Raw genomic sequence first — 72,089 nt, 5'->3', positions numbered from 1 at the left:
AATATTTTTGAAACACTAACCATTTTCTACATCTGCTATATTTTCCAGTCAAGCATTTATGCTATTGTTTGCCTGTCTTTTCTGGAAAGGCTGTGAAAACAAAAGGGATAAAAAAGACAATTTCTCACATTCAGAAGCGGGTGACCTTGAGGAGGATAACAATAAAACTCTAGCAGAAAAAAAAATATTTGGGGAATTTCACAAGTATAAGAGAAATCCTCTTCTCTTCTCCTTCAGGCTCCTAGGCAGGAAAATTACTTGCCCACAGTGGGGAGAAGAAGGAAATATGAGAAACCCTCAAATAGCCTGAGATAGTTCTGCTTCTTATAGAGATTGGGGACTCAAGGCAGATATTAACTTGAATTCTTTGGGAAAATAAAGATTTACTTGTACCTGAATTTGTAGCCTGCAATTTATTCATGTTACCCATGTAACAACAATACAAATCACACAAAAATTTCCACCAACCGTAACATAAGCTTAAGCATAAAATTGAGGGCTTAGTGAGATGCATTATTTTTATTTTTCTTGTATCTGGTTCAAAATGGAGAAATGTGTGCCCTGTATGGGCTTACTGAGCAACAGGATATCTAGGTACCTATAGAGGTATGTGCAGGAGGTATTACAGGGCAGGGAGAAGGGCACCCCAGAACCCGAAACCTGCCTGCTCTAAATAGTTTCTGCCATCTGCCACATCAAGGCAAAACATAAGACCTTTAGTGAAAAGGAACTTTAATACAATTAGTGAATACAGAAAAGACAAAGAATATAGTTTCTAAATCAAGTATCCAAGGTTACCCATCCCCTAGGAGTAAAAGTCCACCCAAACGGATTGGCCCAAAGCAAGGCCCTAAAGCCTGCACAAGCTGCCATTTTTAACCTACCCATGGGTCTCTCACCCACATCTGTTTCAACCAGTCCAGGACCAAGAAGCAAGTGCAGCTTCTTCACGTGTCTCTCTGCTTCACGTGCCTCCTCCAGGTCTCCTCCTGGCTCTCCATCCTGCTTCCTTCCTTTTCCAGTCTCCTATCCAGCTTCTTCTCTTCCCTGCTCAGCTCCACCCTCCTTTGGGTGGGGCAGGGAACCTGGAACCTCTGCTTTCCCTGGACACCACCCTGTTACAAAGGGAGCCAGCCCTGCAGGAACATCACAGGATCCTGGACATGAAATCATTCATGCGCTGGGATTAGGGGGGAAAACAACTCAGATGACATGCCAGGTAATCACTATAGTTTCACATCCATGCAATCTGGAAGGAAGCTTTGATGGAGACTCCAGAACAAAATCTGTAAATGTGTCCTGGGAGCCGGTCCTTCTCTGAGGAATAACCCCTCTGAGCCCTAAGTAAACGGGGTCCAAGAAGCTGCAAGCTTCCTCTCTGCAGTTGTGACTTTTATTTAGAGAAGGTTGTCACAGTAGTGCTATAACTCCAAAGGTAAAATCGTATGTATGTATTAATAGTAAAGACCGTTTTTATTTTTAAATCAAGAAAATGTTCTGAAACAAAAGCAAGATTAGTTCCTCTGGGCTGAGTCACACACTTTCTGGTACTAGGTGTGATATTGACTGTTCTCTTTCCCCTTTCACAGTCAAAGGCTCAAAGCTGTATCGTGTGCTTCCCTTTGCAATTTTTTGAAATCATGGATAATTTTTATTTTGTTTTTAAATTAACATCGGCAGGTGTTTACATGTCTATGTAACTTTAGGGGTGCATTTTTATTCCTTCATGGGCACATAAATTTCACTCACCCTCCAGCACACGTCCAGTGCCAGTGCTCTAGCCCCATCCTTCCCCTGTGGTCTCTTCCCTTCTCCCTGTGACCTTTGGTAACCAGTGCTTTTTCACTAAGTCTGAGATTTGTTTTGCTGTATTTTGCCAGTACATGTTTCTTTTTTTTTTTTATTCCCTAGATAGGTGAAACTTTCCAATAGCTCTCTTTCATTTCTTGACTTATTTCCCTGACCATAATCAGCTCAAGGTCCATCCATTTTGTCCTAAAAGGTACTATTTCACCTTTTTTAAAGAGCTGAGTGGTATTCAAGGGAGTATGCACTTTCTGATTTTTTATCCAGTCATCTGTTGATAGACAGGTGGGTTCCATGGCTTGACATTTGTGGACAGCACCGCTCTGAGCACAGGAGTGTGCACGTCTTTTTGTATTAGAGTTTTCATATTCTTTGGTAAATACCTAGCAGTGGCATTGCTGGATCATAAGGGATTTCCACTTTAATTTTGTTAAGAAATCTCCACACCATTTTCCATAGAGTATGTACCAATTTGCATTCCCACCAATAGTGGATTAGAGTTGAGTTCTTTTTTTCTCTAAGTCCTCGACAACCTTTGTTGTTTCTATTCTCTTTGATATGGGTCATTCTCTCAGGGGTGAGGTGATACATCATTGTGGCTTCAGTTTGCATTTCCATTATAATTTGTGATGTTGAATATGATCTCAAAGCAGAATAAGGACAGAACATAAAAAGAAAACTACAGATGATATCCCTTTGATTTTTTGAGCTAGTTGTCTCTTCCTCTCCTTCCTATCACTTTCCTCTCCCTACACATGCACACACACATACACAGACACACACACAAGAGCATGCATACACATACAACACATTTACTTGGTAATCTATAAAATGTGACATAGAAAGCTAAATATGATTTTGCATAAAATAAGCTGTGAGTGTTGGCTTTTGTGTCCTAACATGAGTTAGTCCCTAGAATTTAAGAGCACTGATTGATTACATTCAGAAAATGGAGCGGGTTATTCTTTCTTTTGTTGTTGTTTTTTAAGGATGGATGAATTTTATCCATCTTACATAGAAAATACTTCTTTGTTAGAAAAGGAATATTTCCTTTGGAGATAGAATGAGTTTATTAGATGCTGTTATGTAATGATGGTTAATTTTCTGAGGTTTGCACCATTATTATAGTTATATATCAGGATGTCCTGAGGCTGAAGTACTCATTAAGTTTCATGCTGTCAGAAAGTAATTTTTTAATGTTTCAACAAGGAAAAATGCATAGTAAGAGAGGATAAAACTTGGCTATGAGAATTCTTGACTATCATATGTGGACATTCATTTTAATATTCTTTCCTATTTGAAGTTGTGACTGTATTGAACACTTTTCAAGAGTATTTAATTGAAATAAGGGAAATTGTAGGATAATTCATGTAAATATCTTGGAATTCAGCATTTAACATTTTTGGAAATTTGTGGCTTTTTGTTTTTATTAGAAGACCCAGCTTCTCACCAGGGGACAGATCAGTAGTACTAACTACTGCATGCTGATGTCAGGTACTGTGCTAAGCACGTCTATAAATACGTCATTTAATTGTTCTCAGTACTCCATGGGTATCAGTCAAATTCCCTACCAACACTAAAAAGTAGGTGGTTCCAGACCCATTATAGTTATGACCATGAATTCAGTCCAGGCAGGGCAACTTGCCAGAGTCAGTAACCTAACCCAGTTTTGCCTGACTCAAAAGCCTCATTTTCAACAACCAGAAGAGGAATAGTGGCTATCACAAAATATGTTAAGTGAACTGGCATATTTCAGCCCATGTCTTTTTTAAAAAAAAATATTATTCATGCATAGAAGAACTAGGATGTAGGCCAGAGGTGTGGGGTGGTGAAAAGATACACCAGAGACAGAGTAGGGAGCAGAACAGGTGGATCTACTTAAATATACTGCTGAGGGGAGCAACTGGTGAGACAGGAGAGGTCTGCTGTGGCATGTGGGTTAGCTCCTTGGCTGGGGATCAAATTCAGGTGTAGTGATGACATTGTTGAGACTTAATCCCTATGCCACCAGGGAGGCCCCTATTTCAGTATATATCTTAAGACAGGGAAATCAGAAGACCAATATATCCATTTAGTGGAGGCAATGGGCGTCGTGGGCAGCTCTGCCAGCATCAGTGGAGGGATAATTAGAACAGGAAAGGTAGCAACAGAGTGGTGTGTGTACTTGTGTGCATGTTTGCATATGTGTCATGACAAAGATGTGTATAAGTATATATATGTGCCATCAGTTTTCTGTTTCTGTAGTGTGGACCTAGATTAGCTCAGACATGGTACTGGTTCTATCAATTCTGGAAAACATGTGGAAAAACTAGAGTAAATAGGTAGCAGTTCATTGGGTAACATCATTTCATTCAATGATATTTTATTATACTGTTGATAAGAAAAAGAAAATCCTGGTCAACTTGGAATTAAATGGCATTACTCAAGGACCTCATTGCGTTATACATTGTTTTACTTAAAGTCATGTGTCCCTGGAACTTACTGATGTCATTAAGTGAGAACTTACTGTAATAGATCCATAAGTGTGTTTCCAAGATGAATGTGTCTGTTTTCCATCATTGGGTTTGGTTGACCTTATATGATGCTTGCTTTGAAATGGAAGATTTGGAAAACCTTAGCTCAGAAACAATTTTTATGTCTTTGACTTTAGAAAATCAATAATGACTCTAATAGATTTAAATTATCTGGGTCCTTTTTGGTATTGAAGGAAAGAAATATTCTTCAGTGTTTCTAATAGAAAGTAACAAAGAGATTCAATAGTCAGCACAAATAGTGAAGATATTATTTCTTTTGTTATTTTAATTTAAATTACTTTAATTTAATTTTTTTGTCATTTTTAATACTTGAATTTTACTACTGTATTGAATTTTAATGTTTTTTGGATGTAATCCTAAAAGCTCAAATTTCCCAATCCACCATTGAGAAGTAATGAAAAGTGGGGCAATTTCTGCTTCTATCCCTTTGTTTCTGAACTCATCTTAGTTTTATCAAGTTTTTTGGTGGGCACCTATTGAAATAACTTATTTTTTAAAAAAGTAGTTATAAAGAACTTCAACAAGGGCCTCCCTGGTGGCACAGGGGTTAAAATATCAGCTCTATCAAGCTATCAGCAGCCACTGCAACATGAGTTTGATCCCCAGCCAAGCAGCTAACCCTCATGACACAGCAGACCTCTCCTGTCTCACCTGCTGCTCCCCTCAGCAGTGTATTTCAATAGATCTGCTCCCCACTCTGTCACTGGTGAATCATGGGTGTAATTCATCTGGCATGTAGTTATTTACTCTGTCTATGGTGAATGCTCTCACCCCCCACACATCTGGCCTACATCTCAGTTCTTGTATGCATAAATAAATAAATATTAAAAAAGAACTTCAACGATTTTAAAATTATTTACTTATAATCACGTATTTCCCAGATAATTCTTACTTGGTCATGAAGTGTTAACTATTTTATACCTTACTGGTTTTTTGGGGGGGTTGTGTGTGTTTGTTTTTCATTTTTATTTTGTTTTTGCATTTTTTTAAATTATATATATATATGTATATATTACATCATTCTTCCTTTTTGTACAATATATGTTTATACCTAATTGGTTTTGCTCTAACAATTTCTTCAGGGTTTTTGCATCAACATTCTTAGATGCTATGAGATTTTTGCCTCTTACTTCCAAAGGTTGTCCCTCTTCATTCTACTTTGTGATACTAGAGCTCAGACTCTGCAAACTACATATAAAATAATGGGCCCACTCTTATATTATGATATTAAACCTCTGATTGGATGTTAGGCTCTGTGGAATTCTACTCATTCTGTAAGTCTCCAACTTATAGAATGGCAATGGCTGAGGATCTGTAGGAAGGAGAGATGATCTCATACCCAATAGATGGTACTTATCAGTCAGGGTCTTTTGATAACTTATATGCATAACAGTGATGCTTGTTTGTCTCCAATATACACATCATTGCATTGTGGGGGCATTTTTCATGGCACTATAGAAAAGCAGTGAAAACTTGAAGGACTTTCAGTCCTCAAGAAAGGTGTTAGGAATTATCCTCTGTCTAGTTGTCATTTGTGTTTTTATCTTTGAAAAAATCATCAGATTATGAAAAGGAAACAATCAGGGTAAGTTCTAAACCTGACAACTGCAGTTGAAATACTGTGGGAAAGGAATGTTCCCTGAGAAGAAAACATTTCTGAAAGCCAAAAAAGGAAAACTTCTGCAAGGATGCAGAGTGGGTAGCATGGTTAAGGATGAAGGTCACGGACTGTTAAAAGAAAAAATGAGGTAAACTAGGTACAATCTAAAATGCAAGAAGAAAGTAAACTACAGGAGTTCAGTTTTGTAAATCTGAGGACCTGTGGAGTTTCACATACCTGTGGAACTTCTGATCAACAAAATAGTGTTGAATAGTTGGCTTGATCTAATTTTGGCCTAGAAATATATTTTTACTTTGGACTCATTTCTAACAGAGAAGAAAGAGGGCAAACACCACGCTTGTCTCTTTTATGTAGTCTTCTTAGCTTTCCCAAAGGCAGAGTTAGGGAGAATCTCCTCGAGGTATTTGTAAAGACAAATTCATCATATCATGTTGAAACGTTATATTTTCATATATGTGTCTCCCCCTGAACTTGAGATTTACTAAGCCAGTAAACCTAAAAGCACAGTGATTGTATCTTATTTATCTTGACATTTTCAGTATACAGCATATAGCGTACAACCCACAATAGTTTTTTAGGAAGCATTTTATTGAGAAAGAATGAATATAATGCAAGATGGGATGTTGACCAGTTAACCACCATTTTAAAGAGAGATTGAGTAGTGAAACCTATAGGCACAGACTAAAAAAAAAAAGAGTTATAAAATATTCTGAGTGAGGAGATATTACAAAGAAGTTAGTACTGAATAGTTTCACTCTGAACTTTTTTTTTTTGAGTTTCTTTTGTAGAAATTAAGGTTGAAACAAACCTAATTTGTTTCATAAAAATGTCCTGAACATTAGGCTGTGATTGCTATTGTGTCAGAATTCAAATTCTGTGTTCTGTGTTTATCAGGAAATTAGAAAATATCAGAAGGTTGGATGTCATTGCAGTGACTGCTCTTATGAGAAATCAACATTTGGAACACAGGATGATCCTGTCAGCAAGTTAAGTAGATTAAACAGCTCTTTGGAGAATAAAATGAATATAATCATTGAGTATAATTCATCTGTCATATAGTTATTTCCTCAAATATATTAAAACCAGGTCAGGATTACCTGATGAGACATTGAATAGTTTTGAATCAACAGTTTCCAAAACAGCAGTGGAGAAATTGTTTAAAGATAAAATTGCAGGGCCTACCCTGGTGGCGCAGCGGTTGAGCGCTGGGCTGCAAAGCTGCCCACAGCCTCTGCAGCGCTGGTTCGATCCCCGGCCACCGGTGAGGGTCCCACATGGCGCGCAGACCTCTCCTGCCGCCCACTGCTCCCCTCAGCAGTGTACTTCGGTCCTTCTGCCTGTTCTGCTCCCTGTTCTGGCTCTGGTGAATTCTCTCACCCTCGCACGCTTCTGACTGTAACCAGTGCTTGTATAAATAAATAAATAAATCCTTAAAAAAAAGAGATAAAATTGCAGAATCTCAGTGTACCCTTTGGGACTTGCCCACTAGTATTGTAGTGGAAAAATTTGTCAGAGAAAAGTAAAACTTCCCCTTGGGGCATTTTTTTTCATGGGATAAGGGAATTCTCCATCCTTTGACTGTCAGTACACAAGCAATGGATGCTGCCTGTCTCAGAAGGTTCCCTAAAGTGGCTAATGTGTCTGAGGCACAGACTGACAATGAGGAAGGCAACTCACAGAGTCAGAGTCTTTCCTCCTTTTTTTTACCAGAATAATGATCAGAGCTCCAACAGTGTTGCCAGCCCTGACTGCTGCTTCTTCAAGGAAATGAATCTGTTTAGTCAACTTGGTTATAACAGAAAGTTAGTTTACTGAATTGGTGGTAGAATTGATTGAGCAACTTAACTAGACACAGTTGGGTTGCTAAATAAATCATCATTCCTTTGTTTTAATTGTTTCACTTGCATAAACAGAGCCTTTATTTTATTGCAATGAGAGGAAAGGAAACATTTATTTTGGCCTTTTAAACATTTTAATTCCTGTATCTGAAATTGGACAGTTTTTTTTTTTTTTTTTTAAGATTTACTTATGCATATAAGAGCTGGGGTACAGGCCAGAGATGTGGGGGGGTGAGAGAATTCACCAGAGACAGAATGGGGAGCAGAATAGGCAGATTGACTGAAATATACTGTTGAAGGGAGCAGCGGGTGAGACAGGAGAGGGCTGCTGCACCATGTGGTTTCTCCCTGGCCGGCTGGGGATTGAACTCATGCTGCAGAGGCTGCGGATTGCTTCATAGCATGGTGCTTAACCCCTTGCACCACCAGGGAGGCCTGAAATTGGACAGTTTTTTGATATTATGCTCTGGTTCATCCTTTTCTATAGTCTACCAATTAGAACAGGGGTCTAAATAATTCTTGGTGCATTGGAAAGGGGTGAACAATCATTATCTTTTGGTCCTTGCCATGAATGCCTCTGGTTATCTTCCGAGGCTTCTTAAAAGTAGACTTCACAGTGTTTCCACTTCTGTGAAAGACCCTGGAAACCATACCCTGATGGGGGATCATTGGGAGGAGGGGTTAATCTTACTCTTTTTGACTATTGAATTTATAATAAAAATAAATAGGTGTACGTCAATTCAATTTGAATTAATTCTCTAAGAGGCTGCTTAAACCCTTATTGGTATCCAGAAGTTATTTGATTCAGAGAAAGATACATGAGGCAGTTGAAGGAATATCCTACTGAGAAGAATCTATCATCCCTTCACAGACTTAGACCCAACTGAAAGTTGGGTGAAAGAAATGTGAAATCGTTCCCTAAACTACACCCTTTCCTCAGAATTTCTAGAGAAATACACCATGGGTGAAAGCAAAAAAGAGCTCATTATATGGTTTGCATATCATCCTCAAAGAAGCAAATGCCATAACATGTTTGAACAAAAGCCAATGGAAAGCCAAGGGCTCATTTATATCTTTGAAAACAGACATCAATTTTTACTGGAAATTCTCACCCCCAAAGTGTTTCCTCCTCTCTAAAGTCTCATGGGACATTTTACATAGTATATATGTATATGGCTGTACTGGTAGATTTACTTATAATTTCCAATTCATTTATGTATTATCAGAACCTAGCTTGACATACAGTTTGCGCTCAATAGATATTTGTTGAAAAAATTATCTAAGTGAGAGTAATGAAGTTCTGAATGGGTAATGGAATAGAAATAATGTAAGAGAAATTAAACAGATGAATACAATTACAAAGTCCATCATTACAGGAAAGGAGAGAAAATGGCCCAGGAGAATCAGGTTGTAAACCAAGGTTTCAAAAACAGCTGATATGAAACACACAAAAGCACAAGTTTGGTGGGAAAGTGGTATTCCGACTTGGCTATGTTGAGTTTAGAGTATTTTTGGAATCTGCAGCTGGGGATGTTCCAGTTACATATGAGACTTGAGTTTTGCATACATTGTGGCAAGTGACAACCTTTTTTGGTAAACAACTGTTAGAATATTGTGTTTGAAGACATGAGAATATATGGATTTGCTGAAAATTAAAATTTGTGTCAAGAAGAAAACAGGATCAATGTTAGAATTTTTGTGTGATATTTGTATTTCAGAGGTTTGAGGAAGAAGTTCCAGAGAAAGAGTCAGAGGCCCAGGAAGAACTGGAGTTTATCTAGATCAAAGGTACAAACTGTCAGTTCCTCAAGCAGATAAGAAATGCCACAATAGCCACCAAATGGTCAGGATAAGGTTATATGTCAAAGAAATTCAGTCTTCTCTCTTGCATTAACTGGGAGAAATTTTTAACTCTTTAAACAAAGAAAGAAGACTGAAAGATCTAGGAGTAATAGGTGTGCTTTCTTCTAATGGTGATGGGAATTGATAGTTAATTGTTAATGAATTCATTAATTTTCATTACATTCCTAGTCTACAGCACAGACCTGATTACTGTTTCACAAAGAGGTTCCTGTGCTATTATTCAAACAGAATGCTGTACATTCATACCTAATGAGTCTGTCAATACAGCATCTTTAGTAAATCACATAAATAAAAGTCCTAAGTGATCTGACACTGTAGTCTAAGGAACTCAATAAATCAGTAGGTTAGATTACAGGACTCAATTTAAAAAAGTTGTTAATATTATCTTGGGCCTCCCTGGTAGCACAGGAGGTTGAGCGCAGTGCTGTGAAGCTGTCCGCACCACAGACTCTACAGTACCAGTTAGATCCCCGCCAGACTCGGAGCAACCCATACGGCGAGCAGACCTTTCCTGACTTGCCCACTGCTCCCCTCAGCAGTGTATTTCTTCAGTCTGCCTGTTCTGTTCCCCGCTTTGTCTCTGATGAATCCTCTCACCCTCCTGCGCATCTGGCTTGTACCCCAGTTCTTGTATAAATAAATCTTAAAAAAAATTATCTTAATCTATATGCCTCTATTGCTGCTGTGATACCTGTTCTAGCACTGTCAGGTAACAACCAATGGAGCCACCTCCAAGCTAGTAAAACCCATTAATTAATGACTTTCCAGGGGATTTTACAAAAATATATGTATACACACAAATGTATATGTATGCATACACACATATACATATACACACACACACACACAAATATATATAAATAAATAATTATCAGAGCAGTCAAAAGGTAGAGTGTTGAAGGAGCCTCAAGATGACCTTTCAGCTCCTTGACCCCAAAGCTAGGCCAGGGCAATCTAAGGTTCCATAGCCTATGCCCAACTGATCACCCTCCATCACCTACTATTCCCATACTAGCAGCCATAACCTGGAGAGAGAAATGTGTTGTTGAAACTACCTGGACTGTGTCCAGGACTGAACTCAGGTAAGACCTCCATATAAACCTTGAAGGTCTGGTAGGCATGTGGAGAATGAGAGGTCTTGCGGCCACCAAGACAAGATTCATTAGTAAATTTCATTGCTTAATTGAACCACCACCTATCAACTTGGAGTGTCCTGCCTTCTTATTTGTTTTCCTCTCTCCCTCTGTGTATGGATACCAGTATGTGAATGAGACATTTCTAGCAAGCTCTCTCTAAGTTGCATGGCAAGTCTGAAAGATTATTGGTTTTGAACCAGATTTGTCAGGGTTTGAGGTTTATCTCAATACTAATTAGTATATGACATTGGGAAATTTTTTTTTTTTTTTTCCAGTTTCCCATTTTTATTTTATTTATTTATTTATTTATTTATTTTTTTTAAAATAAATTTTATTGTTATATTCCCCATACAATTGCAGCCCCCCCATTCTGACCCCAATCCCTCCCCTCCCGCCCCCCTAAAAGTGTCTCTGGTTCATAGTTTTTTGTTGATTTTGATTTTCACTATCTTATAGTTATTCATTTTCCTGGTCCCTTATTTAAGTTTTCTAGATTCCTGCTATGAGTGAGACCATCCGGTATTTTTCTTTTTCTTTTTGGCTTATTTCGCTGAGCATGATCCCTTCCAGCGCCATCCATGTTGCTGCAAATTGCATGTGTTTATCTTTTTTGAATGCTGAGTAATATTCCATGGTATATATGTACCACATCTTCTTGATCCGACATTGGGAAATTTAATCTTTCTGAAGCTCAGTTTACTCGTGAGCAAAATGGAGTTAGCAGTTCTTGCAGAATTGCTGTGCAGCTTGAGAGAATGTAATATTGCTTAGCATTTCATTCATAATAATGAATAAAAGTTAATATGTATTCATTCAATATTATCATTAGTAATGACAATAAATATTAGTTGTCTGTTTGTTTGCTTCCTTTCATTTCAAAGTCATTGAATCTTCATGGAAAGTGTCCAGAAATATATTTGCATATTTTTGAGCTTATTTGGAAAACTACAAAGAGCACCAATCAGGACTTTCTGGGTATTAATGAAAAAATACTGGAGAACTTCACAAAACTGAAAGGTTGATCTAGGATTTGGGGAAAATCTGAGGAAAGTTGCTGAGACTGGGACTCATGCAATCGTTTGTGCCCTCTCCCCAGTGTCTAAGCATAAAGACTGATGGGGAAAGAAAGGAACAGTTTGTAGAATGTGAAGAATAAATAATTTCCTGTAACCACTTGAAGGCTAGCTCAGGACTAAAACCACAGAATGAGTATTTTAAGAACATTTCTTCTCTTGTTTTTTTATTTCTGCTCATCTGTTTTTGTCTTCATTCTCTTCTATCATAAATGGGGTTTTTTTCTACAGAGGATATGGTTGTTACCAGCCAAATTAATTATCTTCTAGCTCTGTGAGAAAAGTAGAGAGCTAGAATTAAAATAAATCCTGGTGAAGAGCTAGATTCATCTGGCTTCCTTCCTATGCCCTGCCTTGTAGTGCTGGCTGCCATTAAGTCTACAGGTTTCTCAGACTCTTCTTAACTTACGTTGTGAACCTGTTGTAGAGCAACCCTGATACAAAATGGGGTGCCTGACTGTGGGTCCTCACCCGCGCACTTAAAAGGACTTATCAATGCTCTACTGCAGGCACACGTGAAAGGTTAATAAAAGGTTTATTTACAAAGGGAAGAGGAAATGAAGAAATGTACAGCTCTGGGAGAAAAGTGGGAGACAAAGTTTTAAATGATTCCTACCCGATCCGCCGATTAGGAATCCCAAAATGGCGCTCTGAGAGCTGGCCGCCAGCCAGGAGCAGTGAAGCCAGGAGGCGAGCGATCGCGAGCCAGAGAGCCAGCCCAAGGCCCATGTGTTTGGTTTTTTATATCCAACCTGGCTGCCCAACTCCACCCTCAGGTCCCAGCCACCCTCCCTTGGTGGTGATGGGATTTGTCTTTCCCAGAGTCTTGATGGCTTTAGTCTGGAGTGGGGGTGGAGTCCACAAAGCCTGTATAGGATTAACTCAGGACATCACTTCCCCCTAACAAACCTAGTCCTGGGGATTCTGGGAGTGGGGTCTGTTACCACAAAGACAGAGGGGTATGGGTCCCCCCGCCAGTAGCATATGGGTTAAGTCTCAGTGCTGTCACCTCGACAAGGAGCTAGCCCAAATAGCACAGCAGACCTCTCCTGTCTCGCCCACTGCTCCCCTTAGTGTATTTCAGTAGATCCGCCTGTTCTGCTCCCCACTCTGTGTCTGGTGAAACCTCTCACTCCCTGCATCTCTGGCCTACACTCTCATTTCTACAAAATAAATAAATATTTTTTTAAAAGAGGGGTTTTGGACAGACAAAAATGTTCTTTATAATCTTCACACTTACTTTCCTTGTCTTAGCTTATTAAGTATTGGATTGTAGCTGTGATAATTGGGTGCCTTTGTTTTCTTCCCGACTGTAATGGGACTACTTCTAATATTTGCTATGAGATTTTTTTAAAGATTTATTTATGCATACAAGAACTAGGGTACAGGCCAGAGGTACTGGGCTGAGAAGATTCATCAGAGACAGAGTGAAGAACAAAACAAGGACACTGACTGAAATATACTGCTGAAGGGAGCAGCAGGCAAGACAGGAGAAGTCTGTGTGTAGCTTTGAAATCCTGTTGTAGAGGCTGCAGGCAGCTTCACAGTGCTGTGATTAACCTTGTGCCACCAGAGAGGCCCTTTGCTATAATATTTTTATAGATAACATTTTAAGGAAGTTCTCTCTGTGCTTCATATGCCATACATTTTATTTTTAAATTAAGAATTAATCAAAAATAATAGTTTTGGTCAGGGAAATATTTTTCCTAAATTTTAAAGATTATTGATATTTCTCATTTCATCTGTTATTATGATCAGTTAATTCAACTGATAGATTTTTGAAAAAATGTTGAATCAGATTGGATTGTAGGGATAGGTATTCTTTTTTTATAATGTGTTGTGATTTTGCTACCTGCTGAATTTCATTTATTAAAAATTCATAATTTTGGCTCTAGGTTTATAGTGAGATCCTTTTTGTGTATCTTTGTCTAGTTTTGGGATCAATACTTTTTAGCCTTATAAAATAAGTGGGGCAACTTTCTTCTTTGCAAAAAATATGGGTTGTTTGTTCCTTATATATTTGATAGTAATGACTAAAAGGGATGTGCTATGTATATTTTCCTTATGGAAAGGATCTCACTATACTTTTAAATGTTATTGGAATATTCAGCTTTTTAAGTTTTATAAACAGATTTTAATAGTCAATTTTTCCTAGAAACTAATCTACTGATAATTTTCATAATAATTAACATAAACTTATTTAAAACATTTTATAAGATTATGAAAGTTCTACTTTGTGTACTTATTTACTTATTTTTATTTTCCTGTTTTCAATATTGTTTTTGTCTTACCTTCCCCTGTCCCCAATACATCTTATCAGAGATTTATTTTACTTGACTTATTAAAGAATCAGGGATTTTTTTTTGAAAGTGCACCCCAGGCACCATTGTTGCAAGACAGGTAGCTGAGAGTCAGGGACCCCACAAAACCTCTGTGGAACTGAGAGAGGGAAAAACACTACATAACATATATCTCAGTAACATCTTTTTTTTTTTTAAGATTTATTTATTTATACAAGAACCGGGGTACAGGCCAGATGCACAGGAGGGTGAGAGGATTCACCAGAGACAGAGCGGAGAATAGAACAGGCAGACTGACGAAATACACTGCTGAGGGGAGCAGCAGGTGACACAGGAGAGGTCTGCCTGTCCATGTGGGACCCTTGCTGGCCGGGTAGAACAGGCGCTACAGAGGCTGCTGACAGCTTCACAGTGCTGCGCTCAATTGCCTGCACCACCAGGGAAGACCCTCAGTAATGTGTTTAAAGACACATCACCTAAAGTGAAGAAAGTGAAGGAAAAAATAAACAGCTAGTTTTTGTGATTAGTCCTTTATTGTTAGTGTTGTGTGCAAAAATTTTCTCCAAGTTGCTGGGGTTTCTCTTTGTTTTGGTTATTGTCTCTTTTGCTGTGCAGAAGCTCTTTAATTTGATGTAGTCCCAGCTGTTTATCTTTGCCTTCACTATCACTGTTTTGGGTGATGTGTCTGCAAAGATGTCTTTGAGGTGCATGTCATGTAGTGTTTCGCCTATATTTTCTTCTATATATTTTATGGTTTCAGGTCTTATGTCTAGTTCAAAGAGCTGATGAGACTCAACAAAAACAAAGAAAATAATCCAGTCAAAAAATGGGCAGAAGAGCTAAAAAGAAACTACTCTGAAGAAGAAATGCAAATGGCCAACAGGCATATGAAAAAATGTTCAACATCACTTGTAATCAGGGAAATGCAAATCAAAACTACAATGAGATACCATTTCACTCCAGTGAGAATGGCACATATTAAAAAAAATAGCAATAACAAATGTTGGTGAGGTTGTGGAGAAAAAGGAACTCTCCTGCACTGCTGGGGGGAGTGCAAACTGGTCCAACCACTATGGAGAACTGTGTGGAGATTTCTTGAACTACTAAAGATAGAGCTTCCATATGATCCAGCAATTCCACTCCTAGGTATTTACCCAAATGACACAGAAACAATAAGTCATGCAGTTGCTGCAGTTTGCAGCAACATGGATGGAGCTAGAAGGGATCATGCTCAGCGAAATAATTCAGAAAGAAAAAGAAAAATACAGGATGGTCTCACTCATAGCAGGAATTTAGAAAACCTAACTAAGAGACCAGGAAAAAGACTAATTAATACAAAGTAAAAATCATAATCAACAAACAACTATAAACCAGAGACACACTGAGGGGGGAGGGGAGGGGAAAGGAAGGACTAGAGTCAAAATAAGGGGGGGTGCAATTGTATGGGGAATATAACCAAAATGAAAATGCTTACATTGTGCAAAGATGAAAAAAGATGTAAGAATTATATAAAATAAAATATTTAAATAGAAAAAAAAAATAAACAGCTAGGATTACATCAAACTAAAAAGCTGCAGAACAACAAAAGAGACGTTAGCCAAAACAAAGAGACACCCCTACTGATTAGGAGAAAAATTTTGCACTTTGTGAAAGTGATAAGGGACTTATTACAAAGATTCTACAAAGAACTCACAGGACTCAACTCAAACAAAGTAAGCAATCCTGTAAAAAAAAATGGGCAGAAGAACTTAAAAGATGCTTCTCCAAAGAGGAAATGCAAATGGAAAACAATCATATGAAAGAATGTTCATCCTTCATAATTGAAGAAATGCAAATTAAAACCACAATTAGATACCACCTTACACCAATAAGAATGGCACATATTAAAAAAAACAGCATCAACAAATGTTGGTGAGTGTGTACAGAACAAGGAACTCTCCTATGTGCTGGTGGGAGTGCAAACTCGTTCAACCACTGTGGAAAGCTGTATGGAAGTTCCTTAGTCTACTAAAAATGGAACTACCATATTACCCAGCAATTCCACTCCTAGGGATCTACCTAAAGGACACGAAAACATTAATTCAAAAGAATACATGTACCCCTATATTTACTGCAACACTATTTATAATAGGTAAGACTTGGAATCAACTCAAATGCCCAAAAATAGATGACTGGATGAAGAAGATTTGGTATATATACACAATGGAATACTCTTCAGCAATCAAAAAAAGAAACTCATGTCCTTCCCAGCAACATGAATGGAGCGTGAAGGGATTATGCTCAGTGAAATAAATCAGAAAGAAAAAGAAAAATACCAGATGTTTTCACTTATAAAGAATATAGGAGATCAAGGAAAAAATAGCAACAACGAAACACAGCAAGCAAAAATAAACAGACAACTATAAATCAGAGACATTCTGCTTGAAGGGGAAGGAAAGGGACCAAAACAAGGGCGAGAAGAGCACAATGGTAACGGTGCACAGATGAATTGGAGGTGGAAACTCTATGGGGACTACATCTGAGAAAAGAAAGCAAACACTATAAGAAAAAAAAAAAAGAATATAAAAATAAAGAACCAGGTGTTTTTTTTTTTAAGATTTTATTTTTATTGATTGATTGATTGATTTATACATACATACATACATACAGTCAGAAGCGCAGGAGGGTGAGAGAATTCACCAGAGCCAGAGCGGGGAGCACAGCAGGCAGAAGGACCGAAGTACACTGCTGAGGGGAGCAGCGGGCGGCAGGAGAGGTCTGCGTGCCATGTGGGACCCTCCTCCGTGGCTGGGGAGCAGCCGGGGATGGAGCTGGCACAGCAGAGGCTGAGGACAGCTTTGCAACCCAGCACTCAACCGCTGCGCCACCGGGGAGGCCCATGTTTATTTGTTTTTAATTCTCTTTTTATATTTTGGATTTTATCCCTGTTATATTTTTCTGTTTCCTTTGATTCATGTTCATTGTATAACTCTATTTAATAGAAAACCTAACTGTTCATTTCCAATCCTTCTTGTTCTCTAGTAAATATCTTTAAGGCTGTAAGTACCACTTTAGCTCCATCCCACAGCATTTTATGTGTACTGATCTTGTTGCCATTCTGTTCTAAATCTCTTGTCATTTTGTGTGCTGATTTCCTTTATAAATCCATGAGTTAGAATTATATTTTCTGACTTAAATGTACATATGATTTGGAGAGTAGTTATCTTTTTGAGATTTATTTTTAATTTTATTTTACTGTATTTAGTAAATACCATTTGCGTAACACTAATTCTTTGAGATTTGTTGAGATATGTTTTGAAATTTAGTACATAGTGTTTACAAATGTTCTTTTCTTGCTCCATAGGGTGTATATACACTGTTGGAGGCAGAGTTTAATGTACTCAATTGTGCTTTCATATATATCTCAAACAAAATCAAATATATCAAATATATATCAAAAAATCAAACCAAACATTATATATATATAATGTTTTTCATTTTCTTTGTTTATTATTAGTTTAAGCATGAAATAAAGTTTGGAAATATATATGTTCTAAAAATATTTCCTACCAATGTCCAAAGAACAAAACAAAATCTTTGGAGCTTCCCTGTGGCACAGCAGTTGAGTGCTGGGTTGCGAAGCTGCTCACAGCCTCTGCAGCGCCAGGTCGATCCCCGGCTGCTCCCCAGCCACCGGCGAGGGTCCCACATGGCAGCAGACCTCTCCTGCTGCCCGCTGCTCCCCTCAGCAGTGTATTTCGTCGATCTGCCTTCTCTGGTCTGATTCTGGTGAATTCTCTCACCCTCCAGTGCTTCTGACTGTATCCAGTGCTTGTATAGATAAAGAAATAAATCTTTAAAAAAAAAAAAAAATCTTTGGTTTGCTTTTCCTTCCCTTGCGCTAGTTCTCCACAGTTCCCATGTTATTGAATTCTGAGAAATACATGCCAACTTGTGATTATAATTGTGACAGTTGGCATTATTTACAGTTAATTTATGTTTTGTTGTAATCAATTTTGTCATAGATTATGCTCTAATGGACTTTATTGCACACTGATTTTTGCATTTTAGTTCTTTCCACACTTGTTTATATATATATATATATATATCTTATTGAATATATCCTTTTGTAGTTCATTCACTGAGGTTTGTGGAAGGCAAGATTTTGAGTCTTTCAGATTCTTCAAATATCTTTATTTAGTCCTCATTTTAAAATGATCATTTAGATGTATAGAATTCAATAATTTGAGTTATTTTTCTCACCATTTTGAAGATGTATTTACTCACTATTTTGATATCTAATATTGCTGATAAAAAAGCTGATATTAACATAATTTATCTTTGTAGTTAACCTAGTTTTTACTCTTGTTGCTTTTAAGAGTCTCTTCTCTACTTTTATTTCAAAAAATTCACTGTAGTGGGCCTTTATGCAAGAATTGAAATATTATCCTTACAGGTAGTCTAAATTTTTTTCATTATTTAGAACTTATACTTCTTTAATAGTGGGAGTTCTGGGCCTTCCCTGGTGGCTCAGTGGTTGAGTGCTAGGCTGCGAAGCTGCCTGCAGCCTCTGCAGCGCCGGTTCAATCCCCGGCCACTGGGCGAGGGTCCCACATGGAGCGACAGACCTCTCCTGTCGCGCCCGCTGCTCCCCTCAGCAGTGTGTTTCATCATTCTGTCTGTTCTGTTCCCCGCTCTGGCTCTGGTGAATTCTCTCACCCTCCCACGCTTCTGATTGTACCCAGTGCTTGTATAAATAAATAAATAAATCTTAAAAAAATAAAATAAGCCTGCCCCTTTAAAAAAAATAGTGGGAATTCTTATTATTTTTCTTTAAATATTTCCTATGAACCACTATTCTCTCTATTCTGCCCTTCTGAAAATGATTATGTTTAGAATATTTGTTCCTATTCACTTGTGTTTATTTCTCCTCCCATCTCGGCCCATTAAAAACACTCTTTTGGGCCTCCCCGGTGGCGCAGCGGTTGAGCGCTGGGTTGCAAAGCTGCCCACAGACTGTGCAGCGCCTGTTCGATTCCCGGCTGCTCCCCGGCCACCGGAGGAGGGTCCCACAAGGCGCGCAGACCTCTCCTGCCGCCCGCTGCTCCCCTCAGCAGTGTACTTCGGTCCTTCTGCCTGCTCTGCTCCCCGCTCTGGCTCTGGTGAAGTCTCTCACCCTCCCGTGCTTCTGACTGTACCCAGTGCATGTATAAACAAAAACAAACAAATAAACAATAAATAAATAAATAAAACATGCCTCTATTAAAAAAAATTATATATAAAAAAACACTCTTTCTATTAGTTAGTGGAAAGTTACCTCAGTTTGACTCAACAATTCATAAATTTGCCACTAGCTTTTTAGGAATTAATAATTATCTTTTTATTGAAGCTCAAACTTCCATTTAAAAACTACGCATTTGTAAACTTTTTAAATGTTTCTTTAAAAATAATCAGCAAATCGGGCCTCCCCGGTGGCGCAACGGTTGAACGCTGGGTTGCAAAACTGCCCGCAGCCTCTGCCGCGCCGGTTCGATCCCCGGCTGCTCCCGCAGGAGGGTCCCACAAGGCGCGCAGACCTCTCCTGCCGCCCGCTGCTCCCCTCAGCAGTGTACTTCGGTCCTTCTGCCTGTTCTGCTCCCCGCTCTGGCTCTGGTGAATTCTCTCACCCTCCCGCGCTTCTGACTGTACCCAGTGCTTGTATAAATAAATAAATAAAAATAAATAAAAAAAAATAATCAGCAACTCATTTTTATTTCCGTACCACCTATTATTTTTTCTTTTACTTTTTTTTGTTCCCATTCAATACTATAATTGAGAGAATGTTAAAAATACTTATTTAAGTATTTAAGTGGATGTCTTCAGCATCCACTATTATGCTTATTTCCTTGAGTTTTAAGTTTTATGTTCTGAGTATATTATTTACTTTTTATGGTGTTTTCCTCATCTTCTTGTGATTCTTTTCAGTTTCTCTTCATTGAAGATAAATATATAAAGTTTTGGAATTAATTCAACTATGATATAATCTGGACTTGTATTTCTGGAATGGTCAGTCTTTGACAACTTCTTCAATTTTCTCTATTGCTATTGGCATTCTCTGTTTTCTCTGATAACTCATGTTTTTCTAGAATATAGTTTATACCACTCAAGCATCACAATTTTTAACTAAGAAAAATCACAACGTATTTCCTTTCAGTTACTTACTGTTTACCTATTTCTATTCACCTTTACTTCACCTTAATTTTATTAATTTGAACTCTTATATTTCTTGATTTTTCTAGATAGTATGTTTCCCCATTGGGAATTCACTTTTCAAATTCCACTATTTTTTTCTCTTACATTTTCTACTTTCCTGTTTGGTAATCCTTTCCATTTGTTATTTGATATTAATCTTATATGTCTAACTTCCTGATTAAAAAGTTAAATTTACTAGTTCAACTCTTCCTTTATTAAAGACCTAAGATATAAAAGCAAAGCCTTTTATGAAATTTTCTTCAAATTTAACCCATAGATATTGATAAGTTAAAATGGTATTGTCACTAATTTTGTGAAGAATGGGTAGTAGGTGTTCTTTTAATATTTGGTAAAAGTCACCAATGAAGACATCTGGTTCAGGATTTGCTTATTGAAAGGCTGTTCAGGTTTTCTGTTCCTTCCTGACTCAGACATTCGAAGATACAGAATTCAAGGCATTTTTCCTTTTTCTAAGTTTTTCCTATTTGTTAGCATATAGATGGGACTACTAGTTTCTTAATGATGCTTTCTATTTTTGTGGTAGTCATTATAGGGTAACCTCTTTCATTTCGGATTTCATTTATTTGATTTTTTCCCCTTTTCTCTTAATGAGTCTCATTAAACATTTGTCTATTTTGTTGATTTTTTTCCTAGCAAAATAGCTCTTCCTTTCCTTTATCTTTTGTGTTTTTAAAAAATTTTTGGTTAGTTCCACTCTGATTTTTGTTATTTCCTTCCTTCTGACATTGGGCTTTGTTTCTTCTATTTACAGTTCTTTTAGGTGTAAGGTTAGAATTTTTTTGAGATATTCCTTCCATTTTAGGACTTCTAATTGTGATTACAGTTGCAAAATCCCCTTTCTATGTAACATAATCTATTCAAAGTTTCCAGGTACTTGGACGTGAACATCTTTGTGAGATATTGCTGACCTGTCATACCTAATTAAAATATTTAATGGTTCTAACTATCCTTAACTGTACATTTCTTTTCTCTCTCTTTTTTAATGTTATATATTTTTTACATCATTCCTCATTTTTGTACAATGTATGCTTTCTCATCTCAGTTATATTCCCCATGAAATTTCCACCACCAGTTGACCCGTGTACCATCGCCATAGTCCCTTGTGCTCTTCCCACCCTTATTTTGATCCTACTCCCCTTTCCCCCCCACCCCCTGCAGAATGCCTCTGGTTTATAGTTGCCTGTTGATTTTGATTTTTACTTTATTATAATTACTTTTTTTCCCCTGATACCTTATTTGGATCCTCTATATTCCTCCTAAAAGTGAAAACATCTGGTATTTTTCTTTTTCTTTCTGGTTTATTTCACTGAGCATGATCCCTTCAAGCTTCATCCATGTTGCTGCGAATGGCATGATTTTATCCCTTTTGAATGCTGAATAATATTCCATGGTGTATATGTGTCACATCTTCTTGATCCAGTCATCTATTTTTGGGCATTTGTGTTGTTTCCATACCTTACCTATTGTAAATAGGTGTGAGTGTTCTTTTGAATCAATGCTTTTGTGTCCTTTGGGTAGATCTCTAGGAGTAGAATTGCTGGATCATATGGAAGGTCCATTTTTAGCAGTTTGAGGAAACTCCAAGCAGCTTTCCATAGTGGTTGGTTGGACCAGTTTGCACACCCATCAGCAGTGTAGCAGAGTTCCTTTTTCTCCTTATCCTCACCAACATTTGTTGTTGCTAGTTTTTTTAATATGTGCCATTCTCACTGGTATGAGATGGTATCTCATTGTGGTTTTGATTTGCATTTCTGAGATTACGAGTGATGTTGAACATTTTTTCATATGCCTATTGGCCATTTTCATTTCCTCTTTGGAGAAGTGTCTTTTTAGCTCTTCTGCTCATTTTTTGACTGGGCTGTTTACTTTGTTGAGTTTCATCAGCTTTTTGTAGATCTTTGTGATCAGTACCCTATCATTAGTATCGTGTGCAATTTTTTTCTCCTAATCAGTGGGGGTGTCTCTTTGTTTTGGTTAATGTCTCTTTTGCTGTACATAAGCTCTTTAATTTGATATAGTCCCAGCTATTTTTCCTTTCCTTCAGTATATTTGCTTTGGGTGATGTGTCTTTAAAGATATTACTGAGGTGAACTATATATCTTTTATTAATTTTACATATACATTTTTATAGGTTACTTTTTCTTCAATATATTCAAAATGTGCTTACAAAATTAAAGGGCACAAAACATATAATTGGTGATTATTAAAGTTGTAAATTGATAATATTTATATAGATATGAAAATTTTAATAACTATTCTGTTTATTCTCATTGCAGCAACATTGCATTATAACATTATATTTTTTTCAGGTGTGTTTCATTGTAATCCAATATGTGTATATACTACATGAAATTCACATTTCTTGCTGTTTCTCTTAACCATTCATTGGTCTTATACTTAGCTATACATGTTTCTTTTCTTTTCTTTTCTTCTCTTTTGTGTAGAAGAACTGGGGTATAGGCCAGAGGTGTAGGAGGTGAGAGGATCCATCAGAAATGGAGCAGGGAGCAGACAGGCAGATCTACTGAAATATACTTCTAAGAGAGCAGCAGGTGAAACAGGAGAGGTCTGCCGCACCATATGTGGGTTAGCTCCCTGGCTTGGGATGGAACTCAGGCTGGAGTGGGGATTGCACTGAGACTTAAGCCCTAGGCCACCAGAGAGGCCCTATACATATTTCTGTTTTTCATATTTGGGACTGGGTTTTTGACCCTAGATTTCCTTGGCCTCCTTATACTAAAAATACTTTAAGGACATTGACAAAAATTTTTGCTTTCTATTTTATTATGTTTTTTCCCTCTTTGTTCCAGTAGCCTCTTTTTGGTTTTTTGAGACTGAGAACCCAAAGAATATTACAAACACTCAACTCCCTCTCAAGGGGGTTTTAAGGAGTAATATTTCATAAAAATTCTGAATTAAAAATTTAATTAAAGCACATATGTGAATTAATGAGATTGGGGATCAGAGACCCAATTTAGCTAATCCACTAGATTTTCTTCAAGAGCAGAGGATTAGTCATTTTTTTCCTGAGAAATTCCCACAGCTTAAAATTTGATGAAGTCAAATTTTTTCCGTATATTGAGCTATTTGATGAAAATAATAGCTATTATTTTGAATTCTTGAATGAATCACTCTCTGAATATGTAAGATATAAGAATAAAGTAGGTACAATATTCACACTTGCCTTTGCTTTAGACTGGAGACCATTTATATGGGTTAATCAGATATGACCTGGTTCACCTGCAATTAATGAAATGCCACATCATACCACATCATATTTTTACTTCAGGTTTTATAATGTCCACTTCCAAAACTTATTTGAATCAAGTATGCACAATTAAACTTTTTTTTAAGATTCATTTATTTATTTATGCAAGTACTGGGTACAGTCAGAAGCGCAGGAGGGTGAGTGAATTCACCAGAGCCAGAGCGAGGAGCAGAACAGGCAGAAGGACCGAAGTACACTGCTGAGGGGAGCAGCAGGCGGCAGGAGAGGTCTGCGCGCCATGTGGAATCCTCTCAGGTGGCCGGGGATCGAACTGGTGCTGCAGAGGCTGAGGCAGCTTTGCAGCCCAGCGCTCAACCGCTGCGCCACCAGGGGAGGCCCCTTATTCCCTTATTCTATTACCATTACACGTTCAGCACTACTGGATACTGCGGGGATATTAATGGAGCTGAATCCATGTCTATTTACCTTCAAGTTGTTTCTAGACTACATTATGGAGATGCTGTTAATTCAGTTCTATATTCTGTGAATGTCAAATTACTGATTATGTCCTGAGGGGACATATGAACAGTGACATTTGACTCCCGTTTTATTCTGGGGGGAATGACTGGTACCAACGAATCATATAAACCAGAGGTAGGGCCATTATATTGGAATGCAGACAGTATGAATTTTTTTTCTTGCTTTATGTTAGTCCTGCATTTGCTAAAGGATGGTGTGTATTCCAACTCCCTCCTCCTGGAAATGAAAGGCAAAATAATCCTTCTTTTGGTAGGTCACTGCTGTTCTCTTTGAGTTTTTAATTTCCCTTGGCTTGGAGACGTCTGTTTATATGCATTTCAAGTTCTAGGTTTTTGAAAGGACATATATGGGTTCACTGTGCTTACTGGTTTAGTTCTGTTAGTAGCAATTACTCATAAATGCATTTGGCCTTCATTTGGTTCCTTGGGTTTCTTTTCTCTTGGTTAGCATCTCCATGCAAGGATGGGTAAACAAGTTCCTCATGAGCTTCCAACAAAAAACACAAAATAGGTTAAACTGTGATTCTGCCCACACTCTCTGTGAGACATTGGACAAGATGTTTATCTTCCTTAAGTCATTTTTCCTTATTGAAGAAATGGCATAATGCAGGTGAAAATGTTGAGCTCACCTAGCAGTTCTTAATTAGCTATTCATACATATTGTCTCCCTGTAGCTTTTATTCCCTTCAGCAGCTCTTTCCTGGTAGTTAACTTATCTGGTTTTTGGTTAAGGTAAGTCTGTTTTTCAGATTTCTCTTTTTCTTTTCATTTAAGAATGAGCTACTGGAAAAAAGCAGGCTATTTCAGACCAGTCTGCAGTTCTGTACTCAAGAAGAAAAATAATCTAAGAATCTAGTAACAGCTCAGAATTCTTAAATTGAACTCAATTCCAAGTTTTTGATATCTTAAAATATTTTATTATTTTTTGCCCCAAACTCCTAGGGTCATTCAGCATTTAAATTCTCACAATAGATTAATATAAGTGGGTAAAAACCTTTCCTCCACTGTAACTGGGAAGTCACTGAAAGCTGATGTAATAACTGATTTGTCTGGCAATTATAGGATATTTTTGCTGTTTATCTAAAAATGAATAGTTGAAAAGTTATTTCTCTGAAATATAAACATTATAATTTCCTTTGCAACTGCAATTACATTATTTTTCTAACTTTTGAAAACATTCAATATGAGACCAGAAGGAGATTTTTTATATAGCTTTCAACTTTCAGTAAGTTGCAGAAAGAATGGTCCCCAGCTAGCAAGTGGGTTTTTAGAGTCAGATCTGTTTCAAATCTTGGATTTCAATTTTACATCTGTGCTGAAGCCTCTAGGGACATAAAAGGACATACACTCTTTAGAGATCAGTCCTCAAGTACAAAATAGTTTTACTTTAGGGATTAAGTAAAACAGTTAAAATTTATATTGAAGTAGTCCAAAAAAGCTACTGACCTAGGACTCATTCATGAATTTATTCATTCTAAATATATTTATCAAGTAACTATATGTGCTAGGTACTATACTAGGAATTAGTAAAAATTAAAATAGAAAAGTCTTTACCTTTGGCAACTCATCAATTAGTGGAGGATAGTTTAGTAAGCAAGAGAATTAGATATGTTAAGATCTATGTTAGATCTATGCTCTTAAATCTGTATTTGATAGTTTTATGAAAGATGGATGTGTTAGGTCACTAGGGGGAATATTGGAGGAGTGCCTCTATCAAGAGTCGGAAAGAATGAAAGGAGAAGGTCATTATTTATAAAAGAAACAGCTTGTAAAATGCAGTGAGAACCTGTTTTTTTAATTTAAATTTTATTTTTATATTCCCCATACAATTACAACTCCCTTATTTTGACCCCAATCCTTCCTTTCCCCACCCCCCACCCCCATAGAGTGTCTCTGGTTCATACTTGTTTGTTGATTTTGATATTTTCCTTCTTATAGTTATTCTTTTTCTTGGTCCCTTATTTAAGTTTTCTAGATTCCTGCTGTGAGTGAGACCATCCGGTATTTTTCTTTTTCTTTCTGGTTTATTTCGCTGAGCATGATCCCTTCCAGCTCCATCCATGTTGCTGCAAATTGCATGTGTTTATCTTTTTTGAATGCTGAGTAATATTCCATGGTGTATATGTACCACATCTTCTTGATCCAGTCATCTATTTTTGGGCGTTTGGGTTGTTTCCATAGCTTAGCTATTGTAAACAGTGCTGCTATAAACATAGGGGTGCAGGTGCTCTTTGGAATTGATGTTTCTGTGTCCTTTGGGTAAATACCTAGGAGTGGAATTGCTGGATCATATGGAAGCTCTATGTTTAGTAGGTCAAGAAATCTCCACACAGCTCTCCATAGTGGTTGGACCAGTTTGCACTCCGACCAACAATGCAGGAGAGTTCCTTTTTCTCCACAACCTTGACAACATTTGTTGTTGCTAGTTTTTTTAATATGTGCCATTCTCACTGATGTAAGATGGTATCTCATGGTAGTTTTGATTTGCATTTCCCTGATGACAAGTGATGTTGAACATTTTTTCATATGCCTGTTGGCCATTTGCATTTCCTCTTCAGAGAAGTTTCTGTTTAGCAATTCTGCCCATTTTTGATTGGATTATTTTCTTTGTTTTTGTTGCATCTCATCAGCTCTGTAGATTTTTGTGATCAGTCCTTTATCATTAGTGTTGTGTGCAAAAATATTCTCCCAGTTGGTGGGGTTTCTCTTTGTTTTTGTTATTGTCTCTTTTGCTGTGCAGAAGCTCTTTAATTTGATATAGTCCCAGTATTACTTCTGATTTTAAAGTGATTTGCTTGCAGTGTTCTAAAGGTAGGCAATATGCTAGTGAGGCTGGTTCAAATAGTCATTGAACATGGCAGTTCTATTTCTCTCTGTAAATTAGTGCATCTTTATTCTAGCTTAATAAATTGGCCTGCTATCCTGGTCAGATGCACCAGTACTCATGAGATCCAGAGCTGTTCTTGTTATGTTGTAATATTAGATCTTCAACTCCTGAGATTGACTGAAGACACTCGAGAATTCACCAAAGTAACACCAATTCTGTGAAGTGAAATGCAGCAGACTCTGAAGATAATCTCACTGCTATTGTTTGCCTAGTGAGAAAATTTCAAGAATTGTGAATTCAATTTAGTAATTTAGAACTTGATTTGCAGAAGAAATATCTAAGTGAAAGAACTAGTAGGCAGCTAGATAAAAGGTATATTCATTAGGGTAATTAGCATTAGTTACTGTAGAAACAGTCCTTTAATATGTTGGCATCTTAACCCAGTAAGCATTTATTTTTGGCTCATGCAAAGGCCTTGTGCTCTTCTTTATAGTCACTGGCAGACAATGAGTTCTTCAATTTTTTGTTCTCACTGTTTCCAAGGGCCTGTGGGTTTTCTTCAGGATCACATGTATCAACTAGCAAAAGGGAAGAGGAAGATCACATGGCAGGTATCTTTGATAACATGGCTGTTGTCTTATAGACCCATCTTATATGTGATTCATTCCATTTACATCATATCCCAATGGCATAAGTCACTCATGTGCTAATTATAAAACTACAAGGGAAGCTGGGAAATGAAGTTCAGCAGTGTATCAGACAGGTATAGGAAGTAATTTTGGGTGAGCTCATAGTTATAGCTGCCACATAGAAATGAGAATTAAGAATTATTAAGACATACTAGAAAATTGATGCTGTGGAGTAGATGAGAATCTTAAAAAGTATACAGAGTAAAATACAAAAGAGAATGGAACCCTAAGAGTAACAGGTGAATGAGAGGGAACTGGATAGAGAAAAGTAACAACAAAGGGTTTTAAAGTATCAAAATCCTAGCTACTGGGCCTCCCTGGTGGCCTAGGGATTAAGTCTCAGCACTATCACTACAATGGCCTGAATTTGATTCCCCTATCAGGGAATCAACCCACATATGACTCAGGGGAACTCTCCTGTCTCGCTCACTGCTCCCCTCAGCAGTGTATATCAGCAGATGTGCCTGTTAGGCTTCCCACTCTGTTTTTGGTGACCCTCTCAGCCCTCCACACCTCTGGCCTACACCCCAGGTCTTCTATGAAAAAATAAACAAGAGAATGGCTTTAATAAAAATCATGACTATAATTTATTGATTGCATCCTATGTGTACAGGGCTGTACAATGTTAGCAGTGATTATTTTGCATAGTCTTCATAGCAAGATGATGAGACAGAAACTCTCAAATCTCCACTTTTTTTAATGAAGAAATCTGATTGAATAGTTTAGTACCAATTAGTACTGGGTCACAAAATTCATGAACAGAAAGATCTTGGATTTAATCTTACCTGTCTGAATCCAGAGTCCATATCTTAATGAGCTGCTCCACCTCTTCCCCATCCCTCTTTCCAGCAAGGACTAGGAACTTCCAGGGAAAAAGAGTTCCAAGAGAGGAGACATAGTCAATCAATGCTCAAGGGAGGCAAAACAGACAAGAACCAAATAACGCCCATTAGAAAGTCCTTGTTCCAGGACAACACAAAAAAGAGAAAACTACAGGCCAATCTCTCTAAAGAACACTGATGCAAAAATCCTCAATAAAATTTTAGCTATCAGAATCCAACAATATATCCATAAGATAATTCACCATGACCAAGTAGGATTTATTCAGGGACATAGTAGGATTTATTCCAGGTTCAACATCCCAAAATCAATCAATCAATGCTCATGGATTGGAAGAATTAACATTATCAAAATGGCCATCCTACTAAAACAATTTACAGATTCAATGCTATTCCAATAAAAATTTCAATGACATTCTTCAAAGAAATAAAATAAATGTTGATGAAATTTGTATGGAGCCACCAAAAACCCTGAATAGCCAAAACTCTCCTGGAAAAAAAAAAAAAAAGAAGGCAATGGAGGCATCACATGCCCAGACTTCAAACTATACTACAAAGCCATAATAATCAAAACTGCATGGTATTGGAACAAGAACAGACACATGGACCAAAGGAACTGAATAGAAAATCCAGAAATAAACACACAGATTTACAGTCAACTAATTTTTGACAAAGGAGCAAAGAATATGCAATGTAGCAAAGAAAGTTTGTTCAATATATGGTGCTGGCAAAACTGGGTCACCACATGCAAAAGAATGATGCTTGACTACTACCTCACACCATGCACAAAAACCAACTCAAAATGTATTAAAGAACTAGGCATAAGACCTGAAACCATAAAATATATAGAAGGAAATACAGGCAAAACACTATATGACATGCACCTCAAAGACATCTTTACAAACCCATCACCCAAAGCAGTGATAGTGAAAGCAAAGATAAACAGCTGGGACTACATCAAATTAAAGCAAAAGAGACAATAACCAAAACAAAGAGAAGCCCCACTGACTGGGAGAAAATTTTTTCACACAACACTAATGATAAAGGACTGATGACAAAAATCTACAAAGAGCTGATGAGACTCAACATAAACAAAGAAAATAATCTAGTCAAAAAATGGGCAGAAGGGGGCCACCCCTGGTGGCACAGCGGTTGAGTGCTGGGCTGCAAAGCTGGCCACAGCCTGTGCAGCTCCTATTTGATCCCTGGCTGCCCGCGAGGGTCCCACATCGCGTGCAGACCTCTCCTGCCACCCGCTGCTCCCTTCAGCAGTGTATTTCATTGGTCTGCCTGTTCTGTTCCCCACTCTCTGTTGAATCCTCTCACCCTCCTGTGCTTCTGACTGTACCCAGTGCTTGTATAAATAAATAAATAAATCTTTAAATAAAAATGGGCAGAAGAGCTAAAAAGAAACTTCTCCAAAAAGGAAATTCAAATGGCCAACAGGCATATGAAAAAAATGTTCAGCATCACTTATAATCAGGGAAATGAAAATCAAAACTACCATGAGATACCATCTTACACCAGTGAGAATGGCACATATTAAAAAAACTAGCAACAACAAATGTTGTCGAGGATGTGGAGAAAAAGGAACTCTCCTGCACTGCTGGTGGGAGTGCAAACTGGTCCAACCACTATGGAAAGCTGTATGGAGATTCCTCAACCTACTAAAGATAGAGCTTCCATATGATCCAGCAATTCCACTCCTAGGTATTTACCCAAGGGACACAGAATCATTAATTCAAAAGGGCCCTGCAGGGCCTCCCTGGTGGTGCAGCAATTGAGTGCTGGGTTGTGAAGCTGCCCGCAGCCTCTGCAGCGCAAGTTCTATCCCCAGCTGCTCCCCGGCCACCAGAGGAGGGTCCCACATGGCGCGCAGACCTCTCCTGCCGCCCGCTGCTCCCCTCAGCAGTGTACTTCGGTCCTTCTGCCTGCTCTGCTCCCCGCTCTGGCTCTGGTGGATTCTCTCACCCTCCAGCGCTTCTGATGATACCTAGAGCTTGTATAAATAAATAAATAAATAAATCTTTAAAAAAAATTAAAAATGTTAAAATAAAATAAATTAAAAAATATAAAAAATAAAATGTTAAATATGGTAAAAATTGTATTTTTTTTTGAGGTAACGTTATTTTGCAACCCTGCTTATGATTCAGAGGTATAAATTCACACCTCTTTAACTGTATGTTTCCACACTGCACCCACACCTGGGTGTCTGTAATCCTCTGCCGTAGTCCCTTGGGCCTCCTCCTCACTTCCCGCTTTGCTCTTCACTCTCCCCTTCTTCCTCTGCCTTGGGTCTGCAGTCAGATTTCTAGGGTTTGTTTTTGGCTTGATTTTGTCTTATCCTCTATAGATATATTCCACCAATGAATGAAAGCATCTGGTACTTGGTATTTGTGTTCTTATTACTATGCTCAGCATAATCCTTCCCCATCCACCCCAGTTCTTCCGTGCCTTTAATACAGTCTTAAGTTCTGAGGCTTCCCTTTCTGCTTCTGGTTTTTCAAAATTTCCTCTGTGTGGGGGATCTGATAAATTGAGACTATGTGGGATGTAATCAACTAGAAAAGTTCAATAATCAACCTTCCCATGAGGTATTTGGATTATGGGAAATAAGAGAAGGCACAACTTAAAGAAATACATTTCTGTGAATTTTTAGACACTGTTGAACAGATGGGGACATACTTTGTGAGGGTCAGAGATGCCTTCTTCTTGACCCTGAAATGACATCACAAAAACAGCTGCTAAGACTCCTTGCTGTGGACAGAGCCTTTACTTAAAAGAAAAGTCAAGAGAAAACTGAGCTGTAGAATTATAAAGCATTTGGGAAATCTTTCATGTGAGAACAACATGGGGCAAGCCTCTCACCAAAATAGCTCAGAAATCTGTGCCATGCAGATATAGTGAACACCAGAGAGCCTCACGCAAAAACCATAAAGCCTCCTGAGGTTGAAGGGATAAAAGCTTATGGCCTTAGAAGAGAAGGGCTGTAGAAAGAGGTTATCCAAGCTGGGACCCCCAGTGTAGCAACACCTCTGTGAATTTAGCATAGCCCTCTACCTCTTCTTAGCTTTGGTGGTCCCTAAAATTTATCTAATTGATGTATCAAGTATGAGGGATTGAATGGAGTCTGAAAAATTAGGCCACAACTCACAAGAGACTGTTAGACAACCAGACACTATTGTTCATTTTATCAAAAACTTCAGTTGATAAGAGGACCTGAATATTAGTGTTAGTCATTGAATTCTCTCCCTGAAAGGAAATTCTTTGTTGGAAGCAGCATAATGTAACTTGCCACTTGAGATTTTGCACATAGCATTAAAGAGCCAGCGAATCCTAGCTTTGAAAACTACTGGTTATGAGACCAAAGATGTTTCACTTACCATTCATGAACTGAAGTTTTTTCCATCTGAAAATGGATTTTGAAACTAGGGAGAGGGTCTCCCTGTTGGTGCAGGACACAGCTATCAAACTATTGCCAGCCACCAGCTGGAGTTAGAACCCCATCCCCGCCTGGCCAGGGAGCAACCCACATGGCACTTTGTTTTCTAACAGAAATCATTTTCCTACCATATCACAATTGCTAGAGTAAGCCTCAAGTGAACTGTGTAAATCTGTTGAGTTCTACATTTAAGAGAGAAAAAGAAATTGTAACAGAATAGTTCATAAACATTATGCTGGGGTTGGAACTGGTACGGGGGATCTGGGAATTTCCAAGAGTTTAGGCGTGAGTGGGAAAGTTGCCCTTCTTTGATTCTGTTAGAATGTGGTGGATTCTATACAACTGGAAGAGTTCAGAATAATTGGAATAACATTTTTACTTTGAGGTTCTCTAAGCACTTCATAACAATATACCAGTTGATTGAAGATGCTTAGCCTTAAAACAGGTCATTTTCTTTACCCATCATAATCGCCCTTTGGGGTAGGTAGTACACCTTCCAACAATACAAGAAAAGCAATAGATGGGAGAGGAAGTAAACTTATTTGTGGCTGCTTAACTCTTCTGTGTCCAGGCTCCACTTAATCTAAGCCAGCTAGTGAATAAGGAGCATCTCTTGTGTGTCCACTCTGTGCTTACTCTGTGGGAACTAGAAGGGAGAGAAATAGGCTCACTGTGAATTCCTTAAGCCCATTCATGTCAAATCCTAGCAGCCTCATGTGGCAGGACAATGCAACCTCTGAGAGGTGATACCTCTTGATGAAACTTACAAGGAAGGGCAGAACGTGCCCCATCTAGAATAGCATGTTGCACGTAGTAGAGACATGCTAGACAATTCTTTTTTTTTTTAATAATAAATTTTATTTTTATATTCCCCATACAATTGCAGCCCCCCCATTCTGACCCCAATCCCTCCCCTCCTGCCCCTCACCCCCCAAAAAGTGTCTCTGGTTCATAGTTTTTTGTTGATTTTGATTTTCACTTTCTTATAGTTATTCATTTTCCTGGCCCCTTATTTAAGTTTTCTAGATTCCTGCTATGAGTGAGACCATCCGGTATTTTTCTTTTTCTTTTTGGCTTATTTCACTGAGCATGATCCCTTCCAGCGCCATCCATGTTGCTGCAAATTGCATGTGTTTATCTTTTTTGAATGCTGAGTAATATTCCATGGTACATATGTACCACATCTTCTTGATCCAGTCATCTATTTTTGGGCATTTGGGTTGTTTCCAAAGCTTAGCTATTGTAAACAGTGCTGCTATAAACATAGGGGTGCAGGTGCTCTTTGGAATGGATGTTTCTGTGTCCTTTGGGTAAAGACCTAGGAGAGAAATTGCTGGATCATATGGAAGCTCTATGTTTAGTAGGTCCAGAAATCTCCACACAGCTCTCCATAGTGGTTGGACCAGTTTGCACTCCCACCAGCAGTGCAGAAGAGTTCCTTTTTCTCCACACCCTCGCCAACATTTGTTGTTGCTAGTTTTTTTAATATGTGCCATTCTCACTGGTGTAAGATGGTATCTCATGGTAGTTTTGATTTGCATTTCCCTGATGACAAGTGATGTTGAACATTTTTTTATATGCCTGTTGGCCATTTGCATTTCCTCTTCAGAGAAGTTTCTTTTTAGCTCTTCTGCCCATTTTTTGACTGGGTTATTTTCTTTGTTGTTGCTGAGTCTCATCAGCTCTTTGCAGATTTTTGTGATCAGTCCTTTATCATTAGTGTTGTGTGCAAAAATGTTCTCCCAGTTGGTGGGGTTTCTCTTTGTTAACTGACTGGTCTAGCCATATGTTTCTCTTAGTAGGAAGCTCTGGGAGAAGGATCTGGTACTGCTATCACAGGAAGAATTTGAGGCCCTGGCTCCTAAATTCTCCAAAATTATATACCTTTCCCCATCAGATTCCCACACATCCCAGCTGATGGCAAATTTCCTGGCACCAGCTGCCAACTTCGGCTTTCTGTGTCTTCCTTTCACAATGTTGTAAAGCTCTGAGCCCCCATTAATCATATATTGGACTCTCAGCCTTCAGAAATGATGGTAATTGTAAGCCATACAAATAGCATTTTGAAGGTGTCATGAAATTTGCATTAATCAGTTTTCACAGACTAATTACAGAGTAAAATTCCATCTCAGTTTTACATAAACACATCAGTCCATTCAGCTATCGTCCTTTTCTTTCAAGGAAATCTGCGCCAGCAGAAGGAAATGACTTTCCTTCAGGGGAAGAGACTGAGTCTAAGATTCAGATGAGAATTCTACAATGACTGTCCATTCTTAAGACATACAGGCATGGGCTGGACTGGACAGTGAAACAGGTGAACTGCTGAGATCTGTTCCACTAGATCTCAGTTCAGATCTGCTGAGAGATATGTAATTTCCTACATATCTGAAAGAAATTAATTGTAATGCTCTTATTAATGCTGTGAGTGTTCAAGTAGCTAATCCTGGCAAAGTCCCTAGCATTTGGCAGGGATTTTACTGAATTCCTGCTAAAGAGAAGCCAGTATGCCTGCAGAAGGAAGATGAGGCTGGTAAAATTTCAGTGAGGCGTCTGGGACTGAAGCCTTCACTCTCTGCTGCAGAGTGATGGGCTAGATTAATGATGTTTTCTGACATTTTTCCTATTACCTAGGAAACAAAGCAATGAAGACTTCTTGAAGAGGCAGCCAAACTCATACTCACTGCTGTGCTTCTAGGGAGCATGGGGTACCCCAAATCACACTGCGCTTCCTTCTTGAACCATGTTTTTTTTTTTTTCCAACTGCATGGGATGAATAGGAATACTTTATCTTTGTCTCCACTCTTTCATCAATCATTAATTTTCCCACCTGCTCATTTAAATATGAACAATATGAGGAAGGGAAGGGACTTTCTCAAAACCATCTTGCACATGTGTCCCCAAAAGTATAAACTATAACTAAACAGTATTAAACTATAACTAACAGTATTGGGCTTCATAATTATTTCATCTCTCCATCTCTGTAGGACATTTGATTATTCATTTTTATAAACATTTTTATGTCTATTACATAGTCATGTTTTATAAACATTTATTAAGCATCTAATATAAACCATTTTGCTGATTAAACCTTGTACTTAACACACCAAAGTTCTTTAATCATCCAAGGACAATGACTCCTATTTCTCCTCCCAGGTCATCTTCTAAAGTAACATTGATATTTACATGGAAAAAAAAAAACTTTATACTCATTAACTTCTCAAGGTCTTTTTAAAAAACATTTTCTCAGCTCCTTCACTTATCTTTTCATATGTGCAGCTCCTCTATTTTCTTATTTAAAATTTCTATTGTGTTCTGTTCATTGATTATGCTTCTTTTCCTTTTCTGCATTTCTTCATACATTTCTCATTTGTCATTCTGAGCTTTGTTTGATTTCTTTGACTCTCTTATTTACAGCTATTTTGAATTCCTCATCTGATAGGAAGGAGGGTTCTGTGTTGATGTTGGTAGGTTCTGAAGTTTCTGTGCTTTATTGCTCCCTTGAGGTCTTCCTTGGCCATTTGTCTTTTTCCCTCTTTCTATTGTTTGCTCTGCTGTTGTTGGTGTTTTTGTTGTGTATGAGTCCTTCTCCCCCACAGTTCTGTGTGTTTACTTGATGTTGGGGTCTTGTGGGACCTGGGGTGATGCTAGCACCCCCACCCCCATGTTCTCCCAGGCCTCACTCTGGTGGCTGAGAGGGCAGGGTGGACACTGAGTCCAGAGATTAGGTTGTTGAGATCTCATCTTTCCTGGGAGCAGGGGCTGAGGGTGTCTGGTGGCCAGGAGGGCAGGGGGTTCCTCCAGGAATCCTGGAGGATTCCTGATGGGGGTCCCTGATGTAGGGCACGGCACCACAGACCTAAGAACCAGTCTGCTAGGAGGAGCCAGAAAATTGAGTAGGATGTTCTTCTCAGTATGGCTGGTTCCATAGTGAGCAAGGTTGCATCTCGGGCCTCTGTCCATTTTCTGTCCATTCCAGAGGGGCCTGGAGCTGGTTCTGGGGTGAGTGGTGTTTACTCGGGGGTAGCCGAAGGTTCCCAGTGCAGGCACAGTACCGTGAGTCACTGTCTGTGGCCTGATCCTCTGGATGGTGCCAGCAGGCTGAGTGGGATGTCCTCCCTGGTGCAGCTGGTGCATGCGGTGAACTGCTAGATCCTTCAAGGATGTGGCTTAGAGCTCTGACACTCCCTAGGAGCTGGTGGTCAGGGCTGGGTTCTTAGGTACTCACTGGGGAAGCCAAGTGTCCCTGATGTGGGGAACAGCACAGCAAGTCATGGGCTGGGGCCCAGCCCACTGGAAGTCACTCGTAGGCTGAATGGGATGCCCTTTTGGATTGAACTGCTAGGTCCCTCTCGGTTGCAGCTCAGAAAGAGAGAGGGGGGGGAAGAGAGAGAGAGAGAGAGAAAGAGAGAGAGAGAGAAAGAGAGAAGAGGGAGAAGGAGAAGAGAAGAGAGGAGAGGAGAGGAGAGGAGAGAGAGAGAGAGAAATAGAGAGAGAAGAAGAGGAAGAAGGAAAAAGGAAAGAGAAGAAGAGAAGAGGAGGGGGGAAAGGCAAAAAAGAGAGAATTGTTTGTGGTTCAGGGCTCTGTCTACTCTCAAGGCATCAGCTGCTGGTGCTGGGTCAGGACTGCTCACCTGGGCATGTCTGGGGATCTCAGATGCAGGATATGGCTCTGGGAGCCTCAGACTGGGGCTGAGTCTCCCGGGAGGTGTCAGCTGGCAACCAGGTGGGATGCCCTTCCCTGTGGGATGGATGCCTGTGCAGAATGGGTTCTTTCTCCAGCTCTTGAACTCTCTGGTATTTTACAATAGTTCGAGGAGTCTGGGTCTTGCCAGGAGCTCATAACCATCCTTTTTCCAAAGTTGTTTTTAAGAAATAGGTTGGCATCTACCATGATGTGGGTGGAGCCAAAGAGACAGTTATCACAACAAAGAGACATCCTACTGAATGTGAGAAAATATTTGCATATCAGACAATGGATAAAGGACTGATATCAAAGATCTACAAAGAGCTTGCACAACTCAACAAAAGCAAAGCAAACAACCCCGTCAAAAAATTGGCAGAAGAACTAAAAAACACTTCTTCAAAGAAAAAGTGCAAATGACCAACAGTCATATGAAAATGGTTTCAGCATTACTAATTATCTGGGAAATGCAAATCAAAACCACAGTGAGATACACACAATGAGATACACACTAGTGTGAATGGTTCATATTAAAAAAAAAACTTGAAAGAACAAATGTTGGCAAGGATGTGGAGAAAAAGGAACTCTCCTACACTGCTGGTGGGAGTTCAGTGTACTATGGAAAGCTGTGTGGTCCAGCCACTATTGAAAGATTTGTGTGGAAGCTCCTCAAAACACTAAAAATTGATCTACCATGTGACCCAATGATTCTGCTCCTAGAAATCTATTCAAAGAACACAAAAACACTAATTTGAAAGGAAACCTGCACTCCTGTGTTTATGGTAACACTAGTTACAATAGCCAAGATGTGGAAACAACCCAAATGCCCCCAAACAGACAAATGGATCAAGATGTGGTATAGATACACAATGGAATATTACTCAGAAATCAAAAAAGACAAGCTCATGCCATTTTCTGCAACTTGGTAGAGTTGAAAGGGATCATGCTAACTGAAATAAGTTAAAAGGAAAAAACTAAATGTTGGATGCTTGCATTTATAAGCAGAATATAGGGAAATCAAACAAAAGGTCAAGAAAAAGACAAAACTTGCAAGCTGACCATAGATCTGCGGCATACAGCAAGGGAAGGTGAAGGAAAAGATCAAAACAAGGGAGGGAAGTGCTCAAGGGAATATGGTAATGGTTCATGGGTCATATGGTGGTGGGAGAATTATGGGTACTGCACCTAAGGGGAGAAACCAATTTCTTTACAAAAAATAAATAATGATGTAAGAAAATAAATAAGGATAATAAAAATTTATTTTCTTTTATATTTGTCAATATGTTTTCTGTGTGTTTGCAATGAAACATAACCAACTCCCTAGTGATAGCCAGGGCATCCATTTCATAGCACATTAAAAAAAAAAACAATTAGTCTTAACCAACAAAAGATTACTGTCCTAGGTCTGACAACATGTTATGTCAAATGATATGTTGCACTACATTCTGGAAGGAAACTTAAAGATTGCACTTGAGATTGGTAGTCCTTGGATATTTATTTCAAATGAACTAAATACAGAGTTCTCCCAGATTGAGGTTTGACTTTTATCTTAGACTCTAATTCCTCTAGCCTCATTAACTTTAGATATTGGGATTTAAAAGTTTGGAGCAAGAGCAAAGCTGAGCTCATATCATTCATAGTGCAATTTGGGTGTTCATTATAGTTTTTAGATTTCTTTTAGGCAATTAACATGTCATGGGTGAAGGTTACCCCGGCTCTAGGAGCTGCAGGCTGATGCCATAGCTTGCAGGCCCTCACTGCAAGGACCGTCTTCCTTCGATATTTGCTTTCCTACGAGTCTCAAGAGATTTTCAAACCTTTCTAATATGTGTTATTGTATAGTGTCCTATCCTAAGAGTAAGTTGGTCCTAGTTCATTTCTTCGGCATAAAATATCACAGAATAATATATGTGAGTAATAGAATGCTATCTTAGATGTATCCTCCCTCAAATTGAGGTTTCTTAGCAACTATTTGTTTCTTAAACTTGATCAAACCAACATTTAGTAGATATTTTTTCCCAGTATTCCGTTTTCCTTTTAGGTCCTGTGGCCTCACATCTTGCTGTGAGACAATTGAGTGTTAACTCCTCTAAAAGTTTGTAATGATTTATACTGGGTGGTTGGATTGAGTCAGTTACTTGTTTTCCCTGGTAACTGTCCCTCTTTGTGAAGGGAAAATTTTTCCAAAGGCCTAGACCTAGCATGCAAAACTAAAAGAGGGATTCTATGGAAATCAGCAACAATATGAGAGGAAAAAAAAATAAAAGAAAGAAAGAAAAGCAGTAGCCTCTGTGTTGTAATTCTAACCAACATGTCCCAAAAGTGATATTTTAGACATAATTAACCTGCTCCTCAGTTGTCAAGTTTGGACCATGGACACAATGCACATAATTATCTCATTTGACCTAAAGCAGCCCCATGAAAAAGACATTTCACTTCCTTTTTTTTTTTTTTTTTTTTCCCGTAGGCAGGCAGCAGAGTGAGGAAGGAGTTGACCTTCCTCAGGAGTGAAGCCACACCAACAGAGATTGAGATACAACTCTGGTTTTGTGACAAATGTTCTCTTTTCCACTGAATGGCACCATCTCTTTCCATCAACTTCCCAATTTTCTTTTCAATTAAAAAATGTGTCTTAAGGTATATTAGCATAGGGAAACAAATCTTACCTCTCCCTCCTTTTCCTTTGGTTCAGGTATTTATGTTTCACACTTTCATGAATGAGGTGATACTTTGAGGCAGACAAATGACTTTCTTCCTCTGTTTCTTGAGCACCTTTGATAAAATCAACTTGTCCTATTATGGCTTTTAGCATATTGCATGATTGTTATATTTGCATGTCCAAACACACTGCTAGGGTTTGAGCTTCCCTGGAGATATGGGATGGTGACTTACTCCTATTTGTGACACAAATGTGAACCACCCAAAACCACTATTTGGAAACAGAGTTGATTGCTGCAGGAGGCCTTGTTGCTCCAGCCAGATAGGATACTTACAAGCAGCAAAGAGAAAAGGCCTCACACCATGGGGCTGAAGATCTGGCATCCCTTTGCTTTTTGTTCTTGGTCATAGAGAGAGAAAAATTTATCAGAAAGTATATTAGGCAATAAATTATATGTATCAGCATACTGTAAGTAAATAGCACAGAAAATTGTTTGTTTAAAAATTAGTTGTTGGGCAGTTTGGCCCACTTGACAATGGGAGATGGTTTGTTGAACATGCCTGACAAGCATTACAATTCAATAATTACAGTGGGTCCTTCTTTTGCCTTCTCTTGAAGTTTCTTGGGAAAGTTTTTAAAATGAAGCTATTTGAGTTAAGGAGTTTCTAGGTAAAGGAAGTTCTGATAGCTGAGTAGCAGCTGGCCCCTGGTGTGAAGGCCAAGAGAATAAGAAAAGTTCTTTCTTTGCTTAGGCTTTAGCTGATGGGAATGTTCCGGAATTTCAGTGTAAGACTTAGTTTTTTATTAACCTTGAAGGTTGCCTTCTTGCTGAGAGCACAGAAAAGAAGATGCACTAATTGTTTCTGCTTTGTTTCTATGCACTTGATAATGTAATCTCAATGCTTGCAAAAAAATGTATAAATAAAGAACCTGCTGAGCCTTTCGGCAGAAGATACTAACACCTCACAAAGTGTTGTGTCTCCTCATTCCCTACCCCTCAGTCCCTAAGTTTCAGATAATTCGTATTCGCCAACGCTGTCTCATCCTTTCAGGAACCCTGACATGACATTTTGCCGGAGGCTGGTCCCCGGCAGTTGATGGCCAAGAGATCATGTCATGAAAATTTTTCTCATAGACACCCTGAGAAACGATTCTTGCTCACACCCAAGCAGCAGTGTCGCTCTCCACAGAGCTGAAATTATCTCGTAGTTAACATTCCCTAATTCCACATTCAGAAGTGTTCAGGGTTATCAACGTGGTATTTTCTCAAAATAGACCCAAGCTGTTCCACTCAAACATGCACAAGTTATTTAGAATTCTAGAATGTTTAGTCTGGGAGAGACATAACCAAAGTCTTGCTAATCTGAAGTCCAACACTGAGTTCCTAAAAGATTTATTTGTTTATGATCATATTGCAACTTTTGCACATCATTCTCATTTTAATTTTTGTTGCTTCTGGAAATTTTATTGGGTTATTATGCTTCTGAAAGTAATTTTTTTTCCTGGAATCTCCTTTGGATGCTAAGTAATAAGTCCAATTGGACCCTTTGTTTTTATTTCTTCACGCTGTGGCAGAGCCATCAGAAAACAGCCTCTGGTTTTAGTTGGTTAGATTTTAGTCATTTAAAAATTACATTGTTTTTGTGAATCTGCTTTGGCTAAGTTCTGTGCTAAGTAGAGGGAAGAATACAGAGATGAAGAACTCCCAATCCCTCCTGAGGATTTTCGTCCCATCCTTTACCTTACTCTAGTTCTCTTGGTCCTTTTCACATTGGTGAAACATATATTCTGTCAGGTTCTGTTTTATGTAAAATCCCACTTTTTTTAAAAAAGATTTATTTATTTTTATACGAGAGGATTCACCAGTGACAGAGAGGGGAACAGAACAGGCAGACTGAAAGAACTGCTGAGGGGAGCAGCAGGCTAGACAGGAGAGGTCTGCTATGCCATGTGGGACTCTCCCTGGCCAGCTGGGAATTGAACCTGTGCTGCAGAGGCCATGGACAGCTGCACAGTGCTGCGCTCAACCCACTGTGCCACTGGGGAAACCCCTAAAATCCCACTTTCTATGCTCTTTTCTATTGTCTCAGACTTGCCAACTGCTCTCACTAGAGTTTGAACTTATCACCAAGAGTTTCTCCCTGTGGTCGCTCGTCCATGGCGGGAAGAAAATGACCAAATGGATGGTGTTGCTCTGTAGACAGGGCCCCTTGGACTATATGAGCATTACATTGAATGATTTGCTGTGAAGATATTTTTGTCAAGAGTGAAAACACATGTGGGAATTAATGACTCAGTGAGGATTGAATACATGTCTTTTCAATATTCCTTCCTGATAAAAAAATGCATGGACACTCTGTGTCTAATAGGTCATTATAACTTCCTCTTTCTCATTTCCTGCTTCTCTATTCTTTCAAATTCTTGGAGTCAAATTCTTGGAGTCTGCTGGTATCTTGGTTTGGGATGTAGGAACAGTTGTGCCATCCACATTCAGCTAGCCACCTTACTGTGGGATTTATTCTGGAATCCCACTGTAGGATTCTCTAGTCTCAGTTATAAACAGGGGACTAATATACTTAAGCAAAGCAAGATTTAGGGTCCAGTGATCAGGGCTCCTGCTCTATTCAAAGATTCTTGAAGTTGAGTTTAAATAATAAATATTTTTGGTGCATGACCCCTTAACCTCTGTTTATTTTTTTCTACTTTAGTCTCTAATCCATCAAACATTCTTGAGAGTCATTAATTTAAATCTCTGCTATGTTTCAACCTCCTCCATATGTTTTTGTACCATTAAAGCAGGTAACATTAAGTCCCTCACTGATTTCTTTATATCTATGACTTTCTTCTTTTTGAGAATATCCTTTGTTTCACATCAAAGTTCTCCAGAACACTGTTCTGCCACCAGGCATATAAAAGACATAGTAAGTGAAGTGGTGACAAAATTCTGGTTAATAGTATCTTCCCTAAGCCTTGTACTGTAGGGCTTTAGGGATTCATTTCTGAATCTGATAGGGATGTGATTTCGCCTGCTCTGTTGATTTGTCTCTGGCTGAGGCAGACACCCTAGATTCTGGAAGGAAAGATGAGGGATTGCTTTGCAGTCAGGTCCTTGCTGAATGGCAAAAGGAAGAGAAATTTAGAGACCCCCCTATAGAATTCACTCAGAGTATTTATTAATGCCCAAAAATTCTCTGCCAGCCTTATGCTGGCAGGTGGTCTGAAATTTGTATGTTTTCAATCAGCTGCAAGAGCATCCCAAGATACAGATGACTAGCAAAGGAGTTCAACTGCATGCATGAAAGGTGCCAGGTTTGCTTTCACCTTATATTTTTATCTGCACTTTAAAGATATGGAAACAAGTCCTATTTACCCAAGATCACACTGCTAAATGCAAACCAGTTCTTTTCATTCTTTTTTTTTAAGATTTATAGAGTTATGCAGACAAGAAGTGGGGTACAGCCCAGAGGTGTCGGAGGGTGAGAAGATTCACCAGAGACAGAGTAGGGAGCAGAACAGGCAGACTGACTGAAAACACTGCTGAGGGGAGCAGTGGGCGAGACAGGAGAGGTCTGCTGCGCCATGTGGTTATCTCCCTGGCCACCTGGGGATGGAACCCACACTGCAAAGGCTGCAGACAGATTCACAGCGCTGTGCTCAACCCCCTGCACCACTAGGGAGGCCCAGGTCTTTTCATTCTGATGTGCACTAGTCTCCCTCTTTGAACTGCTTTCAGCATTTTGTCCATGTCAGAGGAGATATTAACTATGGAGGAAGGCGGTCATTACGGAAAATGAGGGGCAAGGAAGAATATCTCTACTCAGAAGTTTCAACTCTCCTCATGCATCAGCTGATTATGTCTGCCTTCTGCTCCCACCCATATAATATCCATAGGAATTTGCTCAGTTATAAGACAATTAAATTCCTATTTTGGAGTGTCTCTTACCATTTGTGCAAGTCTTTGAGACAGTTTTGGATTTTAAATACATTTGTCCATGATGGCACATGAATGTCAAGTCCTGACCACCTCTGAGATTCTTAGTGGCTGCCACCTTGAAAACAATCATAGGCCCTCCTTGGTGGCCTAGGGGTTAAGTCTTACCACTAACACCAGTATGGCCTGAGTTTGATCCCTGGCCGGGGAGCTAACCCCCATATGGTACAGTGGACCTCTCTTGTCTCTCCTGCTGCTCCCCCTTAGCAGTGTATCTCAGTAGATTCACGTGTTCCCCACTTTGTCTCTGGTGAATCCTCTCACCCCCCGCACCTCTGGCCTACAGCTCAGTTCTTCTATACACAAAAAAGAAAAGAACCTGAAGGCTGTGTCTGAGCTCAGCAGAAGCACATCACACTTGGTTATTGATAACTTCAAGGTTTATGTGGAGGAAACAGTGAGGTACTTGCAGCGTTTTCATCATCCTGACATACACAGAGTGTATTAACCTTAATAAACAGGAGTATTAACCTTTGAATGGGCCCCAGAGGTCATCTACTCCAATTTTCCTCATTTCACAAAGTGAAGAAGAAAGGTTTAGGGTGGGAAAGGATCTCATATTGACTTCACTGCACTGGTCCCAGGTCACTTAAAGGCAAGGACAATTTTGATATGGTATTCTAGATGGTCCTTGACTTCATGCAGAAACTTTTAGCAAATCTAACGGGTAGTCTGCCTCTTCTTTATTTCCACTGAGGATATCTTTCTCAGCTTTTCCTACTTCTTATATCCAGTTGTCTCCAGCTTTTCTGTGTTTGCCCTGTCATCTCATCTCACCTGAACCTACCATTATGTGCTGTGCCTCATGCCCCACACCTCTCCTTTCCCATCTCATCTCCATCAAAGCTGATCTACCTTAGGATACACATTAAGTCCCTCACTTTTAGAGCAGGGTGTCACATATAAACACACTAAAAGATGTGTTGCTTAATAATACCTTATTTCTCCTGTGGGCTATGTGAGTTATAAAAATAGGATTCTTGGGCCTCCCCTGGTGGCGCAGCGGTTGAAAGCTGGGCTGCAAAGCTTCCCGCAACCTCTGCAGCGCCGGTTGGATCCCCGGCTGCCAGCGAGGGTTCCACATGGCGTGACAGACCTCTCCTACCTCCCACTGCTCCCCTCATCAGTGTATTTCATCAGTCTGCCTGGTTCTGTTCCCCGCTCTGGCTCTGGTGAATCCTCTCACCCTCCCGTGCTTCTGACTGTACCCAGTGCTCGTATAAATAAATAAATAAATCTTGAAAAAAAAAATGGGATTCTTAGAGACACAATGCATTATTTTTTTAAAAAAATTGTTTATTAATACATATTACATCATTGTTCATTTTTGTACAATATTTGCTTTCTCAGGTGTAGTCTCTATAAAATTCCCTCCACCAAGTCCCCCATGAACCATCACCATAGTCCCTTGTGCTCTTCCCTCCCCTCTTTTGATCCCTCTGTCTCCCCCTCCCCTGCAGAATGTCTCTGGTTTATAGTTGCCAGTTAATTTTGGCTTTTTATTTATTATTTCTATTTTCATGATCACTTATTTGGTTCCCCTATATTATTCCTGTAAGTGAAACCATCCCATATTTTTCTTTATCCTTCTGACTTATTTCACTGAGTAGAATCCCTTCCAGCTCCATCCATGTTGCTGCGAATGGCAGGAGTTTCTCTTTTTTGATTCCTGAATAGTATTCCATGACATAATGCATTCTTAATACAAAAGAAAAATCCTAAATAAGGAATTTGGAGTACCAGAGGAAGGTGATCTTTATGGAACATAAGCTATTGATAGAAAGCCCTTTACAGAAGTCATCAAATCATGCCAATCCTGATTATACAACTACAATATTTTTTTGTTTTCTCACCTCACATTCATTGAACCTTACAAACCTTTGTTTCCCTCACCTTCCTATGGCTCATGGTAACTCTTAATAGTTGGCCATAATTTGCAGCCATAGAATAAATATTGTGCAGGAGTGACTACTCACCCCATGTCTTTTGAAAAGTTTGAGGCAGGGCTGGTCTGAATGATTACCCCTTCCAGCACCGCAGCCACCCTTCCTGCCCCACAGCCCACAGTGCTACCCCACTGTTCTCCCGACTTCTGTCAGAAGCCAATTTTCCCCATCAGTCTGCTTCACAGAGGCTCAGCACACACTTCAATGGGATCAAAAGGTATTGTGTTCTCTCTAACGGTATTTACTTTTCAACCCTACATGACACTTTGGTGGATAAATATTGTACCCAGTTTAAACTCTTACCCTTTATTTAGTCTCAAAAAAATCATCCTTCCAATGTGAAGATGTAGGATTAAAATAGGACCTTTTATCTGGTAGTACTGGAACACAGAGTACAAATGAGCAGGCACAGGGTTGTCCTGTCAATCATCTGAGCTCATTTACGGCAGGCCAATAGTCCCAAGAAAAGCTCCACCACATTCCTGCATCTGCGCTGCGAAGCAGTGGCTGTGGCTGTGGTGGTAGTGGTGGCAGGTATGTGGTTTGTTCAGGGATCATATACCCTGAGTTACTGTCAGAATTATAGTCACAATTTTGACACACAATGAAGCAGGAACCATGGCCAGAGAAATGAAGCATGAACCCCTTTGTCACTCAACAGTGAACCAAGTCAGAGTTTTGTTAAAGAAGCAGCTGGCAAATCTGGGAAGATTTAGGCAAGGACAGATAAAAAGGCAAAACAGCCCCCACAAGGGGGTGCGTGGGGAGGTCCCGAAGGAATCTTGTTCAGTGAAGATCACTTCAGGGTTTCTGCAGCAGTGCTCAGGCATGGAGTCTAGGGGTGGTGCTGCTCATGCTGTTTCTTGATTTGTGGCTTGGGACTTTCCTCCTGATATGCTTTTGATATCATGTTTCGAGTCTGCCCTCCCTTTTAGTGATGTTCTGGTACTGCCTTCTTGTTGGGCCTCCCCCAGAGCCTTATTCCTATCTGCCTGTCAAGGTCTAACTCTTCAGTTTTACATTCCACAAAACTTTCAAACTTTCTCTCTCTAGGAGGAGGTTATGAGAATGCAGTGAAATCTGCTAATATTATATGTTTATGAGCCCTCTGAGGAGTATCAGGAACCATAAGACATCACTTTATTTTACAAGCTAATTAAGTAAATGAACAATTGTGTAGAGTCTTGAATTAGCACAAGTGACCCCTAAATTATCATTTAACATCCTCTGTCTTCCCTGTGCCAGACTGTGATGGAAACTGTTCACACACATTCTTCTAATTCAGACAGCAACTCATAATGGGACATTAAACCTCTTTAAATGAAGAATTCAAGGTTTAGGGTTGTTATGTTGATGGAGGTTGCCTGTCATCCGTCAAAGATGGGCACAGGATTTGAACTCACATCTCTCTGAGCCTTCCATGTTTTGTTTTTAATTCTATACCACTTTAACTCCTATCATTTGTATGGAGTATATGTAATCCTAACCAATGAATAGGCCAAATGCAATGCTGGAGGCAGTTGAAATAATTATTTTAGAGAAAACATTTTAAGGAATTCATACTCATCACTATTTGATTCTCCACTTATACTTGTTCGTACTGTATGTTTTACAAAGTAAAACAAAACAACAAGATCTTAGAATGGTGCTTACTCAAACTGTATGAACAAGTATAAGTGGAGAATCAAATAGTGATGAGTAGGGCTAAACCAAGAAGAGAAGGAATTGGAAGTCTGTATGGTGGGATTTGGGTAGCCATGGGCTAGTCACTCCTGCTTCCAAACTACCCATCCTACCATCATGCGTGGACCTTTCATAAAGTAATGACTGTCAGAATTGGATGCAACCTTAGGGAGAATCTATTTCATAAGTGAGTAAGCCACTCAGATTTGCAAGTGGCATCATGAGAGTTCACATAACTACTTAGGGTGCAAAGTCATGACTTAATGCATATAGAGCTTTTAGTTATGTCACGCTCCTGATTAAAAAGCAAATACCTAAGGTAGTCAGTGGAAAAGAGTGTCATTATTAATTACTGATGTTCTCTGTGCCTGCAGGAAGTGGAATCTAGAACCACATGTGGTACATATTATGTACATTTGTATGAAATGAGAAACTCCGATTCCTTGTCAACAGAGTGGAAGTCTGCCTCTAGCTTCCAAAGAACTGCTTTTACATCCTGACTGAGCTGTGTTCTTGTATGGATCACTCAACTTCCCTAACCCTGAGTTTCCTAATATTTATAAAAAGAACTGATAATAGCTGCCCTGCCTACCTCATAGGATAGTGACCATGATTTAAAAGCTAGCACCTGTAGATATTTGTTGTAAATGTAGGAAATAGCCTTTATAGTTGAAAGCCAAAAAGTTACTGGGCCAGAGTAGAGAAAAGGAGCTCAAATTGAAAGCAGGAAGATAATACTCTCATTTGTTCCCCCTGGAGCTAGTCATGCAGGCAAAATTGACCTGAAGTGCACATTTATCCAAAAAAGCACAGACTCATGATTGGGTGTTAAAGTGAAGAAGTCAGCCTTACTGAGAATGCTCTGAGCTTGCTCTGATCAAGCAGTGGGAGAACAACTTTTTGTTAGACTGTTAACCTTTCAGAGCCCTAGAGTTCTTTCAAATATAAAGCCTAATTTCCTTAGGAAACTGCTATTTTCATTCCTTTTCCACACTGATGATGGGGTGCTTGGGATGCTTTTATTTCACATTAAGGTAACAATGTTTACATTTCCCTCTTGTAACTGACATTCTAAGAGCTTTGTGTTGTTTTGTTTTACTTTGTTTATTAGTTTGTTTAGCTGCTTTATCTTCTACATATGAGTGAATCCTATGGTATTTGTCTTTCTCCTTCTGATTTATTTCGCTAAGAATAATCCTTTCAAAGTCTGTCCATGTTGTCATAAATGGCCAAGTTTCAACCTTTTTATAGCTAATAGTTTTCATTACATGTGTGTGTTCGTGTGTGGCATGTGTGTGTGTGTGTGTGTGTGTGTATACAGGTCGTATCTTGAGAATTCTACGTAATGCTGTAGTAAACATAGAGATGTGACTCTTTTACTTTAGTTAGCCCTTTTGCATTCTTTGGGTAAATACCCAGAAGTGGAATAGTTGAATCATATGGTATTTCTACTCTTAATTTTAAAAATAATATTCTAATTGGAATGAAGGTATGCTCTACTTTGACTTGGTTTTTCACACCCTCTAGAGTCTGACTCTGGCCCTTCTCATCCTTGCCTCCCTTAGTCTCTTACTTCCTAGCCAGACTCTTCCTTACAGAGTTTGTCATCTCTTCTACACCCACCCCCATTCTCCTCTGATACCCACTCTTTTCCCCTCTTTTCCACTGATCCAGTGGAATGCTTTTCAGAAGCCTCAGATCCACCATGTCCCTCCAGTCTTATCTGTTCCAATCTTCCCCCATTTTAGTCAGAAAATTGAGAAACCTGAATTCCTCTTGACCTTTTCCCATCACTCACACCTCTTACTTTTTATTATTTGCCACACTTAATTGATTTCACTATCACTGACATTTTCTGAATCTTTCCATTTTTCTCCCACACCCCACTAGCCCCTTGGTGCCAATCACCCCTTATTTGTCACCTCGACTCCTGGATTGTTTCATAAATCTCTTCTCTACTCTTTTTGCTTCCTAAAGCTAGAATGTTTCACCCCTAATAGCTGATCATGTCACTCCCCTGTTATATTCCTTTACTGGCCCTGCCAGCATCCTCTGGAAATGGAGCTCACAAGTCCATCCAGAGGCAGTCTCCAGTCTCATCTATTGGTGTTCCTTCACGCTCTTTAACTAACCATTCTGAGTTCAATTTGATTCCCAACAGTCACATGTTCTCTTTCACTTTGGGTCTTTGTACACATTGCCTCTTTTTGGAATACTTTGCCTGACTGTCTTCACCTAACTGACTCTCTTTACCTGACTTCACAGCCTAGTCTACTTAATCTTTAGGTTTTAGCATAATTAGTGAGTATTTGAAAAGGCCTTGCCTGATGCTGTATAATCCTTCTGGCCCTCCTCCTTCCCCATGTTCCCCAAACACCATATACTTCACTTCATTTTTTAATCATAATTACACATTCATCATTTGTCTTTGTCATTAGTTCCTGAGCTCTGTTAGGACAGGGAGTTCTCTGTGCCTTATTTATTTGTGAATCTGGTTTCCACTGGTTTACTTATTCTAAGTAAGTACAGAATGAATGAGTAAATGCATTCATGAAGAGATTCTTTCCCATTTTAGTGAGTCACAATACTACTTTTCAAAGTTCACCTTGAAAATCTAATCTAATCTATCTATCTATCTATCTATCTATCTATCTATCTATCTATCTATCTATTTATCTATCTACAATGCCCCATCCTTATGTGATATTTACTGAGAATTCTTGAGATAATATATTGGTATCATTTACATGGTATTCCCTTTTTTGTTTGTTTTATTTTGAGTTATAAGTTTTATTCTTTATCATCACTGTCAACCTCCTGAGAATCTAACTTATCTTGCTACACTCTCCTGGTACCTAATTCAGAGCCTACTGTGTAAGATATTTAAGCAATATATGTTTGTTTAAATCAACCCAAAGAACTGCTCAGGTAGGACTAATTAATAAGCCACAGGCATTTTATAGAAATTGGATACTACTAGGCAATTACTTTTCAGTACATATACATGACTGGAATAATGATGATGCAGCTAAAACATTTCTTCTCCTTACTTTTGCATTTTGATATCATTTTATATATTAAGAGATGATTACATCTTCAAAATATCCCTTTCAATATGCAACAGTTCCCTGGCTCACAGAAATTATGGTAAGAATCACTTAGTACTATCTATGCTGCAATGCAGTTTAATTCCAAAGATATCCTTTCTGATAATTATTTTCTACTGAAAATGCTCCGAACCTTTGTACAGACATAAGACAATCCTGTACAGAATGTTTTACTGCCTGTACTAATGTATCTGGGAACTAGATGATCTCTCCAGTCCCCTCTGGTTCTAAGAATCTAGCATTCCACACACTAATTTATTCAAGCAGGAATCAGCCTAGAGCTTTGGAATGCCTGCCAGAATCAGGAGACATGAGTTCAGCCCTCAGATCTGCTGCTTATTGCCATCTCCATCTTGGCTTAATTCATGCACTGGCGTCTTTTTCTGTGGAGGTAGGCACACATACTGTGTTTGAAGAGTTGGGGATATAGAGGTATATATAGAAACAGTCTGTTGACACAATAACCTAGAGTCTCTGAACCTTAGTTTTCTCATTTGTAAAACAAGGTTAAAATGACATGTGGTTTACCCTACCAGAGAGGTGACTGACTCAGGTATTTAGAATAGGCTTACATCTGTTTGGGAACTATGACATGTAGATGTTAGGAATTAAAATAGAAATTCACTAAGTCATAAAACTTTAGCCTTCAATCTATTGAGGGTCCTGCAATTTAACAATTTATTGAGTAATTTCCCTCTTATAAGAAGCATGGTCCTCTCAAGCTTCTTGAGGAAGGGGCGCCATAGGTTTTGCTGACACTTGTTTTTATTCGGTGTTGAGTAGCTCAGCCTGCATCTAGTACTTACTGGGCAAGGATGGACCTCAGTCCCAACATTCATGACGATCTTGCCCATTCATCTTCTGCTCTGCTGTGACCCAATCTCAAGGATGTCAGGAGCCCAGTTCTTCTCAAGGAGACAAAGCTGCTTCCATATTCTTTTACCTCTTTTTGCCCAACGAGGAGCACTCAAATTCATATCTACTCAGCCTCCTGGTAGGGGAACCCATATGGAAATAGCTTTCATCTAAAAAGCCTTGGGGGCCTCCCCAGTGGCACAGAGGTTGAAGGCTGGGTTGCGAAGCTGCCCGCAGCCTCTGCGGTGCCGGTTTGATCCCCGGCTGCTCCCCGGCCACCAGAGGAGGGTCCCGCATGGTGCGCAGACCTCTCCTGCCGCCCGCTGCTCCCCTCAGCAGTGTGCTTCGGTCCTTCTGCCTGCTCTGCTCCCAGCTCTGGCTCTGGTGAATTCACTCACCCTCCCGCGTTCTGACTATACCCAGTGCTTGTATAAATAAATAAATAAATAAATCTTTAAAAAAATAAAATAAAAAAATAAAAATAAAAAGCCTTGGCCAGGGAGCCTCTTCCACGAATGTAGCTCTAGGAATTGACCACCCATGCCTTGAAACCTGTCACTGCGGGGAACGGCACCGCCTCCACCTATGGCCGGTACTTCAGAGAGACTTCAATAGAGTTTCTGCTTTGGACGTGATCACCCCAGATCAGCTTCTAGAAGCCCATACCCCTTATTAGTCTTAGCAGTGGCCAATATATTGGCATGCTAAGATTGCACTTAAAAGTTCTTGGGGACTTCTAGACAATCACAGGAAGAGCAAGATCCATGGAGATAGACAGATTGAACTTTTGGCTGCCAGTCAAGGCTTAGGGTTTTTTTTTTTAAATTAATTTTCTTACATCCTTGTTAATTTTTAGGACATTATTTGATTTCTTCCCTCAGGTGTCATTCCTGTAGTTCAGAGTAGTGCAGCACATCATTGTTACAGGTATTTTAAAACAGGTGACCCTCCATCCAGGTTACTGGAGTTGTTATTCCTGCTTTTGTTTGGGGGTTGGGCTTGACATTCTTATGTATTCAATAAAAATAGCACCCGTAGTCCATGTCTTCCATCCCTTACATTCTTCCTTCCCCTGTTTTGGTCCCTCTCCTACTTCCCCTGCTGTATGTGGATGAACAGGAATTGTGATTCTCAGGGTCAACTGGGGCACATTTCTGGGAATTTATAATTACGTAAATGGCTGATAGGTACAGAAACATTAACAAAGTGCTATACATACTATAAGATAACTTACTAATATGTAACATTAAGTGGTGATGCACTGAATAGGAACACTGAGTTATTAATATTTTGTACTTGCCATCAGGGCTCACCCTGTGCCCATCCTTCTCCTACCTTTCCCGTGGCACAGCTGCAATGACAGACATACAGAAATGATGTGAAAATTGTCTGGTGAAAGAGTACTGTCATTCTTCTGGCTTAAGTTATTCTTTTAACCTATTCATTATCTATATCTAAAAGTTCACAAAACTTTAGTGACTCAGCTGCTTTTGGCTACCCCAGTAGTCTAACTTCTAAATGGTTTTATTTAATCTCAGTTGACTTAAACTGTGAGGTTATCTGATCACCTGCTTCTATTTCAGTGTGAAACTAGGAGGAACTCAGGAAATCTTCGCTTCTAGAATCCAGGTTTATATCTTTCCTGTGCTCATTTCCATTTTCTTGTGTGTGTGTGTGTGTGTGTGTATGTGTGCGCATATGTGTTTGTGTTTCATTGCACCAATCTGCTGCATCCATGTTACCATGTTCATTTCATGGGGGGTTAAGCTGGAGCCCTGAGAGGTGTGCTGAGAAGCCCATGGCTCACAAGCACCATGAATCCAGGCTCTTTCTGAACCATAGCTACTCAACCCAGGAGGGACTTTCCATCTGCTTTGTGCCTTATCTGTTAGTATTATAGAATATGACCTTGATTGTGAGGAAGGAGAAAGAAGAAATTCTGACAACTACTAAATCCCGGTTGACCTGAACATCTACAGAGGAGAATCAGAGGCAAAGCACTCTGGGTGCAGTGGAGCTGGCTGTCAGCAGCCTGGAAGAGGAGAGTCAGGTGCCAGTGGCTGACACAGTCCAGGAACTCAGCAGCTTCTCAGTCAGCAGGGGTGTTGGTGCAATGGGCTTGTGATGTGACATATGACAGAGAGTGTCACTAAATTTCTCTAAGGAGTGCAGAAGAGATTAGAGGCATGTCAGAAAATGGGAGTGTTTTAAGTCCAACAAAAGAACTTAGAAAGTAGATGGACATGTATAATTAAAAGAAACAAAGATGCTTTAAAATCAATTTAATGAGAATTGGGCCCATTTCAGAGGGATGGCTGTGTCCTTGAGTTCAGTAATAATAATTGTAAAATATATCTTCCGCTTCAAAGGCACTTAAATTGTCATTCCTTTGAGTATGCCATTAAATTAATTTAGGCACAGAACCCAAAATAATACCTTCCTTTCATTTGAAACAATTTCATGTATGATGAAAAGGAAAAGATGCTTAAGTTTTAAGCTGTCCATCATTTCAGATATCCCTTTAGAATAGCTTTTTTTTTTACATATTTAATGACCTGATTTTGAAAATGATTACTTAAAAGAACTAGCAGCTCTAAATATCAAGGATTTAGAGAAAGCGTAGATAAGAAATGTAGGTAGAACAAGAAAGTCCCTTTAAGTGAGTGGAGAATTATTTATAGAAAATTGTCATCAAAATCATTTTATAGATGTGAGCCCCATTCTAGAACTTGTAGAAACTTCCAGGAGCCTGGCACTACTAAGTGGTATAGATAACATAAGAGAATATATGATATAATTCCTGCCATTAAGAAGTTTATGGTCTGTTGACATACACACTAAAGTAATTAAAAATTAATTCCTTGTCAAATTTGATTAGATTAGCTGAGAGCAATTATGTGCAGTAGTCAGGCAGAGATTAGGGGAGTGGCTGTCTTTGAAGTAGAAGAGGACAGTTTTTTGGAGGTCAGTTTCAGTGGAATATTGGAGACAGTGAAGGAAGAACTTCTCAGGCAGGAGGATCAGGAATATAAGTCATAAAACAGTTGTTTTATGATCTCCACCCCTGGGGAGCAGCAGAGAGTAAGCTCACATCTATAAAATGCCCGGTATGCGTGCTTACGTGTTTCTTGAGTGAATAAGTATTGTCTTTCATAATTCCATATGATCCTGGGCAACTTATGAAATTCTCCATTTCTCAGATTCCTCATTTGTAAATGAAGATAACTATATAATGAAATGCAGGATGCTACAGTGATTTGTAAACATGTACTTAGTACTGTGTTCTGGCTCAACAAATATCTTGTTCCCTGTTGTATTTATAATCTCAAAACACTGCCTGAAACCTGCTCATATATATGTATTTTTTTATTAAATGGATAAAATATTCAAGAGTAAGCAAAAAAAGATAAATGAAAGGCTTGTGCTAGGCATAATGAATTAGTCTAGTGGATAAAAAGAGCTTACAGGTCATGAATGAAACATCAGGTTGAAAAGGTGTGTGGGTCAGATTGGAGGGGTTTGATGTAGAATGTCTAAGTCCTGGCATTATCACTAAAGATATATCTCTGGGTATCACATGACATTAATTAAAGGATTAACAAAAGGTAGTACAAGAAAAAAAAATCTGACGTAGCTCAAAAAACAATGACCGGGGAATGTGTATAAAAAGGAGGAAATTTTTTGGAAAAAGTTTTTTTTTTAAGGATTTATTTATTTATTTATATGAGCACTGGGTACAGTTAGAAGTGCGGGAGGGTGAGAGAAGTCACCAGAGCCAGAGCAGGGAGCAAAACAGGCAGAAGGACCGAAGTACACTGCTGAGGGGAGCAGCGGGTGGCAGGAGAGGTCTGCGCGCCATGTGGGACCCTTGCCTGGTGGCTGGGGATTGAACCAGCTCTGCAGAGGCTGCAGGCAGCTTTGCAACCCAGCGCTCAACTGCTGCGCCACCGGGGAGGCCCATTTTTTGGGAAAAGTTTTGATTTTAATTTGTCCTAAGCTACTACTTGGTTTCTGCAGTTGCATGGTCAGCTTCCATCTACCCAGCTCAGGAAGAACATTAAAGGCATGTGAACTATCCTTCCAGAATGAAGTTCTATTATTACTTATCCCTTCTCCACAGGTAGACATTCATGAATTCTTACTCTGACCCGCAGTGCTGCTGTATGTCATTCTCTGTTTCTCAGTGAATTTTTGCATCATGCTCCACTCCTGAGTACAGAAATGCCTTCAGTGTCACAGCACTCCTGGATCTCCTTTCTACCTATTCCTGCACAGCACACAGATCCAGTGGGCAGCACTGAGCTCGTTTTCCTATCACTTTTCCAGTGTGAACAATCACCCCTTAACTGGGTCGCTGCCCTTTACCTAATAGGGCCTTGGAATTTGTTCTTTCCTGTCAGTTCACCCAATGTTCAACCTTTGAAGCATTACATAAGATGGGTATTCATTCATTCAGACAGAAGATGGGTATTCATTCATTCTGCAAATTTAACAAATATTTACTGAGCATGGTACTTGTGCTAGTTCTTGAAGATGGAATGAGAAACAAAGGCAGACATTTTCTCTGCTCTCATGAAGTTTATATGGCTTGCTGGGATCATAAATGGTAGTTGAAGAAATTCCAACAATGTAAACTTGTAACTGTGATGATTATTTATCACAGAGTAATTTTTTTACATGAATGGGTTTTCCCAGCCAATTGAATGTAAAATTAACACTGTCTTACATCCTAAAATTGATTTTCTTTGTCATTCTTCAATATTTTACACTTGGCAGGGGAAAAATCCATAGAACTTGATGATAAATTTGATTTGTTAATCTAAAATATAGGCATCCACTCTCTGCTATATTCCAGACTTGATGTAGAATAAGAAGAAAGTGTCAGGGAAAGAATCTGAGGGGTTGTAAGCTTTTAAAGGAAGGCTGTGAAATAGCTAGAGAGCTAATATTTGTCATGGAATATGAGAAAGAATAGTTTATCCAGAAAAATGAATAGATTGTTATCCAATACTGCATTAAGAATAAGCAGGACATGGACTCAAAAGTATCATTTTTGATGAGCAACTTGGAGTTCCTTGGTAAAATAATGGAATTTTATTTTCATCTTATAAAACAAGAACTATAAATGGAGTATTGGTAGTGTTCAGATAACCAGTTCTCAAGAATACATCAGTCACAAAAAACTTTGTGAAACATTAAGAAAAACTTTTTGAAGAACAAGATTGTATCTTATATCATCTTTGAATTTCTTACAGAGCTTGTCTAGAGTAGATCATTAATCTCATTTAGAAGGACCTATGCATATTAGCTGGGTTGGACATAATATAAAAAATACATTATCTTAGTTCCTCAGCTTATTCTCAGTATGCCCCATGATCTGTCCATGTAACTCTTCCCTCCTTCTGACTGGGGCTTCACCCTGTTCCTCCATGATGTGCTCCATGCGTTATGAAAAAATCACAGATATTTTCTGAGCTAATTCTAAAAGAATGGACATTGACAGTAATGCAGAGTGTCATTGTTACAGGTGTGTAAAACAGATAGCTCTCCATTCAGGTTACTAGAGTGGTTCCTCCTGCTTATGATTAGGGATCAGCCTTGATATTCTTATATATTCAAAAAAAACTTGTTTATCTGAAATACTAAAATAAAAATCACCTTATAAGTTAGCAGATACATTTTGTTACAACCTATGGTTAAGCTCTTGTTTCATATCTAAACTTTTTACTTCCTGGTACATTTAAACCAATTTCCAGTGGAGATATATAACCATTTTATTCTCTTTCTTAATTTTCAGGGTTTTCTCTCTCCTTAGTATGCTGTGGGAACTTAATGAATTACTAAGATTTCTTAAGTGGAGTGACAAATCTCCCCCCTCACACAGTAGATGTTTCCATAAATGTTACAGGGCAATCCTAATGTGAAATGGGTTGGCCTGACTGTGGGTCCTCACCCACATGTTTAAAAGGGACTTATAATGATACTCAACTACAGACACACACAAAAAGGTTAATAAAATGTTTATTTACAAAAAGGGGAAATGAAGGAATGAATAACTCAGGGAGAAAGAGAGACAGAAGTTGGTGAATGTGTCCTACCAGGTCCGATGAACTGGGACCCCAACAGCACGCTGAAGGTGGTGAAAAGCCAACAACAATCCCCCAGGCCCACATGTCTGTTATATACCAAGGCTGACTGCAATCCTCCCTTCTGTGGTGATGACATTATGGGATTTGTAGTCCTTGGTGTTTTCGATCTCTTTGGTCTGGGGTGGGGGCGGAGTGCAGTTTGTGGAGTTCGTTCAGGACATCCTTTCCCCACAACATAAATACTTTCTCATAGCGGATGCCCAGGTGCATTCTGCCTGTTCTTTGTTTCCTGTTATTTTTTAAAAAAAGATTTATTTATGCATATAAGAACTGGGGTGTAAGCCAGAGGTTGGAGGGTGGTGAGAGGATTCGCCAGAGAGAGTGGGGAACAGAACAGGCAGATCTACTGGGATACACTGCTGAGGGGAGCAGCAGGCAAGGTCTGCTGTGCCATGTGTGTAGCTGTCTGGCTGCAGTGGCTGGTGATAGACTGATAGTGCTGTCTTTAACCCCTGAGCCACCAGGGAGGGCCTGTTTCTTGTTATTTTGAGAGCACCATACTCCCTGGAAATGAATCACACTTGCAGTTTGTTTATGTTCATTAGCACCTACAACTGGAAGAAGCACACATATTCCTCAGCAGGATAGTCTGACAGCACTTCCCAGGCTTAGCAATTCAGACCTGCTCTCCACCAGGATGCACAGGGACTGTACTTATTGGGTTTCATGCATATTTGAGCTTTCAGATACACAGATGGCCTCCACTAAGAGCACATAGTGATTTTTTCCAGCATCACTGTCACTGTTTCTCCCTACACTGTTTTTCTTCCCATCTCCGCTGTTAGGGATGCCGCCAGAAAAGCAGTTGACCTAAGTTTAGAGGCAACAATGAGCAGGTAGTAGATGACTAAATGGTGTCTTTGAACAGACCACCAGTTTGGGGGACCCTTAGCAGCAGTGAATCAATGAAAATCCAGATGTGTTGTTTGTGCACACTTAGGATGTCTCTCCAGTGTCCTGGTTTTTCCTGAAATTGGCTAAGTTCTTGTCTCCATGCTTTTTACTTCAGTGACTTCTAATCATACTCTTTACTGTCAGATTCATCTCTCTGAAAATGAATATAATCACAGCACTCTTGCTTGTGCTTCTTAGTAGTCACTATAAATTCAGGATCCCCAGCCACAACTCAGGATGATCCCATTTTTTTCCTACTTCAGAGACAATAGAGAAGCCTTAAGGTGGAGCATTCCTTTAGTGTCTACCAATAAACCTTCCAAGTTATTTGCATTTGTACCCATTCTCTTTTTTCTTTCCCCTCCCTCCAGTGAAAAAAGTTATTCCTCTTCTTAATCTCTCTAAGTTTCATACTCCATCTACTTTTATGTTTTGTTTGCAGGCACTGTTCTATGTACTGGGGGGGACCACACTGATTTATGGGATACATAAATTCCAAGAAACAAACACACAAGAAAGATAATTTCATAGAGTGAATATGCTGCTGGGAAGTAGAGTCATGATGAGAATGAGGGAAATCCTTTCTTCGGAAGTGAATTTCAAGCTGAGACATGTAAGATGCAAATGTACCAGCCATGACATTTTGGGGCAGAGCTGTGCTATTAGGGGGATAAGTATAAATGTGCAAAGGCAGTGGTGAGCTGTGCATATTTAAAGGCATCTTGGGACCATTATGGAGGGTTGTAGATAAGGAGAATTAGATCATTCACGTTTTTTTTTTTTTTCAAATCATAGTAAAAGTTTACTTTTACTTTAAATTTAATGCAAAGCCATTAACCATTGGAAAGTTTTGAGCAGAGAAGTGCCATGATGTCACTGCTAAGCTAATTCTAAATGAATTAGCTTACACCCCAGTTCTTGTATGCATAAATAAGTAATCTTTAAAAAATAAGTAACAGGAAACAAAGAACAGGCAGTATGCACCTGGGCATCACTCATGCTCTTTGAGCAGAATGGATTGTTAGGGTCCAGAAAAGAATCAGGACTATCAAGTCACTGATTAAGTCTAAGTAAGAGATGATGTTGGCTTGATGTGGGTAGTTGTGGTGGAGACCGCGAGAAGTGTAAAGCTTTGTCTGAGATGGTGAACTTAGAAAATTTGCAAAAGGAAAAGAGAAACTAAAGATGCTATCATTGACTTAAATAAAATGAGGCAAGCAAAAGTGAGTGAGTTTATAAAAAAATAAAGAGGGAACTGAGGTGAGGAACAGCCTCCAGGTAGCTCTGACAAAGTTGCCAGAACTCTGAGTTTCTCAGTGAGATTGTATACAGTTGGCACATTCACAAGCAGATTATATGCAACATTTCTAGGTTCTTGCAGAGACAAAGGCAATCTGATTAGGTCAGATTAATGTATCTATCTGCTATTATCTATGCATTGAGGAACACAAAGAGGGTTGTTAAAATCTACCTTACTTACTTAGGGTCCTATCTTCTGGGAACTGGGAGTTTTAGCAAATCTCAGACATTTTTTAAAGTTACTATTTTGTTTGGAGGCAGCTGTTTCCAAATGCTTTTTTGTAAAGACAGAGGGTTTTTTTTTTTTTTTTTCTCTCATGTAGCCTCCTCACAACCAGACCAATTCTGTCCTGACTCTTGAGTTATACCCGTTTATTGGGAACAGGAGAAGGATACACACTTAATTGTTAGCTTTGGTTAATACTACCAAGTCATACTCTCAGAAATGGTGAGTGCTGAAGACACTCACTCAGATGAAGAAGCCTGAGGAAGTGATGGGTGAAGGGTCCTGTAACAATCAGAAGTTCTGCTTTTTTTTTTTTTTTAAGATTTATTTATTTATCTGTATAAGAACCTAGGTACAGGCCAGATTCACGGGAGGGTGAGAGGATTCACCAGAGACAGAGAGGGGAAAAGAATAGGCAGACTGATGAAATACACTGCTGAGGGGAGCAGCGGGCTGGACAGGAGAGGTCTGCTGTGTCATGTGGGACCCTCGCCGGCCGGGTGGGATGAATCGGCACTGCAGAGGCTGCGGACAGCTTCAATGCGCAGCGCTCAACTGCCTGCACCACCAGGGGAGGCCCAAAAGTTCTGCTTTTGATAAGTCACTTGAAGTATCATCAGAAAATGCATGGAGATGCCAAGTAAGGGAACAATTATATGAGAATAACTAAGAGTTATTTGAACATCTCGTATTTGAAGGTGTGACAGATTGGGTGAACCTGGTAAGAGAATAGAGAAGGTCTAAATCTGTTTTGGGGTATTTTGTCATTTAGACTGTTAGAGAAAAAAGTGTTCTGGGATTGAAAAATCATTAGCCAATGAGGTAGAGGGAGAACAAAGATAAAGCATTTCTTATCAGAGTTCCAGATAAGAAAGTATTAGAGCAAATTCAGATACTGAGAAGTGTTTAAGATGAGAACAGAGATATGACTTTTCATTGATTTTGATGAGATGGAGGTCTTTGGTGTCACAATAAAAGAGTTTCAGAAAGTGAAGGGGGCAGAAGTGGAGTTTAGCAGTGAACATTAGGTAAAGAGTAGAAGCAAAGATTACTGATAACACCTTTGAGAATTTTTATTGTACAAGGGAGCAGATAAATATAATGGTAAATGTAGAGACATGAGAGGGGAGTCAAAGGAGTTTTTTTTTTTGACTTTTGAGATATTTTAGAACACTGTATGCGTGTTTATCATCCATGAGAAGTGGATGATAAATTGATGATATAGATATGTTCTGCTTCTGGGGTTTTCTGATCTTTGATTAATATCCAACTCTTCTCTTCTGGCAGATCTCTTATCGGAAATTAAGCCTATTCAACTCTCATTTCTGTTATAAAAGGAAATCGGACTTTTCAAATAAAAGATTATCCTGCAGTCTCTCTCTTCTTACCTCTATACTCACTCGCGTAGTTCACTGTCATCTTGCTTCAAATGAATTCCATCACATTGGAATTATATATTGCTAAATCTAATGGAAAATTTTCAATCCTTATGTTAGGTAAAATCTCAGTGTTGCGTTCTATCTTCCTCTTTTCTTTGCTTCCTTCTCACCCTACCACTCTGCCTCTTTCCTAGCCTTCTTTATAAGGTTCTTCCTCTTTAAATGTGCAATTTCTTAGATTCTCTTCATAGTTAACACATTCTCCTCAGATACAAAATGGCTTCAATGACTATAAGCCAGAGAGCCCTCACTCTGTATCATAAGCACAAATTTTCCCTAAGATGCAGATACATGTGTTCCTTTTTTGTACTTGGTGTCTCACTGCAATTTCATCTAAATATTGCAAACATAATGTAACAGTATAATTTTTTTTTACATTTTTTTATTATTTTTTTTTTTTTGTGGTACCCTTGCCAGTGGCCAGGGATCAAACTGGCACTGCAGAGGCTGCGGGCAGCCTCGCAACCCAGCACTCAACTGCTGCACCACCAGGGGAGGCCCCATTTTTAATTTTTTTAAAACAATATTTGCTTCCCCCCACCCCTCAGACTGAGTCCCCATAGAATTTCCTCCCCCAAGGCACCCCTGCACCATCACCACAGTCCCCTGTGCTCCTCCCTCCCTCCCTCTGATCCCTCTCCCCTCTTCCTCCCCTGTAGTATGTCTCTGGTTTATAATTGTCTGGTTTTGCTTTGTTGTGTTTTGTACTATTATTATTTTTTTTACACTGATATCTTATTTGGTTCCCCTATATTCCTGTTATAAGTGAAATCATCCTATATTTTTCTTTTTCCCTCTGGTTTATTTCACTGAGCATAATTCCTCCTAGCTCCATCCACGTTGCTGTGAATGGCATGAGTTTATCTTTTTTGATTGCTAAATAATATTCCATTGTTTATATATACCACATCTAAAAAGATGAACTCTTGCCATATGAAACAACATGGATGGACCTGGCAGAGATTATGCTAAGTGAAATAAGCCAGAAGAATGATAGGATGATTTCACTCATATATGGAATATAGAGAAACTATTTAAAGGTACAGGAAATCAACACCAAAACAAAATCTAGAAATCTGACTGAAGAACTGAAACTACCAGATGGCGAGAGTAGGTTAAGTGGACAAAGGTGGGAGAAGGGACAGTGGATCTAATGAACTATGGTGGAGGACGAAGGGTGTTTTCATGTTGGGTGTGGTGTTGTGACATACATCAAAAGAGGGATGAACCTATAACCCTGTTAGAGGAGCAAACTCTGAAGCCAGTGGGAGACACTCGTAGTAAAGATTGTTCTAGAATCCACTCCCCATCTCCATGCCACTGAGATCTCAGGCACTGAGCATAACAACTACCTAACATTTTTTCCTTCTCTCTCTCTCGACTCCCTTTTCTACGTAAATAAATCCTGTTTATTTCTCTCTGTGTCCTGCATTCTTAAGCATATGGGTGAGGACTCACCAATTGAACCATTCCCTTTATTTACTGTTTCACCCCCAAATCATATAAAATGTTATAAACCATTTGTCTCCTTTGGAAAAAAAAAAAAAAAAACAACACCTTCCTAGATAAGATTCTGCCAGAGTGCAAATAACTTGTACCTTGTACTGCAACTTGCCACCCTAATAGAAGTGACATAAGAGAAGACTTTAATAAATGAAGTGATTACAAGTTTAAAGACAGTAACTTAAGTCTTCATTTTCCCTTTTGCTTCCTTGGAAATCATCCAAAACCAAGAAAAAGAATAAGGAACAAAATCACTAATCAAGCTTTTCTTGAAAACTGGTAGAAGATAAAACCCCAAAACACAAAATAGGTTTATGAGAGGTCAAAAACTGAAGATGAGGCAGAGAAATGTGATCGGAGAGAAAGCCAGGATACAAACAAGCAAAAGAACTTCTCAACAGAAAGAAAGGAAAGGAGTAGATTCCCAAGTGTGATGTCTACTTGTAATGAGAGAAACCAGATGAACACATGACAGCTAGAGTTTCCCTGGACCCATTTGCTCCATGATGCAGAGGTGAGACTGTAAGAAGAAAATCCTAAATAAGTCATATTTGTAGGAACCTTTTTTAAGGATACCAGGGGAGAATAGACTTTTCATTGTAAAAAAAATCTCACAGATCCTTCATCCATCGATTGTGAAGAAGCAAAGGTCAAATAAATTTCATACACAAATCATAAAAAATTATTTCAACTATCTGGAAATTAATCCTGGTCTCTCTGGTATGAGTTTCAGGCAAACATATACAAGTTCACTTATTTAAAAAAAAAACAGATAATGAAAAAGGAAACTGTATAGGATCTACACAAACCCAGCAGAGGAAAAAAAAGATAGAAATAAGAGGAAAAATAAAAATCAGATATAGAGGAAAAAATGTCATCATGGAGCAGTAGAAATATTTATTGTACCCTTCATAATATGCTTTTTAAATTAAAATAAGATACCTGCTATGCCTCTTGTACTTGTCTATTGCTCTCTCTTTGGTATTAGGCATAGGACTAAGGTTATGACTTATTTTTCTTATATATCCCCTCTTGTTCTGGACTACCAGAGCTAAATTACTTTATAAATAATGATTAGACTATCTTCTTCCATGTGCCTCTCAACTTCTGGGAGAATAAGTCACATCTTATATCTAAAATGTAGTATATTTTGGCATTAACAAAAGAGCACACAGCTTAATTTTTTTAAATTATTGTACTAATGGGGAACCAAAGAAAGTTTTTTATGTGGGGTGATTTATTTGGGGTTAGCCAATAAAGATAGTAACTGTGAAGAATAGCTTGGAGTAAGGATTCAAGGAAAAAAGTTCTTTACAGAATAGGCAAGGAAGAAGAGGGCCTGAATTAGGACACAAGCAAGAGGCTCCTTGGATGTAATAAAGGTAAAGTTTCCTCTTTCATATTTATATACTTACCAAGTGACATATCTTTAAAATCTACCTGCCACTTCTGAAAGTCATTTCTTATCATTTATCTCTATTTCACCAGCCTTTAAATTCTCTCACCCTCCCGCGCTTCTGACTGTACCCAGTGCTTGTATAAATAAATAAATAAATAAATCTTTAAAAAAAAAAAGATTTTATCTTTTATCTTTCTCATCTGTTTAGTTTCCCTTTCTCATCCTTTTACTCACACTGTTGAGTGAAAATATTTTAATTTTCGAATGAATTTGGGAATATAATTGGAAACCCAGAGTTACCATGCAGACTTTTTGACACTGCCTCAAAGATACCTAAATAAATTATTAGAAAACAAACATATTTTCATCTGATGTGAAAACTGTACTCTAGAATTTCTCAAGAACTATATTAATTCCAGAAGTTAGAAATAGAAAATCCTTTTCAGCATCAATAAGACCTTCTTAGTTTTGGAAAGTGCACAATTCTTAAATGAGAGTTCTCATATGGGTGAGGTACAACAGCACCCACTTGTTTAAAGATTTAAAATAAATCTTGAGAAAGGAGGCACAATAGGGTGTCAGCGACTCCTACATGTAGACCTGGGAGCTCCAAGCCTTGAAGAGGGCTGTGGGAGTCTAGATGAGCAAGAAAAACAAAGACAAATTTAGGAATATCCAGCTGTGCGAATGAGACTTCTCGAAATTCATAGAGTGAGTTTTTTGCAGAAAATGATTACCTCCCATCACTCATATTAAACCTGGACGCTGAGCAGTGCTGTATTACTCAGCATGAGCTCGAAACAATAGGATATATTTTACACTGAGCACTCGGTGGTAGCTCAGAAGTAATCCAGTCAGCTTGTGCTGGTGCCCCGTTAAAATTTGTGCAATGAAGACACAAAAATTTACTAAAGACTAATCCAGGTACACAGGGGGTCAGTGGTTGCCCTTGATGGGCCTTTGTACTCACGACCTGAGGACAATTACCATTTGCCCATTCCCCTGCAGTACTGATCTTAAAAGGCTGATATTACAAGAAAATAAAAAAAAAAAGACCAGATCTGTGATGACTCAGAAGTAGATAAACAGATAACAGTTGAAAATATCAACATATTTAGCTTAAATAAAGAGATCTGGCCAAGTAAGTAAGAAGACGTATATATAACATTTTCCAGGTATTTTATATTTTATGCCTTTCAGTAAATTGTATTAATGCATTTTATTTGTATATCTTGAATTGTATAAATCATTCATTTTAAACCTGGAATACTTATCTCTGGATAGAGATGTTCAGTAAATGCTTGTTTCTTGAACAAATACGGTATAAACAAAAGCACATTTACATTTTGTTCTTCCTGTTGAATGCATTTGCCAAAGTACTGTGCCTTCTGTGCCAGGCTGAATAGGTTAGAAAGATAAAAAATGTACAAAGCATTTCAAACACCAGGAGTTGCTTGCACTTTGGGAAGGTGAAAGAGAAAAAGGAGTCACTGAGGTAGAACAGAGGAAATAATTGCAGGAAGCAGCTACCAACTATAAGAATGGCGGTAAAAAGGGGTGAGATGGAGTGACCAGAACCTACAGACTCAAGTGTCTGCAGATGAGACATCACTGGCAGCTGCTGAGGGTGGTTTGGGGTGACCAGGGGAGCTGAAGGCTGGATCCAAGATGACAGAGACAGGAAATGCCAAGAAGGAAGCCACTTTTTTTTCTATTCCTTTCCAGCTCCTTCCAGTGGTTCCTGCTAAAAACAACAACAACAAAAACCCACAATAGGAAACCAGCTAACTTTGGGGTCTGTGGAATGTAGTTTGCAGGGTCACACAGCAGAGGATGAAGGATGAGTTTGGAGATAAAAACCATGTAAAAATCTGCACATGTGTTTAAAGGGAGAACAAATGCCTTGAAAGTCATATCAGTGATAAATTGCAGATAAAATAGCTGCTGCCTCAGGGTTATTTTTTGGCTGATACATTAATCAACACTTTTTGAGTTCACCTATCTGTGCTTTTATTTTTTTTTAATTTTCTTACATTATTGTTTATTTCTGTGGGATAGTTGGTTTCTCCCCTCAGATGTAATTCCCATAATTCTGCCACCACCAGATCACCCATGAACCATCACCATAGACCCTTATGCCCTTCCCTCCCCTATTTTGACCCATCTCTCTCCCTCTCCCCTGCTATATGCCTTAGATCTGTAGTTTGCCTGCAAGTTTTCTTTTTTTTTTTTGACCCTTTGTTTGATTTCCCTATATTTCTCCTATAAGTGAAGCCATCTGATATTTTTCTTTCCTTCTGACTTATTTCACTGAGCATAATCACCTCCAGTTTCATCAGTGTTGCTGTGAATGGCATCTTTATCTTTTTTGATTGCTGAGTAGTATTCCATTGTGTATATATACCACATCTTCTTCCTTTTTTAAAGATTTATTTATTTATGCATACAGAGGTGTGGGAGGGTGAGGGGATTCACCAGAGACAGTGTGAGGAAAAGAACAGGCAGACTGATCGAAGTACACTGCTGAGGAGAGCCAGTCAGGAGAGGTCTGCTGCACCATGTGGGTTGCTCCCTGGCTGGCTGGGGATGGAACATGTGCTGCAGAGGCTGTGGACAGCTTCATAGGTTGCATCTTAACCCCTTGTGCCACCAGGGAGACCCCTAAACAACCCAAATGCCCCAAAACAGATGGCTGGATCAAAAAGATATACCACATCTTCTTGATCCATTCATCTGTTTTTGGGCATTTGGCTTGTTTCCATAGCTTACCTATTGTATTTGTGCTTTTAGATCCCTGACATTAACCCTTGAGTAAGGCTCACTTGCTACCCAGGCTTGATAGCTCTTTATTCAGAGATAGGGAATTTTTTTTTTTCTTAAATGCTACCATCTTCCCATAGCCATAACACTAAAGTTTTTATTTTAATAAAATTTTATTGACTTATCATGGGCTTACAACCCTGTAAATTTTAGGATTACAGCTTCATAACTCAATATATCTATATGCTTTACCACATCCACCAGCAACCAAAATTGTAATGCCATTTAGCTATCTGGTTGACTCCCCTGCACCTCTTTCCCTGACTTCCATCCCATCACCTCTGGTAGCCACCTTATTTTCACACAATCTATGAGTTTTTGTTGTGTTTTGTTCACTTGCTGCAACTGTTTATATTTCATATATGAGTGAAAACAAATGGTCTTTGACTTTATGACTTATTTCACTGATTATCTATGATTCACAATGTTGCAATTTTGACCACACTTTTGGTAAGGAGGACAGTTCTGATTACACTGCCCTTCTTAGTGGGCCGCTCTGACACCCCCAAACCTTGCATGTTCTATATGGGTTCTCTCATCTGCTGCATAAAGACATAATACACTCTTAAGTGTGCAAGGTCTTTAATAGGAAATAATAGAATTAGCGTGTAATAGAGAGAAGAGAAAATAAAGAATATAGTTTCTAAACCAAGCACCCAGGGTTACCTATCTCTTATGGGAAATGCCCCGCCCAATAGGGTTGTCCCAAAGCAGGACCACTGAGACCCAAAAGCTTGCCACAAGTCTAAGGTACCTTCTGGTGGATACCCAAAAGAAAGGGGCAGAAACAGCCAGACAAGTCTGGAAGGAAAAGAGTGAAATCAAAATCAAGATAAAAGCTGCCATTGTTAATCTCTCCAGGGGTCTCTCACCCACATCTATTTTCAGTGTCTCTTTCCACAAGTCCCTGGTACAAGTCCAAGGCCAAGAAGCAAGGGCAGTTTCTTCTTCCCATGTCTCTCTTCTTCATATGCTTCCTCCAACTCTTCTCTTCCCAAGGCATTTCTAGCTTCTTCCACACACGCCCCTCCCCCAGAGCTCAGCTCCATCCTTCATTGGATGGGGCAAGGAACATGGAATCTCCTCTTTTTAAATTACACTATTATACCCTTAGGAAAAAAAAAATCCCTTCTCTCCCAGCTATAAAAATACAAATAACTCTCCTCCCCAAAATTGTTACACTGCCAATGCCTCCCACCCTATGTTTCCAACATACTAGGCTGCTTTTCTGGGTCTAGCTGCTGACTATTCCTGCCCACTTAGGAGAGAATTAGATAAGACTATTTTCTAGATGTTAGTTCTCTCTGACCAGAAGAAGTACACAGCTGAACAGATGAGTTTAATAAAACTTAAGATAATCACATTGTGCAGAATTTCTAAATCATTTTGTATTGTGATTTCTGGGCCTTCCAAATATTATTATACCTTGCATAAACAAACCCAGACATCTTTTCCAAGGGGAAAGACAGCCTTATCAAACTAAGCACACATTCTCTCAGCTGCAGCTTCATGCTTGCAGTGACGGACTATAGGAGAGATAAAATCCACAGATGGTCTCCAGTCCCTATTTTACCTAGAATGTAATTTCATGCCCTACAGAATAACTGGACATGTATCAATATTGCTAATCCCTGGAAAAATACCCCATTGGTTTTACTGCAGAAATTGATTAGGGAAAAATAGACATCGAATACTTTCAGATCTTAGAATTTCTTTGTGTTAAGATTTCTGGAAAGGAATAATTTCCAAAGTCAATCTGATCCCCTAAATTAAAACCAATGCTTTTGAATATTGGCTTAGCCTAAGAATAACTTTTCTGACTTTAAAAAATTAGATGCCTAGTCCTCACTCCAGACCTACTACAGAGTAATCTGAATGTACATGTAAAGCTCTAGAGATTGTTTTGATGTATGTTTAGAATTGAGAATTACAGGTTTCTTTCCCTTGGAAAAATATAAGCATTATTTAACCAATATTGGTGGCTTTATGTTGCTCATTTCAAAGAAATGATTTAATAAATGCTAGTCTGAGGATCTTGAACCCAATTAAACAGCTATAAGAACCAAAGACTGTTTTCCTTATGGGTTGGTTGGTTGGTTTCTTGTGGTGCTCCTGTTGCTTCCATTCTCTCAGATGGCTAAAAATCAAGGCATGCTGGAATGTTTTTTTGCTGGGTTCTGCTGTGTGCATGAGAGCTTCCCGCCAGTGGGTAGGACAGATGATCAAGTCTATGCTGATACCAGCTCTGGACTCCAGGAGAGAAACTCTAATCTGGACTGTATTACTGGATGGGTGGCAGTGCTAAGCTCACAGAGCTCTACAAAAGTGCAAAGCTGCAGTCTTTAGCCCTGCTGTCTCTGCAGGAAGCCCCATCTCTTTTGGGAGACTGTTAGGGATGTCAGTGTTCTGAAGACTTACTCAGTGTCCAAAAATGTGAAGAGTCACGCATTTTTTAAAAGATTTATTTATTTATGCATAAAAGAGCTGGGGCACAGGCTGAGATGTAAGGGTGAAAGGATTCACCAGAGACAGAGTGGGGAGCAGAACAGGCAGATCCACTGAAATACACTGCTGAGGGAAGCAGCAGGGAGACAGGAGAGGTCTGCTGCACCATGTGGGTCATCTCCCTGACTGGGGATCGAACTCGTTCTACAGTGGCTGAGGATAACTTCAAAGTGCTGCATCTTAACCCCTTGCACCACCAGGAGACCCCAAGAGTCACACATTTGTAAGGAGTTTAAGAAATTGACATACTATGAAATAGTCATTTTGCAGAGAAATCTAAAGCAGCTATCTGAGAGAATGAGGGAAAGGATGCAATACTAAGAATGAGAATACAAGCAGATCTTTTGAAGGACTAAGTTCTGGGAGGAAGTGTAACTGGGAGTCTGCTCCCAAGTCTTTGATAAACCTTTACTAACTGCAAACCACTGAGCCAGCTTTGCCAGCAGACATTTAAACTGTGCATCTTGTTGTTGGGGTAGAATTGGTTTGCAATACTGTGGATAATATTGGGGTGTGGGTTTATACCTATTTGGATGTATGTTGCCCCACTGCATGTAGAACCAAGCCACCTATAACACTCCACCTTCTATTTCTTTCATGGGTAGCTTAGAATTTTTCAAAGCACACATTCAGTATATTTTTTTAGTATATTGAAAATTGTGTATGAATGGGTGCTGGATTTTGATAAATGTTTTCCCATTACAGTGGATATGATTATATAATTTTTCCATTGTTCCACTTTTACTCACTCCAAACTCTTTTGTTTCTCATTCTTGATCTTCAGCCATCTTCTCTTCTTGGTCTACATGTTGCAGGTGATAAACATTCTCATGAAAATACAGTCAAATTATTGGAAATCTTATGTGTCCATTCTAAACCTCTCTGGTAGAACCTTATAACCATAAATACAAATGACTCTATGTTCAATTTAAATTGTGAACTTAACCTCTCCAAAAGTAACTCCTCCTGCCCAGTTTGATAAGTAGACTGGGAAATTGCATTGCATATTCAGTTATTTCTCAGTGGTGAATGAAGAGCAAGTCAGACCAACCATTTCTACTCATGGCGTGACCAGCATTCATCAGCCATTCATGTCCTAGCCAGTGTCTGCTAACTACAGTTTAGTTTTTCCTTGTGTTCCTATGCAATTCTTTCATGTACTATACTATTTAAACAAAACAAAACATATGATCCAGCAATTCCACTCCTAGGTATTTACCCAAAGGACACAGAAACATCAATTCCAAAGAACACCTGCACCCCTATGTTTATAGCAGCACTGTTTACAATAGCAAAGCTTTGGAAACAACCCAAATGCCCCAAAATAGATGACTGGATCAAGAAGATGTGGTACATATACACCATGGAATATTATTCAGCAATCAAAAAAGATAAACACATGCAATTTGCAGCAACATGGATGGAGCTGGAAGGGAACATGCTCAGCAAAATAAGCCAGAAAGAAAAAGAAAAATACTGGATGGTCTCACTCATAGCAGGAATTTAGAAAACTTAAATAGGAGACCAGGAAAAAGGCTAATCAATACAAAGTAAAAATCAAAATCAACAAGCAACTATAAACCAGAGAAACACTATGGGGCGGGGGAGGGGGAGGAAAGAGTGGGGAGAGGAAGAACTAAAGTCAAAATAAGGGGGGAGATGCAATTGTATGGGGAATATAACCATAATGAAAATGCACACATTGTGCAAAGATGAAAAGTGATGTGAGAATTATATAAAATAAATTTTTTAAAAATACTTATTTATTTATACAAACACTGGGTAGAGTCAGAAGCGCGGGAGGGTGAGAGAATTCACCAGAGCCAGAGCGGGGAGCAGGACAGGCAGACTGACGAGGAACACTGCTGAGGGGAGCAGCAGGCAGCAGGAGAGGTCTGTGCACCATGTGGGACCATCGCCGGCGGCCGGGGATCGAACCGGCATTGCAGAGGATGCTTTTGCAAACCAGTGCCCAATTGCTGCGCCACCGGGGAGGCCCTAAAATAAAATATTAAAAAAAAATAAAGATAAGCATATTACTGGAAAAAATAACATAAACTGCATATCTCTTTCCTGTTTAATCTACCTCAGTTGTTTTTGGAAAACAATAAAATTAAATGACAAGAAACTTAAAAAAAATCTGTAACATTCTATTGAGGAATATAAATATGATTTCATAATGCATTGTCATACACTGTCTTTTGGTGAAGCCATGTTTATAAGACTACAATAATCAATGAAAGACATTTGCAAGAAGTAGTTTAATTAAAAAATCTGAAATTGATAATTAAAGGATTCTTCTATAATGTGTAAAGAGCACTTAAAATTATGTCAGCCAGTGCTAACAAGAACAAGGGTACAGTGAAACATTTTCATTCATTATTTCTGGTGTTATCGATTAATCCAACACCTTTGAGAACAAAATTGGGAAATGAATATACAAATTTTATGAGATATCATTTTATTTTTACTTTGGCTCATTAAACCAAATTTTGAAATTTTTGTTTCTTTCAGTACACAAAATCTCAAGTGAAGAAAAAACTCTAAGCACAGAGATGCACATTAGAGAATTATTTATTGCTGTAATAAAAATTGGAATCAACCTAGGTCAGTGACATCCAAAATATTTGAATGTTTATGCCTTGGGATTATATTCACGCTTCTGTCTGGGGAAAAACAAAATTTGAGCATTTATCTCCCTTACACATCTGTTATTAATGTGTAAATTGTATACCTGTACTTACTATGGTAACACTAAGTGTTAGGTAGAGCTTATAGGCATTCTACCACCAAAATTGGAAAAGGGTGAATGAAAAATGTTGCTTTGAAAAGTCTTTAGTTTCTGGTGAGAGCATTGTGACAGAAAATATTGGCTATACATTTTATGTTGCAGTAATTCCATGGTCTGTTCTTAAGACAACTATTTTTGATACTTATATAAAAAAGTTAAGCTTACTGAGACAAAATTTATGTACAGTAAAATTCAC

This window comes from Talpa europaea, assembly GCF_964194135.1.
Source record: "Talpa europaea genome assembly, chromosome: 12".
NCBI lineage: Eukaryota > Metazoa > Chordata > Mammalia > Eulipotyphla > Talpidae > Talpa > Talpa europaea.
This window is presented reverse-complemented; position numbering follows the sequence as displayed.